Source organism: Nycticebus coucang, chromosome 17, assembly GCF_027406575.1.
Source record: "Nycticebus coucang isolate mNycCou1 chromosome 17, mNycCou1.pri, whole genome shotgun sequence".
Classification (NCBI taxonomy): domain Eukaryota; kingdom Metazoa; phylum Chordata; class Mammalia; order Primates; family Lorisidae; genus Nycticebus; species Nycticebus coucang.
Genome location: NC_069796.1, coordinates 40,730,675 through 40,794,177, shown reverse-complemented (window position 1 = coordinate 40,794,177; position 63,503 = coordinate 40,730,675). Strand labels below are relative to the sequence as shown.

Below are 63,503 nucleotides of genomic sequence, written 5' to 3'. Positions count from 1 at the left end.
AGGGGCAAGACAGTGAGATTCTGCCTCAAAAAAAAGAAAGAAAGAAAGAAAAAGAAAATAAAAGAAAAAGAAATATAACAGACCTTTGTGTCTTTGGTTTCAAGTGCCTGGTTAACCTTTGTTTTGTTTTATTTTTTTAGAGACCCACTTTCTATGCTCACTGCAGCCTTGAATTTCTGGGCTCAAATGATCCTCCTGCCTTGGCCTTTTGAGTAGATGGGACTTTAGGAGCAAGCCACAGCACCTAGATAATTTTTTTTTTGAGACAAAGTCTCACTCTGTCATCCTCAGTAGAGTGCTGTGGGGTCACAACTCACAGCAACCTCCAACTCTTGGGCTTAAGTGATTCTCTAGACTCAGCCTCCCAGTAGCTGGGACTACAGGCACCCGTCACAACGCCCGGCAATTTTTTGTTGCAGTTATCACTGCTGTTTTAGCTGGCTAGGGCTGGATTCGAACCCGCTACCTCAGTATTTGGGGCTGGGGCCCTACCCACTGAGCCACAGGTGCTGCCCTAGACAGGGCCATACTATGTTGTCTATTTTGCCTAGGCTGGTCTTGAACTCCTGACCTCAAATGATCCTCCCACCTCAAGCGTCCCGAGGTGATAGGATTACAGGCATAAGCGACCGTGCCCAAAGTTAGCCTTTTTTTTTTTTTTTTTTGTAGAGACAGAGTCTCACCTTATCGCCCTCAGTAGAGTGCTATGGCGTCACACAGCTCACAGCAACCTCCAAATCCTTGGGCTTAAGCGATTCTCCTGCCTCAGCCTCCTGAGTAGTTGGGACTACAGGCGCCTGCCACAACGCCCAGCTATTTTTTTGTTGCAGTTTGGCCGGGGCTGGGTTTGAACCTGCCACCCTCGGCATATGGGGCCGGCGCCCTACCCACTGAGCCACAGGCGCTGCCCCAAAGTTAGCCTTTTAAACTGAGCCTTCCTGTATGCCCAGCTTTCCACTGTGTATGGCACTACACACTTGTTGTCTCATCGAAATGCCTGGGACCCCTTGACTTAAGTAATTTTGTCTCCCTACTTTACAGAGGAGGAAATAGAAGCACTAAGGGATGAAGTGATTGGACCAGTAACATACAGAGGTAGGACCAGTTCCTCATTAGTCCGACCCACTTGAGTAGCCTGTAAGAGAATCAGGGCTTGTTGTAAGAACTATAAAGACAGCAAAACAGTCATGGCTGTGAGGATTAAAACTCCAAGTGCTGGGTGGCGCCTGTGGCTCAGTGAGTGGGGCGCCGGCCCCATATACTGAGGGTGATGGGTTCAAACCCGGCCCGGCCAAACTGCAACAAAAAAATAGCTGGGCATTGTGGCGGGCGCCTGTAGTCCCAGCTACTCAGGAGGCTGAGGCAAGAGAATTGCCTAAACCCAGGTGTTAGAGGTTGCCGTGAGCTGTGTGACACCACGGCCCTCTACTGAGGGCAATAAAGTGAGTCTCTGTGTCTACAAAAAAATAAAATCCAAGTGCTAAGGAAGTTAGGATTAGAGTTTATGAAATAATGATAAGTGAGAATGAGAACTCAGGTAAAGAGAAGGGGGCCCAGCTGTATCTCCTGTTCCCAGAGACACTACATGATGGAGCCTAGGGCTAGGAGAGGGTAGGTTGTAAACCTAGACCAGAGGTCAGGACACAGGCTGTTGAGTACAGAGTAGGAATGAGTGACAAAATATGGCTTGTCCCTGCAGCAGTGAGCAGGCCTCCCATTAGCACCTGCACTATTTCCCATCTTTTATTGGCATCCAGTGCATGCCAGAGACTTTTCTGAGCTCACTCCCCTTCCAGGTGGGGACAGTTTCTTTTTCAATGCCACCACTCAAAAGTATCCCTGAAATAGACAGGCCTCAATACACAGACAGGCAGCAGAAATGACTGGGCGGTGTCAAGTCCAACCACAGTGTGGAAGTATCACTGAATTCTTTTTTTTTTTTTTTTTTTTAGAGGCAGTCTCAGTCCATCACCCTCTGTAGAGTGCCGTGGCATCACAGGTCACAGCAACCTCCAACTCCTGGGCTTAGTCCATTCTCTTGCCTCAGCCTCCCGAGTAGCTGGGACTACAGGTACCCACCACCACGCCTGGCTATTTTTTGTTGCAGTTTGGCCGGGGTCGGCTTCGAACCCACCACCCTCGGTATATGGGGCCGGCGCCCTACCCACTGAACCAGAAACGCAGGCCTGAATTCTTATTAGTTTCTTGTCATTGTGTGTTTGTTCATCATGTAGATCTTAAAAGTCTATTATGACATGGGGAATCTGAAAAAAACTTTTTTTTTAAATGTGGGCTTCATCCTAAAAAACACTGGGAGCCACTGTACTAGAAGCAAAATTATAAATAACACAGAGCTACCCATGTGCCAGGCCCTGTTCTTAGTGTTGCATGCTGACTAAACTAAACATGGAGACAATCCTATATAGCATAGTTACCATCATCATCATCATCCCTGTTTTAAAGCTCAGGAGACCAATCTCAGAGGTACTAATTGACGTGCCACTGTCACACAGATGGTAAATTACAGAGTCAAGATTTGAACCTAGGTAGTTGGTGTCCTGGGTGTCCACATCATTAACCCCAGAGCTCTGCTTAGACCAAGACAACACGTTGCTTGAGGAAAGTGGTCAGTTGGGTTTAAAAGAGAAATAGCCAGATCATCTACGTGACCAGCTTCCCTGGTCAGTGCAGCTCAAACAATACCTCAGATCATCCCGGGGTTTTGACAGTACAAAATGTTTTCTGTGTTCCTGATGCAAGGTAAAATTTGATTTACAATAATAGGCAGAGAATGATCATGTTTATACTTGCACCCTGGCATTTTATTATTATTCCCCTGAATAACAGTGAAAAGAGTTTTGTAACCCCAAGGTAACACGGCTCTGTAAGAAGGAAAGAGGGGCGAGATTTAGCAGCAGCTGCCATCATAAATCAGTGTGTGACTGTTTCTCTCAGAGCTCCAGGCTCAACTCCTGGCTGTCATAAACTTATAAAGGGAAGCCCCATGAGAATTTATGTAACGATGGGAAGACTCATTTCCCTTCCTGCAAGAGCCTTTCTGAAGCAAGGAGACAATTAGGCTGATTAGATGCTATAGGAAGAAAAAAACCAAACCAATGGTTTAGAGGAAGGGAAAATATAGGTCAACTTGAGCAACTTCCCTTGCCAAAAGATCTGACCTTGTAAATAGAAAAGAACATGCTGAATTCCACCAAATAAATATGTGACTGGATGACTGAATGATTTAATGAATGATGGAGGCCTCCTTCGGGGTGGTTCTTTCAGTGTGAGAACAGTTTCATCTTGGAGTCACCCAGAAATGCTGAATACATAATAAGGCCAATCAACAGAGTCAGCTTCTGAATATTCATGCACAGATGATGCTCCTAGCCAATATGTTTGATTTTTGTGTTTACTGATAGATTTTTAAATTCACAGTGTAAACCAAAATTGTAAAAATAAAGAAACGAAAAGGAACTTGGGCTGAAAGCATACATTCTTTGTGGACAGGGTTGTCAGATAAAAATACTTATGCTAAAAAATTATTCATTATTTATCTGAAATTCAAATTTAACTGGGCATTCTGTATTTTTATTTGCTAAATTTGGCAACCTACCTCTGGGCCAATAACCCTATATAGAGGAAAGGGCAGAGAATAGTATCTGGCAGACGTGACTACACCAGCAAGTCAGAGGAAAGAAAACCAAAAGGTGTCAGAGAAGCAGATAGATAAATAGGAAGAAATAGGAAGAGAGAACCATTTAAGTACAGAGCTCTGATGAGCAATGACACAGCTGTGCGGGAAAGATTGGGGACCCAGAAGATGCTGAGTAAGAAAGGATTGATGGCTATAGAGTTTGGCCTTTGCAAGGCTACTTATGCTTCTGAGTTCTAATCAGTGGTTCTCAGTGAGGCCAGGGTAAGGATAAGGGTGCATGTCAGAATCACCTGTAATATGTCAGAATTGAAATCTACATGCCCGAAGTAGCCCCCTTCCTCTTTGAGGGTTGGAGAGAGAGACAGGTGTTTATAACCCTTATCATCCTAGGACTAATGTGATTCAGTCTGACTAGTAATGGTTATTAATGTACACAATAAATTTTGAAAAGAAAATAAACCCTGCCAGGCACGGTGGTTTGCACCTATAATCCCACACTCTGGGAGGCCGAGGCAACCGGATGGCTTGAGCTCATGAGTTTGAGACCAGCCTGAGCCAGAGCGAGATGCTGTCTCCAAAAATAGCCAAGCACTGGGGCAGCACCTGTGGCTCAAAGGGGTAGCGCACCAGCCCCATATGCCAGAGGTGGCGGGTTCAAACCTAGCCCTGGTCAAAACTGCAAAAAAAAAAAAAAAAAAAAAAGCCAAGCATTGCGGCTGGCACCTGTAGTCCCAGCTACTCAAGGAGACTGAGGCAAGAGGATTGCTTGAGCCCAGCAGTTTGAGATTGCTGTGAGCTATGACCCCACGGCACTCTACCCAAGGCAACAAAATAAGACTGTGTCTCAAAAAAATAAATCTTTTCTTGCATTTTTCTTCAAAATAATGAAGGAGGTCCACAGTTTGCAGCCACTTATTCAAAAGTCCTTCTTATCTTTAATCTATCTCTGCTGTTCTCTGGTGTACTGCTCTTTATAATTTCCTCAACTTTCAGCAATCTCCCACCACTCATCATCATTTTTTATTTATTTTATTTCAGATGAATATAAGAGTATATACAATTATATCACATTGATTGTGTTTGCTGGATAACATCTGAGTTGTAGTCGAGTCCTTCACCCAGGAGATTGCCATCTACCCTTACATCAGTTATTTTCACCCAGTGTGTCGTGGCGCACTGGTGTGCTGCAAGAGGATCTTAGGTGTCCTGGGAAGAAGTTTAAAGATTAATTAAATTATTTTCGAAAGAAGTTCAAAGTATAGTAAGTATATATATATATGTTTATTTATTTATTTATTTTTTGAGACAGTCTCGCTGTCACCCTGGATAGAGGACCATGGCATTACCTAGCTCACAGCAACCTCAAACTCCTGGGCTCAAGTAATCCTCTTGCCTCATCCTCCTGGGTAGCTGGGACTACAGGTGTCCCCCAGAACGCCAAGCTAGTTTTTCTATTTTTAGTACGGACTGGGTCTCCCTCTTGCTCAGGCTGGTCTCTAACTCCTGAGGTCAGGCACTCCACCCAGCGTGAGCCACTGCCTGGCTAGTATATTCTTTCCTTTACTCTTTTTTTTTTAATCAACATAATTTAAGTGTGCTGTGGAAGTTTAACTATAGGGTCAAGTGTGCTATGAGACGAAAAAGGTTGAAAAACACTGCCCTATTATTGTACCTCATTGTACCTGAGGCCCCTCCCCAACTTCCCCTTGCTCCCTTCTTGAATTTAATTGTGTTTTTCTCTTGTGTGGACCTGTAGCCGTTCATCTACTAGTTTCAAATTAGTATCCCATCTATTTTTTATTTTACCATGTAAATCAATTTAGCCTCTCTTTCCAGCAAAAAGGTCCAACCAACTTCCCAACTTTGTCCCAAATGATGTGACAGATGATGCCTTTTAGAAGTGGGTAATTACAGAACATTCTTTGGCAGGCTAGGAAAAGGAAAAGTATGAATTTCCTTTCTCTGTCCCTGGTATTTTGCAAAGGTTTCCAAGTGATTCTGAAAACTAGCCCCTTTTGAGAATTATGGTTCTTATCCAGACACAAAGCCCTTTCATTTCGTGAAAAGTCCTATTTCTTGGCAAATTTCTCTCTGCAAAGTACATTCTTCTTTCTGCACTGGCCCCAGAAAGAGATGCCATTGTGTGGGAGTAAACATCTGTCATCTGTCCCAATAAAGTACACAAAGTGCAGGAACAGGTGACCTGGAATATCTCTCAAGAGTTACACTGGCTCTAACTTCAACAAGATCTTCCTGAAAAAAGAGGCTGACCTTGGATGGTCCAGCTGCCTTCCTGGTAAGAATGATGCAGCAAAGCTGCCTTGGTGGTGATGCTGTAGCAGCTTCTGGGCAGATTCATGAGAAGCCAGCCCTGAAGGACATTCACAGTGGAGGGCATGACCTTAGCCTTCATCCACCTGGCCAAGGAGTCCACCAAAGGTCAGAGTAACACCCTACCAGTCTGACCCCTCAAGGTTCCTCGGGACTCAAAGTATTTTGAAAAGATCCCCTGACTCCTACTCTTCCCACTTCATCCTTCAGGCCTTTCCCTATAGCCAAAGCCCCCAAGTGTAAGCAAGCTCCAGGTGGGTGGTAAGTGAGGTCATCAAGCACCAACCCTTATCCTTCCCTTTCGAAAATATTTTGTTTTATTTTTTTTTTTCGAAAATATTTTAGACTTAAAGGAGGCTATCCTCGGCTATTTCAAACCCATTTTGGAACACCTCTGCTCCTTGAAAACTATTTTCAAAACTCAGAGACATGTCACTTTTTGAGACAAACTCTAGTGACAGCTCCATTCACCTCTTGGCATGTGGCTGCTAAAGATCAACTGACTCCTGCAGCCAGAAAGGTGGACAGAAAATTACTAAATGGAGACCTCAGTCCCAGAGGTGATCACCTTTAAAACGCTGGCCCTTGTTTGCTGGCTTTGGAATCTTAAAGGGTTGTCTTGGCTTTAGGTCCCCAGTGAAAATAAAACAAACAACAATGAAAACCACCTGTGAAATGTAAATTCAAACTTTCTTGCAACCTGTGAGTCCATTTTTTGCATTCGTGGTCCTAGTCAAGACAACACAACGCATATACACGCACACAGCAGATAAGGCTATATACCATATGTGCCAAAATATGTATACACATTTTAGGAAATCTTGTCAGAAGTAAAATTGATCATTCCTAAAAAGTGTACCAATTGCAAGTAAAATGGATGTGCATAGCATGTCTAGATACACTTGGCCAGTAATGGTACTTTCATTTCAACTTTGAAAAGGAACACATAGATAACATCCCTTAAAATGTGCACAATTTGTGGCACCCTCTGTGTGTGTGCATGTGCGTGTGTGTGTGTGTGTGTGTGTGTACATATATATGTATTCTTTTCAAGAATAGAAATGTTAGCTCAGGGAAAATCATGAATCCCATAACTCATTCTGTGATTGTTTCTCCGTTAAGAGATCCTAATGCCATGCACGTGTAGATTTTTCCGTTGCATTCTTCTGTGCAGCACAGGTCTGGAGCTGTGGATATTTATGAATCCTATGCACCCACCTCCCGTCTTGGTGGCTGGTCCCCCTTCTGCCTCTGTGCCTTTTTCACTGCCTTTGGCCACCAGATGGCACTCTGGAAACATTCTCTCCACTGGAGTTTCTGCATTACCGCTCCCCTGCATTTTCTCTGGACTGCCTCCCTCCCTCCACTCTTCCTTCCAATCTGTTTTCCAGAGTGCTGCCGAGGGGCGCTGGAGGGCAAATCTGCATGATCTTGGGCAAGTCACCTAATGCTCTGCTCAGCGTCTTCAGCCTAATGGCATGGTTGTGAGAGCAGCAGAGAGGACGCTGGTAAAGCCCTTGAGGCAAAGCTGCTGTTCTGGCCTTTCTGCTTTGAGCATTCTCCAAACTCTCCTTGGCCTTCCAAACAAGGTCCAGATCCTTAGCATGACCCAGGCAGCCCATCATCAGGTGACCCCTGCTTATGTACCCAGCCCCACATTGCTCTGCACAGCCAGGAGCCAGCTCCCCCACCTTGGGGCCTTTGCCCCTCCTGCTCCTTCCACCTTCCCCTGCTCAGTCCTCCATATCCCCAGGATGCAGGGAGCGCTCCCCATGAACAGCCACTGCACTGGGCTCCCTCTTGTCATTTTCCCTGCCCCCACCTTAGACTGCAGGCCCCTTGTCTCCCTCACTGCCTGGCACACAGTGGAGTGAATGAGGGCCAGACAGCGGCCTTCCCAGGCTTAAGGAGCACCCATTGTGTCTTTGAGCTCCACGGGGCTGTGGGGCTTATGTTCAGGCAGCACCTTACCCACACTGAGAGGAGGGAGGCCTGGGAAGTGAGATTCCCAGCCAAGGAGACAAAGAAAACAATGAAGGGACAAAGGCAAGGCTATTTTCACTATTTGCATATGAGACATAAAACATGGAGACAATAAGAGGTACAGGCACGCCTGTGGCTCGAGCGGCTAAGGCACCAGCCACATACACCTGAGCTGGTGGGTTCGAATCCAGCCCAGGCCTGCCAAACAACAATGACGGCTGCAACCAAAAAAATAGCCGGGTGTTGTGGCAGGCGCCTATAGTCCCAGCTACTTGGGAGGCGGAGGCGGGAGAATCGCTTGAGCCCAGGAGGTTGCTGTGAACTGTGATGCTACGGCACTCTACCCAGGGCAACAGCTTGAGGCTCTGTCTCAAAAAAAAAAAAAGAGGTACAATCGTAGTCTCTGTGTACCGAGTGCTTTCTCTGTGCTGATCCCTTTCTGTGTGTCATCTCACTGAATCTTGCCCAGAACTCATGAGATGGGTAACAGCCATATTCTCAGAGAGCCTCAGAGAGGTGAAGCCACTTGTGCAATGTTTCAGAGCTTGCAAGTGGCCTGTCCATCCCCAGAGCTGTGGCATTGGAACTGGGTCTGTGGATTCAGCCCCTTTCCATGACTTAATGAGCTGCAGTGAGATAGCACGGAAACCTCCAGGAGCGGAATATGGGGTGAAAGAAAAGAAAAGGCATAGGGCTGTGCCTGTGGCTCAAAGGAGTGGGGCGCTGGCCCCATATGCTGGAGGTGGTGGGTTCAAACCCAGCCCCGGCCAAAAACTGCAAAAAAAGAAAGAAAAAAAAAGAAAAGAAAAGACATGGATGGCTGTCCCTCAGCCACACCAGTCTCCATGGCTACAGGCCTCTATGCCAACAAGCCCTGATTGGTGTCACTTCGACCCAAATAGGACACCCATCTCTGGCCCCAAGGACTCAATGACCAATACCCACCTAGGAGAAGCTGACCCTTTATTCCCATCACCTAAAATGTTTTACTCTGGAGTCAACCTTGAGATGGGGTATGAGGCTGGAAGAGTGTTGGGGACCGCAAATTGAGGAGGGAATGGGAAGCAGTAAGGCCACCTCAAAGGCCCCAGTGCAGACTGCCTCCTTCTTTCCAGGGCCCCACCTCTGAGAGGAGGTGAATGATGGAGAAGACACCTCAAAACATCTAGGAGGAATGTCTGAGGCAAGGGAGTTGTATGCATGACACTGTCATAAACAGAAGTGGGGAGAGAAGAATTGGAGGAAGGGAGGGAAAGACTTAGATGACAGGGAGGGGAAGGTGTGGGAGAGGAAATGCCTAAGTCTCCCAGAGCAGTGGGAGCCTGGAAATCTGGGACTCCCCCAGACAGAAACTCAGGCTAGACTAGATGCAGAGACAGACCTCAAGGCTAGGGGACTGGAAGGGTAAGGGGAGGGAGCCACACAGACAAGTCCTTGTAGCTTCTGGAGCCAAGGCCATAGGCACCCTCAAGGGTCAGTGTGGGCAGGGCTGCCCCAGGGCCAATGCAAAAGTCAGAGGGAGCCACAGTTGAGATGAGTTGTGCAGACTACAACACTCACCTCTAACAATAACATCACTGCCTGCGACTTGGGGCCAGGCCCAAGCCAAGGCCCTTTGTACATCATTTCATTTAATCCTCAGAACTTCCTGCTGAGAGAGCAACTATTCTTATTTCCATCCTCATTCTAAAGATGGGCTAATGGAGACCGAGAGAGATTAAGTGAGTTGTCCCAAATTCTCCAGCTGGTAAGTTGCAAAACCAGGATTTGAACCCAGGCAATTTTATTTATTTATTTATTTTATTATTATTTTTTTTTTTATAGAGACAGAGTCTCACTTTATGGCCCTTGGTAGAGTGCCGTGGCATCACACAGCTCACAGCAACCTCCAGCTCCTGGGCTTAAGCGATTCTCTTGCCTTAGCCTCCCGAGTAGCTGGGACTACAGGTGCCCGCCACAACACCCGGCTATTTTTTTGTTGCAGTTTGGCCGGGGCTGGGTTTGAACCCACCACCCTCGGGCATATGGGGCCGGAGCCCTACTCACTGAGCCACAGGCGCTGCCCCTATTTATTTATTTTTTTAAGCTGGGGCTGGGTTTGAACCCACCACCTCTGGTATATGGGGCTGGCGCCCTACTCCTTTGAGCCACAGGCGCCACCCTATTTATTTTTATTTTTATTTTGAGAAAAGAGTCTCGCTCTGTTGCCCTGGCTAGAGTGCCATGGCACCAGTCTAGCCCGCAGCGTCCTTAGACTCCTGGATTCAGCTATCCTCCTGCCTCAGCTTCTTTTTTTTTTTTTTTCAGTTTTTTTGGCCAGGGCTGGGTTTGAACCCACCACCTCCAGCATATGGGGCCAGCGCCCTACTCCTTTGAGCCACAGGCACCACCCCTTCAGCTTCTTGAGTAACTGGGACTATAGGTTCCTACCAGGATGCCCAGCTAACTTTTTTATTTTCAGTAGAGATGGGGTCTTGCTCTTTTGCTCAGGGTGGTCTTGAACTCCTTAGCTCACATGATCCTCCAGCCTCGGCCTCCCAGAGTATTAGGATTACAGGTGTGAGCCACTGTGCCCAGCCAGAACCCAGGCAGTTTAGCTCTGAGAACTGCTCTGTTAATTACAACTGCTTTCCAGTTGATAGTAAAGTGGGTGATCAGGGCAGAGTCCAGACTGAAAAATAACCAAGTATGGGAAAAAGAAAGTAGTGGGAGAGGAGTAGGGGAGAAGAGACAGGAACAAAGAGAGGTGAGGAAGGGAAGAGAGACAGGGAACACGACTTACCCAGGAGGGGCATAAGTCCATGCCAGCAGGCAGGGGCTCAGGGCTCTGCTCACTTGGCTATGAGGTGGCTCCCTCTCTCTCAGTGGCTGCTTTGCTGCATGGATGGCACCTTCCCTTCCGGCCTGTCCGGGGAGTCCCAGCCTCATCCTCCTCAGCAGCAGGCCACTCAGCTTCACAGGAAATGCTCTTTCTCTAATTGGCATTGAAACTCACAGCCCTCCCTTTTCCTGTAGGTGGGGTTTCCATAGGAAAAAGCTGCTTCTCTGCTTCCCTAGCCTAGCAACTGTTTGGAAGTCAGAGTCCCATATCCTGCTGTACTGGGTCAAGTCCCTCCTGGACCAGCTCTTGTCCATCATTTGCTAAAGTGGACCAACTGGTGCCCCTGTGGGCAGTCCTGCCCGACACTTCTACTTCATCAGTGCTTGGACCTCTCAGATCGCTCTGATGAAGATGGCCTTGCCTGGGAATCCTGCTTGCTCTATCATCATCTAACTATGGGACGAGGTTGTGCAAGTGGGTCTAGAGGCAGGAGAACGGAGCCATCGAGGAAACATTGGAGGACTTGTCCAGACTTTAAAGAACTCTAGCAATTTCTGAACCTACCCCACTCTGGTAAGCATGATGCAACTTCTGCGACTTCTACTGGGACTTTTGGGGCCAGGTGGCTACTTGTTTCTTTCCGGGGATTGTCAGGAGGTGGCCACGCTCACGGTGAAATACCAAGTGTCAGAGGAAGTGCCATCTGGCACAGTGATAGGGAAGCTGTCCTGGGAACTGGGCTGGGAGGAAAGGCGTGGGCAGGCGGGGACTGCCTTCCAGGTCTTGCAGCTGCCTCAGGCACTCCCCATTCAGGTGGACCCTGAGGACGGCTTGCTCAGCACCGGGAGGAGGCTGGATCGAGAACAGCTATGCCGACAGTGGGATCCCTGCCTGGTATCCTTTGATGTGCTTGCCACAGGGGATTTGGCTCTGATTCATGTGGAGATCCAAGTGCTGGACATCAATGACCACCAGCCACAGTTTCCCAAAGGTGAGCAAGAGCTGGAAATCTCTGAGAGCGCCTCTCTACGCACCCGGATCCCCCTGGACAGAGCTCTTGACCCTGACACAGGCCCTAATACTCTGCACTCCTACACTTTGTCTCCCAGTGAGCACTTTGCCTTGGACGTCATTGTGGGGCCTGATGAGACCAAACATGCGGAACTCGTGGTGGTGAAGGAGCTGGACCGGGAAATCCACTCGTCTTTTGATCTGGTGCTAACTGCTTATGACAATGGGAATCCCCCCAAGTCAGGTACCAGCCTGGTCAAGGTCAATGTCCTAGACTCCAATGACAATAGCCCTGTGTTTGCTGAGAGTTCACTGGCACTAGAAATCCAAGAAGATGCTGCCCCTGGTACTCTCCTCATAAGCCTGACTGCCACAGACCCTGACCAAGGCCCCAATGGGGAGGTGGAGTTCTTCCTCAGTAAGCATGTGCCTCCAGAGGTGTTGGACACCTTCAGTATTGATGCCAAGACTGGCCAGGTCATTCTGCTGCGATCCCTAGACTATGAGAAGAATCCTGCCTATGAGGTGGATGTCCAGGCAAGAGACCTGGGTCCCAATCCCATCCCAGCCCATTGCAAAGTTCTCATTAAGGTTCTGGATGTCAATGACAATGCCCCAAGCATCCACATCACGTGGGCCTCCCAGTCATCACTGGTGTCAGAAGCTCTTCCCAAGGACAGTTTTATTGCTCTTGTCATGGCAGATGACTTGGACTCAGGAAACAATGGTCTGGTCCACTGTTGGCTGAGCCAGGAGCTGGGCCACTTCAGGTTGAAAAGGACTAACGGCAACACATACATGTTGCTAACCAATGCTACCCTGGACAGAGAGCAGTGGCCCAAATATAACCTCACTCTGTTAGCCCAAGACCAAGGACTTCAGCCATTGTCAGCCAAGAAACAGCTCAACATTCAGATCTGTGATGCCAATGACAATGCACCTGTCTTTGAGAAAAGCAGGTATGAGGTCTCCACTCGAGAAAACAACCTACCCTATCTTCACCTCATTACCATCAAGGCTCACGATGCAGACTTGGGCAGTAATGGGAAAGTCTCATACCGCATCCAGGACTCCCCAGTTTCTCACTTAGTAGCTATTGACCCCAACACGGGAGAGGTCACTGCTCAGAGGTCACTGGACTATGAAGAGATGGCTGGTTTTGAGTTCCGGGTGATTGCAGAGGATAGGGGACAACCCCAGCTCACATCCAGTGTCTCTGTATGGGTTAGCCTGTTGGATGCCAATGATAATGCCCCAGAGGTGATTCAGCCTGTGCTCACTGATGGAAAAGCCAGCCTCTCAGTGCTTGTGAATGCCTCTACAGGCCACCTTCTGGTGCCCATTGAGACTCCCAACAGCTTGGATCCAGCAGGCGCTGACACACTTCCACTGGTCACTCACAGCTCCCAGCCATTCCTTTTGGCAACTATTGTGGCAAGAGACGCAGACTCAGAGGCAAATGGAGAGCTCCTCTACAGCATCCGAAGTGGGAATGAAGCCCACCTCTTCATTCTTAGCCCCCATCTGGGGCAGCTATTCATCAACACCACTAATGCCAGCAGCCTCACAGGGAATGAATGGGAGCTGGAGATTGTGGTAGAGGACCGGGGCAGCCCCCCCTTGCAAACACGTGTTCTGTTGAAGGTCATGTTTGTCACCAGTGTGGACCACCTGAGGGACTCAGCCCACGAGCCTGGGGTCCTGAGCACATCGGTGTTGACCATGATTTGTTTGGCCGTGCTGCTGGGCATCTTTGGGTTGATCTTGGCTCTGTTCATGTCCTTCTGCCGGACTGAGAAGAAGGACAACAGGGCCTACAACTGCCGGGAGGCCGAGTCCACCTACTGTCACCAGCCCAAGAGGCCCCAGAAACACATTCAGAAGGCCGACATCCACCTTGTGCCTATGCTCAGGGGTCAGGCGGCTGAGCCTGGTGAAGTTGGACAGTCCCACAAAGATGCAGGCAAGGAGCTGATGATGGAAGCAGGCTGGGACCCCTGCCTGCAGGCTCCCTTTCATCTCACACCGACCCTGTACAGGACCCTGCGTAACCAAGGCAACCAGGGATCCCTGGCAGAGAACCGGGAGCTGCTGCAGGACACTGTCAACCTCCTTTTCAACCATCCCCGGCAGAGGAACGCCTCCCGGGAGAACCTGAACCTTCTTGAACCCCAGCCAGCCACAGGGCAGCCACGCTCGAGGCCTCTGAAGGTTGTGGGCACCTTCGCAGGGAGGCTGGCTGGAGACCAGGGCAGCGAGGAGGCCCTACAAAGCCCACCAGCCTCCTCTGCAACCCTGAGGCGGCAGCGAAATCTAAATGGCAAAACGTCCACTGAGAACGAATCAGGCCCCCATCAGATCCTGCGGAGCCTGGTCCGGCTGTCCGTGGCTGCCTTTGCGGAGCGGAACCCCGTGGAGGAGCTCACTGTGGATTCCCCTCCAGTTCAGGTACCTGGGACACGGGCAGTTCTTCCTCTGATCACTCTTGGACCCCCACGACCCTCACATTCCTCACAATTTATTCCTTAGGCTCACCTGTCACTTGATGGCGATCAGGGAAGCAATGGTTCAAGGCAGGGATCAGCTGAACTTAGTTGTATGATCCTGAGCAAATTACTTACTGTCTCTGAGCCTTCATCTCCTTATCTCTAAAAGAGGAATAATAGTATGAGTATCTGTCTGGTGGAGTTGTTCTAAGAAGTTAGTTAATTCCTATTAACTGACTTAGTGGCACAAGTAGATACACAGCAAATGTAGTGACTAAAAGCATAAGCTTTGGAGCTAGGTTGCTTGGGTTCAAATCCTGACTCCACCTCTTCCTAGCTGTGAAACACAAAGAAGTTATCAGCTTCTCTGTTGAGGATGTCCATGTTAACAGCATTCATCTTCAAAGGTTGCTGGAACATAAAATGAGTCAATGCACTTAACAACTGTAGATCAGTGTCTGGTATGTAGTGTGTGCTCACCAAATAGTTATTATTACTTCAGCAAAACATTTCTCCATTTCCACTCTTCACTCATCTCATCTAGGCAACTCCCTCAGCTCATCCAGGCAACTCCCTATGAAGCAAACCAGCATGGTCATCATTGTTCCCAAGGTCCAAGGCTCCATTGGAGTTGCCTGAGACCCCAGAGCTTACTGGCTGGGCCTACAGGATGTGACAGTGGAAATAATCTTAGGACTTTGGAGTTAGTTGGGTTCAGGATCAAATTTCAACATAGCCTTTTAAGAGGTGGGCAATGTTGGTCAAGTTCTTTAACTCCTGAGCCTCAATTTCCTCATCTATAAAATCGAGATTATGAGGCCAAACTTATCTTGTGTCCACCTCCCTGGAGGTATTAAGGATTAAGAGGTATGGTAAATGACAAAGCATCTGGAGATCTAGGATTTACTACGTACAGATGAGGAATCTTTTTCAGGGATAGTACCTAATCTCACACCCATATTTGCTCCTCTGGTCCCCAGATATTTCCCCTGTGCCAGGGAGCCTGCCCAAGACACACTTCTGCTTGGCCAGGCCGTCAGCTCAGGTTTCCTGTGAAGCAAGGATACACTTCCTTCCCTCACCTCTCCCCAGGAAGCCACCTGGAGATGACCTGCTGTTTTCTCAGGAATCTTGCCCTGGGCTCCATGCGGACCCAGAGGTTCCCCAGAGCCATCCATCTATCTGTTCATCCATCCATCTACCCATTCATTCATCAAATGCTTTTTGGTTAACTCTTTGTGCCAAACATTGTGCTGGATGGTGGTATACAGCAGAGAGCAGGGACTAGGGTGACCCCACTGGGTTTAGGGAAAGAAAGGGCCCATTTGGGGTCAACTTTAAGGTAAGAGGCAGTTTTCCCAATGCTCATGTCTTTCTAGCAACATAGCCCCACCATGGAGTCAGCTCTGAGTTGAAACTCCAGCCCTGCCACTAATTGCCGTGTAGTACCTCCGAGCCTCAGATTCCATCTCTGCAAAATGGGTACAACAGTATCTCTTCCCTTGGACTGTTCTAAGGAGTAAACGAGATGTATACCACTGGACAGTTATTGAATGTTCATCATGGAATCTATTAATAAGTGATTTATATACTTTGGTTCATTTACACCTCATAACTACTATATGACCCTTGTCTCATTATTATTCACTTTTTTACTGCTGAGGAAACTGAGGCTCAGAATACTTGAGTAATTCCACAAGGCTACAGAGATGGAAACTGGGGTAGGAGCAGATTTAGGATTTGAACCTGAGTCTGACTGACTGTAAATTCTGGGCTTTAACTGGGAAGTGACCCTGAATGGCAGTACTCAGCACAGGGGTTGGCATGTGGAAAGTGTCCCTGAAATGTCTGCTGTCACTTGGGCAAAGGGTGGCAGGTACCCTAGGAGGGCTTCTGCCTTTCTGCTGGGAGTTGGAATATGCCCTGAGGCAGACAATGGGACCCTGACTCTCCCAAGTCACAGTGAAACCCTATTCCTAGCTACCTCCTGTTCCAACTGTCCTTTGAGGATGGCACTTCCTCCCTTGAGCTCCACAGAGAGGCAGAGTGGGGCTCCCTGGGGAGGAGTGGGGTTGGGTCCAGGAGGTAGAAGCAGCATTTCTGGAAGTAACAACCCAAACTCCTTGCATCTGCATAGGATTTTTAACTTTTTCAGACCATCTACTCCTGACAATGCTGTGAAAAGGGCTGGTTGGGTATTTCTAGTTCCACTTTAGAGATGAGAAAACTGAGGTTTGAGAAGGTCTAAAAATCTGCCTGATACTCCACAACGAGCTAGAAATAACTTTGAATTAGAACTCAGTCTCCCAAGACTTGATCCAGTGCCTCCCTCTTGAGGCCCTATAGGATCTGGCCCTGACATCCCACCTACACCCTACACCAGTTTTCCAGTCTTTCTGAAACTCTCCCATCTCTTCCAGCCTTTCCGCTTGCAGTGTTTCTGCCTAACATTGCTCTCACCTCTCACCCAGACCCTCACTCTCTTTCTACTTGACAAACTTCTATGCAGCCTTTGTGTCTCAGGAGAGGTGCCTAGCAGGTCAATGAACATTTGTTGAAAATAGTAAATAAGCTTTCCCAGTAACACCCTGTATTTCCTCCCTGCTCGGAGTTGGATTGGGGCTCTCCTCTGCTTCCACAGACCCCCATCCCTTCCCAACCCCCAGATACAACCTCCTGTCTAACCATGCTTCCCTGCCTTCCCCGAAGACAGTGAGCTCCCTGAGGGCAGCAACTGAGTCTCCTCATTCTCCTCCTTGCCTGGCTTGAACAAGCACTTATTAAGCACTTGTTGAATGAATGAAAAGATGAATAAATAAAAGATTAACTGACACTATTTTGCCTTCTCTACAACATAACCTTACATCTGGCCCACAAAAATTGTCTGAGTGCTTGAATATTGCTAAAAGGGAAAAATAACTCTTTAAGATACTCCTTATCAAAGTAATAAATAATTCTGTTGTCAGGAAATGACTTTTTCACCCCCATCCCACAGCATCCTCTGGGGACTGAACATGAAGAGATGAGTCTGGAGGGTCCCCATACTCTCCTTCAGACACCCAGGTCCTGGGTGACACGGCAAAGTGGAGGACCTGCCTGCCCAGGTCCCTATCTCTGTCACTGGCACCATCCCCCATCTAATCACACAAACATCTGAAGCCAGAGGAAAGACTATAAAAAGAAAGCACCGGCATTGAGAGAAACATCCGGCGAGGAAGTGTGCTGGGTTGGAATTGTGTGGAGTCAACAGATTTTTCCTGTCTTGTAGCAAATCTCCCAGCTGCTGTCCTTGCTGCATCAGGGCCAATTCCAGCCCAGACCAAACCACCGGGGAAACAAGTACTTGGCCAAGCCAGGCGGCAGCAGGTAAGCAGCACGTAGCCCCGCAGACAACTCCAAGCCCCCACCGGCGGCCCTCACTCTGCAGCCTCTGGGAGGTGAGGAGGGTGAGCTCATCCCCGACATTGGTCCCCTGGGAGAGGATAGCAGACAGCACCCATCCCCCACCCGGAGGCTGGGGCCTGAGGCGACTGCATTTCTGGGATTTACAGGACCCAGAGTCACTAAGGAAATGACTTCATCCCTGAGCTTCTATCTGTCCCCTAATTACAGAGGCACTATAAATTGGCTTTAAATCTGTAACTTTCACCTTTCTTTCTCTTTATCCATAAACATATTATGAGGGCATAATATGATATTTCCCCACTAAGGGTGTGGATGGGTGGGTGTGTCCCTTTGGGCAGTCCTAGAATTGAAGAGATATCAAGAGGACATCTAGTCCAACTCCTTGTTAAGGATGGAGAAACTGAGGCTCTAAGTAGTCTGATCCAACCCAGCTGTGTAAACTTGTGCATGTCAGATCATCTCTCAGGACTTCGATTTCTCCATCTGTAAAATGCAGGTCATTATACTTATTTTGTAGCCATGGGGTAAGGATTTCATGATCAGTTGCTTTCTAAGCCCAGTGCCTGGCACAACGTAGGTGCACATACAAAGCTACATCTTTTCCCTTTAAAGCAACTTTGCTCAAGGTCACATAGCAAATGAGTGGCAAAGCTGGGAGCAGCTCCCCAGGCTCCTGTCTGTTGGATCAATGCCCTTGCTCTGACAACTTATAGCTCCTTTTTTGCAAGGATGATGAGAGGTAATGTTGAGCAGGGGTGAGTACCCACACTCTAGCATCATACCTGGATCCCAATTCTTACTTTATCACTTAATCCACGGGAACCTTGAGAAAACTGCAAAATCTTCACAAGTGTTGGTTTTCTCATATGCAAAAAAAAACGGGGAGGAGGACTATAACAAGAGAGCCCCTTAAAGGTTTGAAAGGTTCGAATGAGACAGTGTGTGCACCTTGCATAGCTCAATAAACATTAGTTAGCATTATTACCCACAAACTTGCCACCTCCTCACTGATCTCTTCCTACCAGCAGAAATAGCCACAGGAAAAAAAGTAAACAGACAAACAGAAAGGACTCCCAGACTTTAAGGCCCTTCAGGAAGTCTTCCTACCTGCCAGGAGGGGGTCCAGGCCTGACCCCAGTGGCTACGGAGGGAGGGTTTGTGGGATGGATGGGCCAGGAGGAAACAGCAGGAGATTGAGGTGCAGGCGGTAGGTTCTGAGCAGCTTTAGGATGCATCACCTCAGCTATGTCCTCCATAGGTCTGCTCTCTGGTCTGGGATTTGGCTTGAAATAAAGAGGGTGTAACATTCAGTCATTCTTTCCACAAGTACTTATTATGTACCTGCTGTGTGGAAGGCCCTGTTCTAAGTACTGATGAGAGAGTAGAGAATGAGACGAAGTCCCTGCCTTGCTGGAGCATCCACTCTGAGGGATGGGTAGCTGCAGTGGCTCAAATGGAGTTTATTAAACTCCTCTGTGCCCTGTGAGCAAAGGCATGGAAGGAACAGTGATGAGTGATAATATCAATGAATTCACTTTCACTTTGTTGAGTACTTACAATGTGCTATGTACCACATTAAGCCCTTTACCTACAACGTCTCTTTTGCCCTCACCACACCCCACAAGGTGGGTGCAATTTATTACTCCCATTTTACAGATGAGGAAACAGGGTAAGCAGGAGGACTGGGATCACATAACTCAAACTGGTCTGACTCCAAAGGCCAGGCAGAGTACCTAGTACCCTGTGTGGGTGACGGAATGCGAGCATGAGTGTGCACAAATGAATGAATCTAGGTGGGAATTTCCTCACCCGGGACCGGCTGGTTTCCTTTCCAGGACTGCAATCCCAGACACAGATGGCCCAGGTGCCAGGGCCGGTGGCCAAGCAGCGCTGGAACAGGAGGAAGGGCCCCTGGACCCTGAAGAGGACCTCTCTGTGAAGCGGCTGCTAGAAGAAGAGCTGTCAAGCCTGCTGGACCCCCACACAGGTAGAGACTCCATCCATCCCACAGACCCTCCCTCCCTGCTTCTGCCCCCATGGTCCCCTCATGGGCCAGAGTTCTGCTCCAGAGCACTGCAGAGAAACAGCCATTCTATATCTGGGGAAGAACATCAGCGACATTTAACTCCCCTGGAGCCTCAGAAAGTGTTTGTTTAAAGACCAGGTGCTACTTGGATTACTAATTTTTAAAAGTATTGTGAGAATAATGAACAATTACTGAGTTCTTAGTGCGTGCCAGGGACTGGGAAAGCCTCTTATACACATTTTCACATTTAAGCCTCCAAACTGTCCTTTGAGGTAGATATTATTAGCTCCAATTTACAGATGAGCAAATAGGTTTAAAAAAGGTAAAGTAGCCTGCTGAGAGTCACCTAGCTTATCAGTGACCAAAGGGTGCGAAGGGTGCAGACATTTGGGCCAGACTGCTCTCAGGAGACTTCCCCTTAACTCCTAAACACTCATTTGTATTTCTTTGGTGTAGTTAAATATCCCTTTCACCCTGGGAACTGACTCAACTCTTTAATGTGCTAACACTTCTAATTGAAACAAAAATAATTTTTTGTAGAGAAACAACTAGTTTTGACAATAAATACATAATGGGAACTTGAATTCAGTAATCTGCTAGCTGCCCTGCCCTGCTGTGGCCATTGGTCAGCCTCCTTTAGGTAACACACCACACGTCTGACCATCCCTTGCTGTGGTTTTTCTGTTTCTGTTTCACACTCCAGTTAGTTGGCTGCAAACATGCTGACGACATGGCAGGGACTTCCCTTCCCTTGGTTAAAAAAAACAAAACATTTATTGAGTGTTTTCTAGGTGTTAGTCTCCGTGCTAAATACCTCATGAGAAAGTCTTATGAAGTTGGGTTTATTTACTATCCCTATTTCATAAAAACTGAGGCCCAGGGATGTTTAATAATTTACCCAAAGTTGTGTAGCTAATGGTTATTATTACTATCATTATTTTTTGAGACAGAGTTTTACTCTGTCACTCCAGGCTAGAGTGGCATCAGCCTAGCCCACAGCAACATCAGACTCCTGGGTTCAAACAATCCTCCTGCCTCAGCCTCCCCAGTAGCTGGGACTACAGGTGCCTACCCAGGTAATTTTTCTATTTTTAGTAGAGACAGGGTCTCACTCTTGGTCAGGCTGGTCTTGAACTCCTAAGCTCAAGTGATCCTCCTGCCTTGGCCTCTCAGAGTGCTAGGATTATGGGCCCGAAACACCCCACCTGGTCAGCTAATGGTTATTAACACAAGTGATATGGCTTTAAATTTAGAGCTGTGTTATTCATATGGTAGCCACTAGCCACATGTGGCTATTTAAATGTAAATTAATTAAAACTAGATAAAATGAAATGTTTTGTTCCACTGTCATACCGGCCACATATCAAGGGCTCAGTGGCTCCTGTGGTTAGAAAATGTAGCTTTGGGCTCTCTCTGTTGGCAAATTGTGGGCTGGAATCTATGGAGTCAATTCTCATATAGTCCTACCTCCCCCTAGAGGGCACTGACCAGATGGGCTTGTGAGAAGTGGAGGACAAGGAAGGAAGAGGGACAGAAAAGCCTTTAGTGCTCTCAGGCTGGACCATTGCAAAGCTATTTACAAGTGTGCTAAGGCCTGGGGTCTTGCTGCTTTAGATAAAAGTCCCACTTAAAGATGTGATGATAATGTTTTACTGGTTGTATGAACTCACTGAATCTCACAGTGACTCAGCAAGATAAGTATTACTGTCTCACCACTTTGTGAGAAGAAAAGGGAGGCTCAGAGAAGTTAAGCCATTTCCCCATGGTCATATACAACTGACTCTGGCAAAGTTGGGATGTGAAACCCAGGTCAGCCCAGCACCCACCTGCAGCTAGAAGTGGTGGGTGATGCTGAGTGAATTCTCCATCCTTTTCAGCCATTCTCATGTACCCCAGTGATTTTCTCATTCCAAGCTTCACTTCTTCTGAAGCTCTCTGACTCTTATGCAAAGGAAGGCCTGATTCTATACACCAAGAGGTCCATTCAACCTTATGGCCCCAGGCTCTTAGGAAACTAAGGTTTACATTTCCCAAACATCAAGAGTTAATATTTATGTTCATTCAGTCATTCAACATACATTCACGAAGTTCCAGACATGGGGCTAGAACCCAGGATCCAGTAGGGCAGGGGCCCAAGCTTGTCTCACAGCCTGCACAGTCCGGAATTGAATGCAAGACAGAGATTTATTTACTAATATAAAAAATGACTAGCTCTGCTTTGGAGTAACTTTTTCAAATTACAAAAGTAGTATGCAGTTAATGTAGAAAAATATAGATAAACAAAAAGAGAATAAATCACTTCTGCCTGGGGGTAATTTCAGTTAACACTTTGACATATCTCCTTCCAGTTTTTATTCTGTGCACAGATTTTTAAAGCAGCTCACCTTAGGCAAACATTAAATAAATGTTGAAGTACATGTTGCTCTCCCTCCCCATCTTTTTTTTTTTTTAAGAGACAGAGTCTCACTTTATTGCCCTTGGTAGAGTGCAGTAGCATCACAGCTCACAGCAACCTCAAACTCTTAGGCTTAGGTGATTCTCTTGCCTCAGCCTCCCGAGTAGCTGGGACTACAGGCGCCCTACCCACTGAGCCACAGGCACCGGCCTCCCTCCCCATTTTTTTTTAAGACACTGTTCCTTAACCACAAGACTTATACTTTCTTTCTTTCCTCTGGCTTGGTCTCTAACGTCAGGTTTGGAACTAGTTTTTTGAGACAGGCTTTTCTGTTGAAGGGATAGGAAAAGAGGATTGTGTTGGCACTGGGAATTTTAGGGCAATTTTTTAAATTTCCAGCCACCAGGCTGAGTCCCTGCCACTGTCACTGCCCCAGTCCCTTTCCTGGGACAGCTCTCAGGCAGGCAGCCCCTTTCTAGCCTTACTTCAGGCCAGGGTTCCTTGCAGCTTGAGGGGTGAAGGAATTGAGGACTTGGGGCTGGGTGGCAACAGTAAAGACCTCAGCAGCCCTGGGCCACAGGTGAGTACCTGGAGTGAGCAGCAGGAAGAAGAGCCAACTTTTTATTTATTTAATTAATTTATTTATTTATTTTTTGCAATATTTGGCCAGGGCTGGGTTTGAACCTACCACCTCTGGCATATGGGGCCAGTGCCCTACTCCTTTGAGCCACAGGCGCCAGCCAGAAGAGCCAACTCTTCAGAGAGCAGGCAGGGTGGTACAGTCATAAGAATGTTTGAAGTCATTAGACCTGGGGTCACTTGGGTTTGGTTTGCCTACCAAAAATGTGGCTTGGGCGGTGCCTGTGGCTCGAATGGGTAGGGCGCCAGCCCCATATGCCAGAGGTGGTAGGTTCAAACCCATCCTCAGCAAAAAAAAAAAAAAAAAAAAAACTAAATAAAATAAAATAAAATAAAACACAAAGCCCTAGGCCCCAGTCCCAGGGACTTGTATTTAAAAAAAAAAAAACGTGGCTTAACTTCTTTGAGCTTCAGTTTCTTCATCCATAAAATAGAAATGATACTCCTTTATTTTTATGATTATTACTAGTTTTTACTTGAACCTTGAGTCATGCCTGCTGACTCATTTATTTATTATTTCAGATTAATATGAAGTACAGACAATTAGGTTACATTGTTTTCATTAGGTAAAGTCCACATTGTGGTTGTAGACATGATACTCTTAACCTCAAAGATTTGTGTGTAGGTGAAATGAAATAATTATGTAAATTATTTGGCACATCAACCCTGGCTAAGAAAAGGGATTTCCCCTGAACTTCAGCTAGTGGTAACTTGAGAGAAGTCTGCCTGAGGGGCAAAAATCTTGTCTGGATTGTGGAAGACACTTAAGACCTGAAACAGGCCGGGACCTAACCTAACGGAGACCTTCTTTAGAAACAGGCTGATTTCTGCTTTGAGGCCTTTCTTGGCCTCCTGCGCTGCCTCTGCTGCCTCACCCGGGGGCTTTGTGGCTGTCTTCCTGCCCAGGAGCTTCCCTGTCAGGGCCTCTTCCTTTCCGTTACCCTCTGGCCACCCGTCTGTCCCCTGCCATTTCCCTTCCCTCCATTGTCCACGGCCCTCGCCCTGCCCCCAACCCCTTCCCGCGGCCTCACTCTGTCCCCCACCCCCCCGCAGGCCTGGCGCTGGACCGGCTGAGTGTCCCAGACCCAGCCTGGATGGCGAGGCTCTCTCTGCCCCTCACCACCAACTACCGCGACAACGTCATCTCCCCGGACGCTGCAGCCTCGGAGGAGCCCAGGACCTTCCAGACATTCGGCAAGGCGGCTGGGCCCGAGCTGAGCCCGACGGGCACGCGGCTGGCCAGCACCTTCGTCTCAGAGATGAGCTCGCTGTTGGAGATGCTTCTGGAGCAGCGCTCCAGCGTGCCCATGGAGGCTGCCTCGGAGGCCCTGCGGCGCCTCTCGGTCTGCGGGAGGACCCTCAGTCTAGACCTGGCCACCAGCGGGGCCTCAGGCTCGGAAGTGCAGGGGGACCTCAGGGGAAAGAAGGGAACTGAGGGCAGGAGCAGCAGTTAGCAGGTGCCTGTGGACGCACCCAGGACATCTATGGATCCAAGAACCAGCGGCCTTGGGACATGGTAGGGAATTCAGGCCCAGAGGATCCCGGGACATGAGTTGCTTTCTAAAATAGTAGAACTCACTGATCAGAGGTGGCCCAAGAACTTCAGGGTGACTGGTGCTGCCCCAACAGAGGAGTCCCAGGACTAAACAGCTGACTGACCAAAGCAGCCCCTTCTAATGGGGTCTGACTGAATTTTTTGGAGGAGAGACAGTTTGTGGCTTAAGTGTTTGCTGGCAAAACACATGTAGAGTGCAAAGGGTCAGTCCCCTGGCAGTACAGATGCCGCAGGCATTACAAGCAGGGGAAGGACGGCTTTCCTGGATACTGACAGTGGGGAGCTAGATCCAGGGGATGCCAGGCAATGCTCTCTGACCTAGTAATAAAGCAAAGCAGTTGCTTTCTCCTATTTGCTCCTGTCAGGAGGGAGGAGGGAAGAGTAAGAGAGTCATCCAATCCCTGGCAAGAAAGTCACGCTGGGCCTGGACAAGAGGGGGGCACCTTGGTGCACAGTGACAGGTGTGCAGAGGATGGGCATGTGTGCTCTTGACCTCACTTCTCTATCACTATGTTATCAAATAATCTGCTTCTCAGCTGGAAAATTCGGGCTAAGAAAAGCACCACTATTTATGGGCGGCGCCTGTGGCTCAAGGAGTAGGGCGCCGGTCCCATATGCCAGAGGTGGCGGGTTCAAACCCAGCCCAGACCAAAAAAAAAAAAAAAAAAAGAAAAGCACCACTATTTATAGAACATTTACATGAGCCAGGCACCAGGCTTTACAATAGGACTTAATTTTATTTTCTAACAATCCTATGAGGGAGATATTAATTATCCCCATTTCACAGACAAGGATACAAGACTTGGAGAGGGTCAGTGTCTTTCCCAAGATTAAGCAGGGAGCAGAGACAGAGCAAGGAGCTGGTCCAGGACCAAAACCTATGTCCTCAACCTTGACACCAGACTTCCCTCCAAGGAAAGGAAAAGCCCTAGAGGTGAGCTATTGCCAGCAGTGGACTTGTCTGAGCACCTCTGGGAAACACTGTTGACATGAACATTTCCAAAGTCTCAAATTCTCAAGTCCAAATGCAGGCCCACACAGTTTTGCATATCCAACCACAGGGTGAAAGGAATTTGGATCTGACTTAATTCAGGCCCCCACCCCTGTCCTTTCCCAGCGAGTAGCCCTTCAAGTGCAGAAGTCACCTTTCCTGACCTCCATTTGAGGATAGACCTTCCTCTGTCATTGCAGGTTCGGGCTCATGCATTCAGGTCCCAGAGGACACTGTGTGAAATGGGTCTATGAAATCGGCACTGACAGCAGCCAACATTTCAGGGAAGGGGAAAGTGAAGAAACAGCAAATATTTTCCCAAGGCTCCCCCTTATAATGTTCCTGGAAATTTTCAAGCAGTCATTCAGCTAGCTTCTGAATCATGTGGGGCTCTCCTGGACACTGAAGGCAAAATTTCCTCTATCTGCTCCTCCTTTTGTCCTCTCTCAGAGCTCAGTGCTCATGTTTACTGTCTACGCAGCAGTTCTCAACCTGTGGGTCGTGACCTCTTTGTAACAATGAAAATATATCATGGCATTAGGACAGCTGAGAACCACTGGTCTACAGAAATGGGCCAGAGGCAGTGCCTGTAGCTCAGTGGGTAGAGTGCCGGCCACATACACTGACACTGGCAGGTATGAACCCAGCCTGGGCCAGCTAAAACAATGACGGGGGCGGAGCCTGTGGCTCAGTGGGTAGGGCACCAGCCCCATATACCAAGGGTGGCCGGTTCGAACCAGGTCCCAGCCAAACTGTAACAAAAAATAGCCGGGTGTTGTGGCAAGCGCTTGTAGTCCCAGTTACTCAGGAGGCTGAGACAAGAGAATCGCCTAAAAGCCCAGTAGTTAGAAGTTGCTGTGAGCTGTGATGCCACAGCACTCTACCGAGGGCAATAAAATGAGACTCTGTCTCTGAAAAAAAAACAAAAAACAAACAATGATGGCTCAGTGCCCATAGCACAGTGGTTACCATGCCAGCCACATACACCAAGGGTGGCGGGTTGGAACCTGCCCCAGGCTAGCTAAATAATAATGACAACTACAACAAAAAATAGCTGGGCATTGTGGCAGGTGCCTGTAGTCCCAGCTACTTGGGAGGCTGAGGCAAGAGAATCGCTTAAGCCCAAGAGTTTGAGGTTGCTGTGAGCTGTGATGCCACGGACACTCTACCAAGGGCAACATAGTGAGACTCTGTCTCAAAAAAAAAAAAAGAAAAAAGAAATAGGCCAGACATATCCCCAACTAGAGATAATGAACATCAAATGTACTTGGAATATAATATAGTATAATTATTCCATTATTTCATTTTGCAGATGAGAAAAATGAGGTCCCCAAAAGTTAAGTACTCAGGGGTAGGGTCTGTGAGTCTCTGTCACCTCACTCCAGGCCAGAGATATTTTCTAATAAGATCTCTGATTTTCTTTCTTTCTTTTTTCTTTGTTTTTTTTTTTTTTTTGAGATCACTTTGTTGTCCTAGGTATGCCGTGGCATCACCAGCTCACAGCAACCTCAAACTCTTGGGCTTAAGCGATTTTCTTGCCTCAGCCTCCCAAGTAGCTGGGACTATAGGCGCCTGCCACAACGCCCAGCTATTTTTTGTTGTAGTTGTCATTGTTGTTTAGCTGGCCCAGGCTGGGTTTGAATCCGCCAGCCTCAGTGTATGTGGCTGGTGTCAGAACCACTGGGCTACGGGTACCCAGCCAAGATCTCTGATTTTTAAGCTTGTTCACAGAGCTGTTAGGTTCTGAAGGTCAAGGACAGAGGCTGGGGGAAACCAAGCAGGCAGGGTCTCCAGCCTGACCAGCCAGGGGCATGGCACAAAATGACACTATTTGCTGAATGGATGTATGAGGTCTGACAATTAAGTTCATGAACTCATCCTAGAAAAAGTGCTATGTACCTCATTGCTGAATATCACTACAGTCACCTTTGCAGTACTCCCCTTGGCCATTTGGTGACCATTGAATACATGGGACATCTGCATCACTCTAATTCAAAAGCCCTTAATCTATAGTCCTTGGACCCTCTGAACACTAAGCAAAACTTTATACATAGGCATTTTCTAGGCAGATAGAAAGTTCACATCATATTCTCAAAGGAGCATGTGACCTATAAAAGGTTATGCAGCATTGCTTTAAGATACTATCTAAACCTCCACAGACATGGACAATTATGGTAATAACCAGTCTGACCTTTATCTATTTCAGCTCCTCATTTTATAGCCGAAGATATAGAAAGAAATGGTGAATAACTTGCCCATGGCCACTTGGAAGCTGTGTGGCAGAACTAGGATTTGGATATGGGATTTATGTGGTAGTCTTTCCCAATACATTAGGAGTTCTTTTTTTTTTTTTTTTTTTGTGGCTTTTTTTTTTGGCCGGGGCTAGGTTTGAACCCGCCACCTCCGGCATATGGGACCGGCGCCCCACTCCTTGAGCCACAGGCGCCACCCACATTAGGAGTTCTTAACCTAGGGTCCTTAGTCAGGCTTCAGGATCTATGAACCTGCTGAGTTGTATGCAAAATTGGGAGGATATGCCTTTTTCTATGGGAAGGAGTACGTGCTTTCGTCAGATTCTCAAAGGGGTCCAGGACCTAAATAAGATTAGGAACCACTGCAATCTTCTAAGTGGGTCCTCAGCTCTCTCTCCCCTGTATAGCCTAGAGAATTCAAAGGCAGAGCTGTTCCTGTTCTGAGGCAGAACTTTGATCAGGTTTGGGGTGTGTGTTTGCAAGTGTTGATGTTCTCCCCTGGACCATGCGTTCCCTCCCAGAATGCTGATGCCAGCACTTTTCTCAATAACAGGCTGAGAGTGAGAAAGTGTATATGGTGACAGAACTGGGTGTGCTGAACAGGAAGGTTACAGAAACTTCTTGACATCAGCCAAGATGTCAAAGCTGACACTTTGTACATGCTCAAAACAGTTTCCACCAAGATGGGCTCTGTCTCCTGGGAGATTGAGGGAGCAGGCGAGCCAGCAAACACTCAGTTAAATGTCGTCTTAATTTGGAAAGCGCAGAGGGACATTTTTTATCAATAGTCAGCTGTTCTCCAGTACCAGGAGTACAATGCAGTGCTCGCCCAAAGCCTGCGGGCAGCTCAGAGATAGACAGACAGCCTTCTTGTCTGTCACCCAACTTCAGTTTGGCAGCTCACTGACCTCTCCTCTGGCTGGAACAAGAGTGAGATGGCAGCCACTACCCTTGGGACTCTGGAGAGAACCAAATCCCAAAAAAGAGAAGACAGTAAGGGGAGGAGGGAGTCTTAGCACAGGTTCAACCTGGCACATAGTATGTACCTAGAAAATAGGTTAGCATTTTCTAGCCTCTACTAAGTTTGGGGGACAGTGGAGAAGGTGTGGCACCTAATCAGAAGTACTTACTCAACAAACATTTTGTATTTATTGGGTAATTAGTGCCACTACTAAGTGCCAGAAGTAGCACAAAAATAACAATGGAGGGGAGAGGTAATCAGAATCATTCATTCATTCAAATTATTTAAAATTATTCATTCATTCAAATTATTTAAAGCACCTACTATGTGCTGGACAGGCTTGGTGCTAGACATTGGATGGATGGGGGGACAGATACACTCACTCACTCATTCCTTTTTTTTTTTTGTTTGTTTGTTTCAGTTTTTGGCCAGGGTTGGGTTTGAACCCACCACCTCTGGCATATGGGACCAGCGCCCTACTCCTTTGAGCCATAGGCACCACCATTCATTCCTTGAATAAATACTTACTGAACATCTAAGTGTCCTGCACTGCACTAAAGATATAATAAACCAAACAGCCTTGTTCCACATTAGTGTCAGGGAGCCGACACTATCTCCATAAGGGAAACTGAGGTAGTAGAGCTCCATGTGAAAGTCTCATTGCTGAGGCTGCCAGGCCCCAAACCTTGGGCCATCCAGCACCCTGACCCAGGATGGCCTTGCTGACAGGGCCACCTCCCTATCCTCCTCACACATTTCCTCTCAGGGCACTGATGATGAATCATTAATAACAGAATTTTAATGGCAAAAGCACAGCAGTTCCTGCGCTGGTAAAGCCCATCCCCTGGGGCTGCAGTGACTGAACAGCCAAAGTTTTCTGGTCCCTTGACGACATCACTCACAACTCTTCCATCCTTCCCTCTGCACAAGAGGCCCTTCCTTTTTAAATTGGACAGCTTAAAAATATCCCACTCCCACTCCATAGTGATTGACGGGGAGGGAGAGACACTCAGGGAGAGCTGGCCCTCACCACAGGACACAGTGTCCACCACTGTCTGAACTGCCCCTTGGCCCCGGGCCTGGCTAAGGGGAAGCCATACTCAGAGAACCTAAGAGGACGACGAGGTGCAGAAGCTAGGTGGTGGAGCTCTGTGGGAAGGGCAGGTGGTGACATTTTGTTCAGGGGGTACCTCAGGAAGGCTCATAAGCAATCTGCTGGGAAATGGGCTCTGCTCGGTTCAGTGAGGGAAACATCGGGTTAATCTGCTTCTTCACTGGAGGACTTCTCGGAACCTTGAATCTGCTGATGCTGGATGTGTATTGTGAATCTATAAAAAGGGACGTCTGGTGCAGTACTTCCCAAACTTATTTGACCACAGAAACTTTTTTTTTTTTTTGGCAGAGATTAGTACATGGCATGGCTTAAAACCCTGAGCTTTGGCTCAGTGCCTGTGGCTCAAGCTGCTAAGGCACCAGCCACATACACCTGAGCTGGTGGGTTTGAATCCAGCCTGGGCCCGCCAAACAACAATGATGGCTACAACCAAAAAAATAGCTGAGCATTACTATTACTGCTATTATAATTATCTTTTTTTTTTTGTAGAGACAGAGTCTCACTTTATGGCCCTCGGTAGAGTACTGTGGCCTCACACAGCTCACAGCAACCTCCAACTCCTGGGCTTAAGCGATTCTCTTGCCTCAGCCTCCCCAGTAGCTGGGACTACAGGCGCCCGCCACAACACCCGGCTATATTATAATTATCTTTAAATGTTCTATGTTCTTTATTGCCCCTAGAATTTGGCACAGTTTGTTTCCTCTGCCTGGATCACACCCTCTTCCCTTTACTCATTCACAGTCATCTTTCAAGTAAGAAGTAAAATGTATTTCCAGGGGCTCAGTGCCTGTGGCTCAAGCGGCTAAGGCGCTAGCCACATACACCTGAGCTGGTGGGTTCGAATCCAGCCTGGGCCTGCCAAACAACAATGACGACTACAACCAAAAAAACAGCCAGGTGTTGTGGCAGGGGCCTGTAGTCCCAGCTACTTGGGAGGTGGAGGCAGGAGAACTGCTTGAGCCCAGGAGTTTGAGGCTGCTGTGAGCTATGATGCCACGGCCCTACCCAGGCGACAGCTTGAGGCTGTCTCAAAAAAAAAAACCTGAGCTTTACCCAGTGTGTATGAAGTCTCTAACCTGCACAGAGTGTTGCACTAAGTATGAGGGATACTGAAATACAAAAACATCTAGCTCACTGCTCCCCGGGAGAAAACCTGTGGGAGGCAGCCATGTGCAGGGTCTAACCGGTATAAGGCTAGTGTGCAGAACAGCCCTGGAAGAAAGCAGGGCACAGAGCTGGAGGAGGCACCTTGGGCTCCAGCGGTGAGAGAAAGGTGCTGGGAAAGTGTGGCAGGGACCAGCAGCGGTTGGGAAACGTGGAGTGGGCAGAGGGGAAACACGGACAATTCCCCCACCATCCAAATCCTCCCACCTTGAACTGACTAAGCTGGTTGGTCCTTCCCACTCAGTCACCAGGCAGTGGGACCTCAGTCCCTCCCACCACCCCCACCCTAACCATATCTATGCTATTGAACCTGGGCTAACATCCAGAAGCCTGGAACAGCTATTCACAAATTCAGTAATTGGATTCTTTAGTGTTGACTCAGAAATCATTTTTTTCTAAGTCTTTCTCTTGGAAAAGCTTTTAAGACCCTTTAAATTAGTTAATGGAGAGGTTAGAGCTGAGGATGGCGCCTTGGCTTTCAGCATCCTCAACCATCTCCCAGCTCTCCCCAACACATTCAAAGATAACAGTGATAAGATAAACCAATATCTGTTTTATTAAACACAAAGACATTTCTAGCATACCTTTCCCAAAAGAGGACCTCAAAATCGCACTCTCCTGCTCCTTACTCCCTCCTATCAGTAGAGTGATAATAATGCTTTCACATAAAATTACAGTGTAAGCTGATGGAAAAGAACCATGGGCCGGAAGTCAGGAGGCCCAGTCCTCATCCTGGGCTGGCAACTCATAAAGCCATGCAGCCACCAGCATCAATCACTCTGCCTCCCACGGCCCAAGTGAGCACCATGGTCCCTTCTCTGGTGAAATGCCCTGCCATTCATCCTGCTAGGTAGGACGGCAGAGACCATTCTCCTTGGTCTTCAACTGAGGGAAATAACACAAGTCAAGTCCCTCCTCCAAAGTGACACAGCCAGGCAAATTGCAGAGCCAGAACCTGGGTCTGTACACACTAGCCTCTTCTTTTCTGTGCTGAGCAGATGCTTCAGGTTTTGGGAAGGTGGCTGGATAACTGGCCTCTTCTTTGGGACTCAAGTTGTGATACGTGTCTGAGAACCCACAGGCTCCATCTTTAGGGCTGAAGTAAGGTCTGAAAAAGTCAAGTAGATGCATCCCAGGTTTTAGGCAAGAAATTCCTCCCTTTAATATCAAAGGTGAGGGCAGCGCCTGTGGCTCAGTGGGTAAGGCACTGGCCCCATATACCGAGGGTGGCGGGTTCAAACCCGGCCCCGGCTGAACTGCAAACCAAAAAATAGCTGGGTGTTAGTTGTGGCGGGCACCTGTAGTCCCAGCTACTCGGGAGGCTGAGGCAAGAGAATCGCTTCAGCCCAGGAGTTGGAGGTTGCCATGAGCTGTGTGATGCCATGGCACTCTACCGAGGGCGATAAAGTGAGACTCTGTCTCTACAAAAAAAAAAAATAAATAAATAAAAATTAAATAAAATCAAAGGTGAAACAAAAACAATCATGAATCCACTGTAATGAATAAAGGCAAATGCTGGAGCTAGTGTCGGGGACAAGATGATTCAGCGTTTTCCAAGTGTCAGCCATTCATGGAACCATGCCCATGATTTTGCCACCTCTCCCTTTTTTGCTGGTTTTCTTTAAATTAATCTACTTTAAAAAAAAACTTTTTTTTTTGCAGTTTTTGGCGGGGGACTGGGTTTGAACCTGCCACCTCTGGCACATGGGGCCGGTGCCCTACTCCTTTGAGCCACAGGCACTGCCCTTTTTAACATTTTTAATTATTATTTTTTTTTGAGATAGGGTCTTGCTCTGTTGCCCAGGTTACAGTGCAACCTCAAATTCCCAGGCTCAAGCAATCTTCCTACCCATGAAGTAGATGAGACTACAGGCAGGTGCCACCAGGCCCAGCAAATTTTTAATTTTTTTAATTTTTGTAGAGATGGGGTCTCACTATGTTGTTTGGGCTAGTCTTCAACTCCTGGCCTTAAGTGATCTCTCACTTTAGCTTTCCAGAGTGCTAGGATTACAGGCATGAGCCACTCGCCCTGGCCCATAAATACCAGGAGTTAAAACTCAGGTATTTCGGCTGGACATGGTGGCTCATGTCTATAATCCCAGCACTCTGGGAGGCCAAGGCATGTAGACTGCCTAAGCTCAGGAGTTCAAGACCAGCCTGAGCGAGAGTGAGACCCTGCCTCAAAAAAAAAAAGAAAAAGAAAAAGAAAAAGAAAAAGCCAGGCATTGTGGTGGGCACCTATAGTCCCAGATACTTGGTAGGCTAAGAGGATTGCTTGAACCCAAGAGCTTGAGGTTGCTGTGAGCTACGATGCCACAGCACTCTATCAAGGGTGGCAAAGTGAGACCCTGTCTCAAAAAAAAACAAAAAAAAAAAATCTCAGGTATTTGTTAAAGTTAACTTTTTTTTTTTTTTTTGTAGAGACAGAGTTTCACTTTATTACCCTCGGTAGAGTGCCGTGACATCACACAGCTCACAGCAACCTCCAACTCCTGGGCTTAGGCGATTCTCCTGCCTCAGCCTCCCAAGTAGCTGGGACTACAGGCGCCCGCCACAACGCCCGGCTATTTTTTTGTTGCAGTTTGGCCGGGGCTGGGTTTGAACCCGCCACCCTCGGCATATGGGGCCGGCGCCCTGCTCACTGAGCCATAGGCGCCGCCCCTGTTAAAGTTAACTTTATCTGAGGTATAACATCTGTAAAACTATAGGTCAATATGCTAGCCATATTTTCATATTATATATGAAATATGTAACTATTTTAAAATAAAAAATACTAATTTGAATATCACCTAAAATGCTCTTTGTGAACCATCAAAGACAGTTACATACATCAGACACTGGCAAACAATGGCATAGCTTATGTATGAGGAAACTCAGGCCTGAGAAAGGAGAAGGTAAGTGATTTGTTCAAAGACAAAGGTTAAGGGGAAGATGAACATCTCTGGACCCTTCAGTAGTTTTTCACAAGTCACTGAATGAATCTTTTTGGTGTACAGACCAGAAATGACTATGAAGGCTACCAAAGCTCATCTGTGAGACTACCAATTGGGGAAAAAGGTCAAAGTCATTTATTAGCTATGCCCTTGAAATTGTTTGGGAATCTAGGCTCCCATTGGAATTTCTACCCTGGAAAGAGAAACTGACACTATTTTTGTCAACCAAGCTCCCAGCCCCCGTGGTTCCTAAGAGATACCACTAACTGCGTTTTATCTTACCTTAACCAAAACCCAGTCTTACGAGATTCCTTTCCAAAGGGTAAGGGTATGGGGGCATAGCCCTGCTGGGAATTCCAGGGCTGCTGCTGAGATGCCCGCTTCTGCAGAGGAGGCCAAGGTTCCCTGTGCTTGAGGCATGTGGGAGGCTTGAGGTTCCTGCCAGCAGAGTATTCAGGCTGTAGAGGGAGGGGCTGGAGAAAGACTTCAGTCCTTTAACTGCCAGGTCTCTGGGCCCTGGGGCTAAAAGAAAAGGCGAGAGCAGCTCTTACTCAGACTATATTCCTCAATTTCTACTTTGTAGAAAGGACTCCTTAAAGGGCTTGGTTCCCTCTGGCATTGTTAATTTAGCCCAATCCCAGTGACTCTTAGAGACCTAACGGTTAATTCAGACAACTTTACCACATTATCTCTCCTAAAAATACCATGAGAGCTGCCACCATTTATTCAATGCCTACTGTGTGTTGGGCTGTGCTAAGCCCTTTATAGTCATCTCATTTAATCTTCACAACAACCTAATGAGTAAGAGGTAAAGAAACTCAGGCTCAAAGCCAGGGAGTCCATGTTCGGTGAGTTAAAACTCAGGTTTCTCTGACTCTAAAAGCTGTGGTCTTAACCAGTGCTAGGGTGAGAAATGATAAGGAGACTAGGGTTACTGCTCCCACCTTCTCTGTCACAGGGTACTGAGCTTGATAAGGAGACTAGGGTTACTGCTCCCACCTTCTCTGTCATAGGGTACTAGGTGAGGGACCCTGTTGCGTCTGTACCTGCTGCTTCCATGGAAAAGAGAGTCCGAACCCTCTCCTGGGCCGGCTCATTTCCCAGAGCTGCTGACTGCTGGTAACATCTCAAGGCCTCTCTCAGATTCTTCTGCACACCAAGGCCTTTCTCATAGCAAATGCCCAAGTGGTACCTGCTCTGTGAGTCCTAAAGCAGAAGAAAATGGACAAACAGAGACACACGTGCAGGTCTGAGGAAGGGAAACACTGAGTCAGGAGCAAGAAGACGTCAGGCATGCTGGGGCTTATCCATGCAGGGTTGCGGCCCAGCCCTGGCCCACCCCCACACCAAGGGATCCCAATGATGAAATGCTAAAGGCCTGTCCACCACAGAGATGTGATCCCTTCACCCAGGGAGATTCCAGCCACAGTAGTATGAAAGGGGCTGGATGAAAGTATCTAGAAGTGAAAGACAATAGGGAACAGCCTGCTGAGGGAATCCTGGGAGGCAGGTTCCTATACTGTCCTGACAGAGCAAGGAGGGTCGGCTCCCCCAGTGCCCCACAAGCCTTCCTGAATCTCTGCCTGAGAGGGGTGCAAGGCATAAATGACAAAGAATGTGTTTCTTTTTTTTTTTTGAGACAGAGTCTCACTTTGTAGCCCTCGGTAGAATGCTGTGGCATCACAGCTCATAGCAACATCCAACTCTTGGGCTTAAGCGATTCTCTTGCCTCAGCCTCCCAAGTAGCTGGGACTACAGGCACCCGTCACAATACCTGGCTATTTTTGTTGCAGTTGCCACTGCTGTTTTAGCTGGCCGGGGCCAGGTTCGAACCCACCACCCTCAGTATATAGGGCCGGCACCCTACCCACTGAGCCACAGGCACTGCCCCTGTTTCTTGTCTTTTAAAAGGTTAAGCCCTTTATCCACAGCTCTGGATCCTCTGATTGAGAACCATTCTCTTCTGAAAGGCAGTATCAAGTAGGGACTGGGTACATAGCTGTTCATATGGACTGCCTTAACAGCATGACTTCCAATCATGGTTTTATCACTCACCAGCTCTGTAACCTTAAGCATGTTACTTTACATCTCAGTGCCTCAGTTTCCTCACCTATGAAGTGGAGATAATAATGACACCTATCTTAGGAGGTTGTTGTAAGGATTAAATATGTTACTATACGGGTGCCCGTAGCTCAGTGGTTAGGACGCTGGCTATATGCTCTGGGGCTGGTGGGTTCGAACCTGGCCCGGGCCTGTTAAACAAACAAACAAACAACAAAAAAAAATAGCTGAGCTTTGTGGTAGGTGCCTGTGGTCCCACCTACTAGGGAGGCTGAGGCAAGAGAATCACTTGAGTCCAAGAGTTTGAGCTATAACGCCACGGCACTCTACTGAGAGTGACAAGGTGAGACTCTGTCTCAATAAAATAAATAAATAAATAAACAAATATGTTACTATATAAATAGTGCCTAGATTAGTGCTGTTATCACCCCCCTTAATCTCTCCCTTTCTTTTTTTTTTTTCCAGTTTTTGGCCGGGGCCAGGTTTGAACCCGCCACCTCCAGTATATGGGAGCAGCGCCCTACTCCTTGAGCAACAGGTGCCGCCCAATCTCTCCCTTTCTACTGGAACACTTTCCTCATAGTCACTCTCTCAATTTAAGAAAACAAAACAGGGTGGCGCCTGTGGTTCAGTCGGTAAGGCGCTGGCCCCATATGCCGAGGGTGGCGGGTTAAAACCCGGCCCCGGCCAAATTGCAACCAAAAAAAAAAATAGCCGGGCGTTGTGGCGGGCGCCTGTAGTCCCAGCTACTTGGGAGGCTGAGGCAAGAGAATCGCTTAAGCCCAGGAGTTGGAGGTTGCTCTGAGCTGTGTGAGGCCACGGCACTCTACCGAGGGCCATAAAGTGAGACTCTGTCTCTACAAAAAAAAAAAAAAGAAAACAAAACACTGTTAACTCCCAACCACAGTCTCATTTCTTTTCTACCTTCTATAGTCAAATTTCTGGAAAGGCTGAGCTCCCACTTCTATGACATGCAGGCCAAGGTATCTCAGGTAAATATGACGGAGTTATGGCTACAGGCCAGGTTACAACACAGCATCAGACACACCCAACTCTACAACGCTGCTTAAGACAAATCCACTTAACAGGTAATGGACCTCCCTTTGTGCACTCTCCTCTCAGCATGCTGGTCTGATTCAAGCAGGCCAGGGTGCCCCAGGCTTGCCTAGCACATAGCCATGCAGGACCACCCAACCTGAGGAAGCTCTGTGGGGCTATTTCAAACAAAGGAAGGCACAGAGGCCAGTACTAACTGGGGACTTTAGTCCTCTTTTGCCAGCTACTACAGATATTTTGGGTAACAGAGTAGACAAAAAAAAGTATTCTCATGCCCAAGAGTTGAATGAAGCTATCAGTATGGCAAAAAAAAAAAAAAAAGGAAGCAGTAGTCACCCATATAGGGAAATTACAATACATGAATATTGCTTATTTTAATCTAGGCCTCAGGTTCTTCAAGATGCAACTCAAAAAATATACTGATCACATACACTTGAGGAATACAGCAAACCTAAGATCACTTTCCCAGCGATTCACACTGACATAAAGCTTTGAAATCTCCTGCATTAAAGATAACTGTTTAACTCAGTATTTCCAAACCCCAATTAATTCCTTCATATTACTTACAAATCCCCCATGGATCTAATGCTCCATTCCATTGGAATGCCAACACCCTGGTTCATAGACAACCAGACCCCCCACCCTCCAAACTGCCTAGTGTCTCCACCTTATGTGTCTTCTGACTTCCCTGGGCTTCCACCATGCCTAATGATGCGCTTCTGTGAGTGCAGCTTACAGAGTGCTCTCACACCTGTTATCTACTTAGATTTTGATCCTCACAACAATGCCGTGAAATAGTGGACAGGTAACAGTAGCAGACATGCTGACTTCAAAGACAAGGAAATAGGTCTGAATCAAGAAATGACTGGTCTGGGCGGCGCCTGTGGCTCAAGGAGTAGGGCGCCGGTCCCATACGCTGGAGGTGGCGGGTTCAAACCCAGCCCCGGCCAAAAACCACAAAAAAAAAAAAAAAAAAAGAAATGACTGGTCCCCGTAGTGTGCTAGTGAATGTTTAAGAACTGGCTTTCTGGGCGGCGCCTGTGGCTCAGTCGGTAAGGCGCCGGCCCCATATACTGAGGGTGGCGGGTTCAAACCCGGCCCCGGCCAAACTTCAACCAAAAAATAGCTGGGCGTTGTGGCGGGCGCCTGTAGTCCCAGCTACTCGGGAGGCTGAGGCAAGAGAATCGCTTAAGCCCAGGAGTTGGAGGTTGCTGTGAGCTGTGAGGCCACAGCACTCTACAGAGGGCCATAAAGTGAGACGCTGTCTCTACAAAAAAAAAAAAAAAAAAAAAAGAACTGGCTTTCTAAGAAGGTAAGAGCCCTGCTTTGTAGCATTTAGCAATTTCTATGGTGCAAATATTCCTCCCACGGGATTCTAAGCTTCCTAGAGCTCTTACAGCCTGGTGCAAGCCAGCACTTGTATACCACTGGGTTTGCCCAAGGGTCACACAGTAGGTCAGCAAGAGCTAAGACTTGAAGCCAGACTAACGCTCCTATCAAATGCTCTTCTAAGCACAGAAGAATTCAGTACCACTGGGCGGCGCCTGTGGCTTAGTCGGTAAGGCGCCGGCCCCATATACTGAGGGTGGCGGGTTCAAACCCGGCCCGGCCAAACTGCAACCAAAAAATAGCCGGGCGTTGTGGCAGGTGCCTGTAGTCCCAGCTACTCGGGAGGCTGAGGCAAGAGAATCGCTTAAACCCAGGAGTTGGAGGTTGCTGTGAGCTGTGTGAGGCCACGGCACTCTACCAAGGGCCATAAAGTGAGACTCTGTCTCTACAAAAAAAAAAAAAAAATGAATTCAGTACTACTTCCAAAATCCCTTGTTTTATCAGACTTGATCCTCGACAGGCCTGGATACCAGAGATCTCATACCCCATTGCTGGCTGCAAGCCAAAGATACTTCACAGCCCTCTGCTCATCCAGGTATGGCTCCTTGGTGAAAAGCACTCCGAGGAAAGCCTGGGCCTATGGTGAAGGAGAAGGGAAAAGGGGCATCTTCGTCACTTTTAGGCTCTTGGTGTCTTTCAGGGCACGTCTCTGACAGACCCTGCCAATGGCACTCACCTCTCTCAAGCCTGAGTCTGCAGCCTGCTTCAGCATGGACACTGCCTTCTGCTGCTCAGGGCCCCATGAGGAAGCTGGGTCTTGCAGTAGGCACCTGGCATAGTGGTACTGAGCCAGGCTATGGCCCTGGTTGGCAGCTAATTGGTAATAAAGGACCGCCTGGGGAGAAGGGAGAAACACCCAGTCATCTGGTAACTCTAACAGCACTTTCTTCTTTGTGTGAAATTTGAAACATTATTTTAATTAAATAATACATAACCATTATAGACTAGTCAGAAGCCAAAATTTAAAAATATAAAACAAAAATAGAAAACATAAAATCCTAAGAAACCCTGCCTCCGAGAGATCACTTTCTGTTAAAATTTTAGTATATAACTTTGCAAATTTCTTCCCACATATATAAGTGTTATATATACACACATATTTAAGTGTATGTGTGTATATATATATATAGAGAGAGAGAATTGGATCGTACTACACTATTTTGCAACTTATTTTTTTAGCAATACGCTATGAATGTCATTCCTTCCAATAAATATACATCTAGCACATCATTTTTAAGGCCCAAATACAGATGACATTAATCAGTTTTCCTTTTTTTTTTAAGAGAAAAAGTCTTACCCAGCCTGGTGTGCAGTGGCCCAATGATAACTCAGTATAACCTTGAACTCCTAGGCTCAAGCAATCCTCCTGCCTCACCTTCTCAAGTAGCCCCACTAACTTTTTTTATTTGTAGAGATGGATCTCACTATGGTGCCCAGGCTGGTCTTGAACTCCTGGCCTTAAGTGATCTTCCCACTGCAGCCTCCCAAAGTGCTAGGATTACAGGTGTCATCTACTATGCCCAGCCATAACCAATTTCTTTTGAAGGAACTTTATATTGCTTTCCCTTTTTTTGCCTGCACATACAACTCTAAGGAATATATTCCTATTTAATCTCTTTGTGTAGTTATCCTAATTTTTTTTTTTTAAGAGACAAGAGTTGCCTTCGGTAGAGTGCTGTGGCGTCACAGTTCACAGCAACCTCCAGCTCTTGGGCTTAGGTGATTCTCTTGCCCCAGTCTCCCAAGTAGCTAGGACTACAGGCACCTGCCACAACACCCAGCTATTTTTTTGTTGCAATTTGGCCGGGGTCAGGTTTGAACCCGCCACCCTTGGTATATGGGGCTGGCGCCCTACTCAATGAGCCACAGGTGCTGTTATCCTACTTTAAAAAATTAATTAATCCAGCTTGGCACCTGTGGCTCAAGCGGCTAAGGCGCCAGCCACATACACCTGAGCTGGCGGGTTCGAATCCAGCCCAGGCCTGCCAAACAACAATGACAGCTGCAACCGAAAAATAGCCGGGTGTTGTGGCGGGCACCTGTAGTTCCAGCCACTTGGGATGCAGAAGCAGGAAAATTGCTTGAGCCCAGGAGTTAGAGGTTGCTGTGAGCTGTGATGCCACAGCACTCTACCCAGGGCAAAAGCTTGAGGCTCTGTCTCAAAAGAAAAAAAAAATTAATTAATCCATTCACCACAGTACTATTCTAGCCTCTAAGAATACAACTGCAAAGAAGGCAAAATCCTTGCCCTCCCTGAGTTTTCAGTCTAAATTCCCCAAAGCTAGAGCTGCTTCTTTATTTTTCCCCTTACAGCTGGGCTGGGACCAAGTGGGAGAGAGAAGTGGAACTTCCCCCCACTTTGACCACTGCTCATTTCTAAAGATCACTCTGGGCAGCCCAGCAGAGGGGACAGGCCTGGAGGGCAGGGGAGAAGGTGCAGTACCTTGCTAATGTCCCTCGGGGTGCCTCTGCCATGCTCATGACACAGACCCGTGTTGTACTGTGCTTTGCTGTAACCACGGTCTGCAGCTTTCTGGAAGTAAGAAAAGCCTGCCGTGTAGTCCCCATTCCTCATGTTCTCTGTTCCTGTAAGAAAGCACAGGGCGGGCGGCGCCTGTGGCTCAATTGGTAAGGCGCAGGCCCCATATACCGAGGGTGGCGGGTTCAAACCTGGCCCCGGCTGAACTGCAACCAAAAAATAGCTGGGCGTTGTGGCGGGCGCCTGTAGTCCCAGCTACTTGGGAGGCTGAGGCAAGAGAATCGCTTAAGCCCAGGAGTTGGAGGTTGCTGTGAGCTGTGTGATTCCATGGCACTCTACCGAGGGGCATAAAGTGAGACTCTGACTCTACCAAAAAAAATAAAATAAAAATAAAAAATAAATAAATAAATAAATTGGCTATTTAAAAAAAAGAAAAAAGAATGCACAGGGCACAAACACAGCTTCCTCTGTGAACATCCCCACATCGTCAGCCAGATACCTATATGCTCCTCATCTGATCCCAGACTCCTTCCTTTCTTTTTTGTCTTAGACACTCTGCATATGTTCCTATCCTCTGAATAATTCACTGTTTTTCCAGACATTAGTGGGTTCCGCGGTTCCGCGCTCCTATAAACCATTCCTCCATCTCTTGGTAATAGCTTCCAGATTTGTCATAGGGAATAACCCCTCCTCCAGTGCTGTCAGAGAATATGCCCACATGCTTCCCAATCAAGAAGACTCTCAGGGGGCGGCGCCTGTGGCTCAGTGAGTAGGGTGCCGGCCCCATATGCCGAGGGTGGCGGGTTCAAACCCAGCCCCGGCCAAACTGCAACAAAAAAATAGCCGGGCGTTGTGGCGGGCGCCTGTAGTCCCAGCTGCTCGGGAGGCTGAGGCAAGAGAATTGCGTAAGCCCAAGAGTTAGAGGTTGCTGTGAGCCGTGTGACGCCACCGCACTCTACCGAGGGCGGTACAGTGAGACTGTCTCTACAAAAAAAAAAGAAGACTCTCAGGAATCTGAATGTTGATCTTATTGGGACAAGGAGAGAAAGCAGTCCTTGTAGGTTTATTTTGATAGCAGCAATCTGAAGATACTTTCTATCAGTTGCTTCCCCCTGGGTCTCAGGAGCTTCCTTGATCCCTATCCTTTCAGAGGCTTGGCAGGTCACTGAATCCCAATTGATTCCTTTTGCGCTTAAGTTTGCCAGAGCGGGTTTAGGTTGCTTATAACCAACAAACCCCAACTGATACAAGTGATATTGTTAATTTTGTTTTATGAGGCAACTGGGAGCAGTAATATAAGAAACAGAGATAAGATCTGAATGCAGATAAGTTCCAACTCTAAAGTCCACACTCTTTTCATTGCCCAAACGAAAAGGAAAGAGGAAAGGAGTGGGCACAGCCAATTCCCAGCTCTAAACCTTTGCTCAAACTGTCTTTCTTGCCTGGGATCTCTCTTTCTGCCTCTACCATTAGACCTCCCATCCTGTTTCTGCTCTAGAAACTTCAGACCACATTCAGGTCTTAAACACTTTTTTGGCACTTAATATATGTGCACCAATCCTCTCTTTCTATGAACTAAATTGTTTTAAGAGTACAAGTCCTGCCTCCTCAATTAGACTGCAAAATCCTGGAGGCAGAAACAGAAAAAGAATGTAGAAAAAATAATTCTGAGCTTGGCGCCCGTAGCACAGGGGTTATGGTGCTGGCCACATACATGGAGGTTGGTGGGTTCGAACCCAGGCCAGGCCAGCTAAACAACAACTGCAACAAAAAAATAGCTGGGCGTTGTGGCAGGAGCCTGTATTCCCAGCTACTTGGGAGGCTGAAGCAAGAGAATTGCTTAAGCCCAGTGTTTGAGGTTGCTGTGAGCTTTGACATCACAGCACTCAACTGAGGGCGACATAGTAAGACTCTGTCTCAGAAAAAAAAAAAAGAAAGAAAGAAAGAACTCTGCATAGGATGAAAGGTCTATACAAATGCAAAATATGATGATGGCTTATGCTCCCTTTGTGTTCTGCCACAGTGCTTAGAACTTGCTGAATAAATGAATATATGAACGAAAGGATGGTAAGAATATTCTAAGAGACTAATCTGCCCATCGAAAGTACAAAAAACTAATGAAGTAGAGGCCAGGTTCCATTCAGCCACCAGGGAATTACAGAAAGTTGCCTCCCTGCTTCCTGAAAACTTACTATCCGGGGTTGCCAGAGCCTTCAGTCCTTGAGGAGAGTCAAGAGGGCAAAGGATCCCACTTCATTCTCATATCCCACCTGGCTCCATTGATACACCCTAATCCAGCTGTTCTTCTCAATCTCCTCTTCGTCCAGCCTAGACCACGCCTCCTCATGTTGTGCTCAACTGTCAGTAACAGCTCCTATAAGTCTCTTGTTTCCTCTCTGGCATCCCTATAATCCATGTCTGTCTACACAACAGCCAGAGAGATCTTTGGAAAAGTAAATCAGATCGTGTTATTGCCCACCTTCCTGCTCCTGCTTAAAACCCTCCAATGGCTTCCTATCTCACCCAGAAAACCCATATTCTTTACCTTGACTCAGAAGGCCTCACTTTACTTGGCCCCTCCTGCTTCTCTGACTTCATCTCCTACTCTTTGCTCCAGACACACCTTTCTCTTTTTCCTTTAACAACCAGAATTCCATCCTGCCTCAGGACCTTTGCACTTGCTGTTCCCTCCAGTTGGAAAGTTTTCTCCAGATGGAAATAAGAGTGGCTTGTTTTTGTCAGTCAAGTCTTAGCTCAAGGTCTTCCCTTCAGTGAACACTTCCAAATCAAAAGTTGCTCCTTGCCCAAGTCACTAACACATCCCCTGTTTTATTTCCTTTCTATTTATCACCATCTGAAATTCTTTTTGTTTGCCAGTTTATTGCTTTGCTCTCTTTCAACTCAACTGTCAACTCCATGAAAGTAAGAACTCTGTCTTGTGAACCACTATATCCTTACTACCTAAACTAGGGCCTAACAAAAGGTAAATGCTCAACAAATTTGTTCTCAGTGAATCCTTACCCATCTGCCCACTAGACTCTGAAAGATGATACTGGGAATCTGGGTATGGAGACTTCCACATTAGAAGGCCTAAAACTTGAGCCAATCACTATGGAGACCAAGATAAATGATGAAGGGTCATTTGGAGCCTCTAGATGTAGGCAAAAGGTTCATGCACTCAAGGGCCTGCTTCAAACTTCAGGAGCCTGATCATTCCTATGTGTGCCAGACAATGCTAGGTGTCCTCCAAGCTGGTTTCCTCCTTCAGACATAATAGAATTTTCAAGTAAGTACAAAGTTATTTAGCTAAAGATGATATTTCCAACCTTCTCTTTGACTAGGTATGGCCACAAACCTACATTCTGGACAAAGATCTGTGTAACCTCTAGGTCATGTCCTTAAAGTCCCTAAAGGAGTGGTCCTTCAGCCTCCCCACCTTCTTCCTTCCAGCTAGCTAGAATAAGGATATGAGCAAAGGAGCTGGAATAGCCAAACTGGAGCTCAAGACAGGAGGCAGTTTTAAGAATGGCAGGACACACTTGAATAAGAATAGATCTCTGACACCAATGAGCCACCACATGCCAGACCTGGTCTACTAACCTGGGAGAAAATAAAATCTCTCTTGTTTAAACTGCTCCCTATTCTGACTACACGTGATCCACTCCATACCCTTCCCAATTTCCCATCCTCCTGCCTTGAGGCAGGATCCATTCAGTTACCTAAGAAGTTGAAAACAATGGAAATACTGAGCTGGAACAGCTGCTGAATGGAAGCCACAGCCTCTTCGAGGGAAAGAGTGTTTGATTTTTCTTGTTCCTAGAGAAGGAATATAAATATTAATCAAGGGAGGGTTCACTGGAATTGCCACCTGCTGAAGAGAACGTTATAGGGATCTGGGTGGTTAACTCTGGATAATACCTTCTTTTCACTAGTGGGCTGAGGCTGGTCTGGTTTTGCCTTGGACTTGAAGCTACTGCTGGCATGCAAGAAGCCCAAATCACTGGGATCTACAAAGGAAAGGCCAATAGCCAGTCAAGACAACAGAGAAAGATATTACTTCTTCTTTTCTCCTCCTCTCCTAATGTACCCAGGGTCTCCATCCAGCACCTTTGCCAAAATAAGAACCAAAATAATTCTGAATCATCCCAGAAGGTATGGGCCTCACTAGAATGACGATTCCCTTAACTGGGAATATGCAGCAACCAACATCCATTTGCCTAACTCCCCCAGCCCCGCCTTCTGCTAGTTCTCTAAGGTGGGGACATACCTTCCTCTGAGGGGTCCTGAGGACCTGCTGCTCTCAAGGAGCTATATGAAGAGAAGCTCTTGGGCTGAGCTGAGGGTTCTTCCAGGCCCAGCCTAGGTTCCCTGGGGTCAGAGTGCCTGGGAGATGGGCTGTCAGGGCTGGGAAGAATGTGTTGCCGCAGTGCTGTAAAGAGCCAGCAAGAGTAGTCACGTCAGAAGGGGATCGGTGCAGCCTCCTCGGGCTTGACTGAGTCCTCCCTGAAGTTTTAGAGACCATAGGAAGATGTCTAAAACCCCTGCGACACTTCCTTCACACTCCTCCTCCTCTATTTCCTTTGCTGGTTTCCCTCCTCAGGGACTTAGAGGGGTCTGTATTTATGCTAATCTTCTACCCTAAGCATCATTCTGTCTGAATTCTTCCAGTAGAAGGGAGGCATCTACCTTATTCACTGTTGTAGCCCCAGCATCTAGCATTTTCTTTAATGGTGACATCAATAATGATTATCATCATAATAATGATAAGAACTAATACTTAAACTAATAATTACTGAGGACTTACTATGTGCCAGATACTGTTCTAAGTCCTAGACATGTATTAACTTATTTAGTCCTCCCAAGAAACTTATGGAGGGGAGTTTCAGTATTATCCCATTTTGTAGATGAAGAAATTGACTCACAGGGAAGTTAAAATTAACTTGTCCAGGGATACGAGACTAGTATGCAGCAGTTTTGGGGCTTAAAGCCTCGCAATCTGACTCAAGAGCCTCAAGTGCCAGGCTATATTGCCTTTGTACTATGGCATATGATAGGTATTCAATAAAGATTCATTTATTGATGAATGACAGAATGACTGACCAGAGAATGACCTAACTGGCTGACAGCTAGGCAGGAAGCCACACCTAGAATCTAAAATAGTCTGGACTTGTGGGGCTCCCTCCATGGGAGGTGAGGTAGTACATGGAAAGACACAGAGGAGCAGGTGTGGTTCACACCCTGGGTGGAAACCACCCCCCCAGTCCTCTTCCTCTGACTTCAGATAGGAAAAGCAAGGAGCTGCTGATGGTTCTTTTCCTGAGGTGTGTCCAGGGATGCTTCCTGGCCCAGAGAAACTTCCAGCCCAGCCCTCCTGTCCCTAAGACTGAGAACTCACAGGAGCACGTGGGCCACAAGGGAAATGACAGGAAACGGTCAATGGGACTGTGCCAAGAACAGTGTTCCATTCGCCGAGGTCCTGCTGGCAGGGATGCCTGGAAGTGGATCTGCCTTGCCAACTGTAGGGCCAGCACAGCCAGAGTGCCCTGGGAAAGATAGCACATTAGTGACAGTCTTCTATCTATCAACTCCTTCAGATTTGGCCTTCAGCTTAAATAAACATCCTTGGGAAGCTGGCTTGGGGCAGCTCCCCTACAATGTGCCTTTGAGCACTGAAACTTGTCTTCTGGAACCCTAATACCACTGGTACCAATCATCTCTATGCACCTAAGGTCTATCTCCCCTGTTAAGTCTCTAAGCATGACAAGGTCAGGGACCATGTATATTTTGGTCACCAGTGTATCCTTGGTGCCCAGTACAGAGCTAAGATATGGTAGGATCCCAATAAATACTATGTGCATGCTGAATAAATGCATGAGTGATGACTGAACAAAGAAAGTCTAAGCAGGCAAAAAGATAATGTAGTAAGTTGGGACTTAGCTGCAAATGTAGCAATAGGTCAGAGTTCCCCATAAGGCTCACTTTCCAGTCTGACAAAACGCCCCCTCTCCCTTCTCCCAGCTAAGCCCCCACCACCACACACACATCTGCAGATGTGAGCTTGGTGAGGTGTTTCTTCTCTTTCAGGTCTGCAGAAGACCTGAGCTAGGTCTTATCCCAGTGACTTCTTGGTTTCCCTGTCTCTACCTGTATTGTGTTCAGAAAGGGACACCCAGATACTTATTTGTTGCAACAGTCACTACATACAATGGCAAATAAGGTAGACATAGTCTCTGTCCTCAGGAAGTTTATACCTTGCCTGAATGAGAAGGACAAAATCCAAGTACATAGAAAAAGAAACACAATAAATATCAAGAAGAAACAAATCAAGGGGTTACATAGAGAATAAAAGGGAGGACTGACATGGAGTTAGGTAAAGACTCTCTGAGCCCCCCCATTAGTATGCAACTTAAGCTTGTTACCTAACAGTTTAGAGCCTGAGTGTCCTCATCTGTATAAAGATTATATTTCCCTAGCAAGATTTTTATACCAATTAAGCAAGAAAATACATGTGTAATACTTTACATTAATAAATAATGCCACTTAATATTTATTATAAGCTTCTTGAAGGCAAGAATATATCTACCTTTTCCTCTGCTTTGATCGTAGTGCCTAGCAACAATGTCTGGTTCAGAGAAGGTGTTAAATAAATGTTTTCAAATGAAATAAGGAATAAATACACAGTGGAGGAGACGAAGGGATGAGAGGGAGGGAGAGCAGCAATATCTCCCTGAATCTGCTCTAATGCTATGGGTTATTCATTGTGTGGACACGATGATGCTCTAGCTCTTGTTTCTAGGTTAGGCTACACTTCCATGCAGGATCGTTCTCATCCACACTGAAGGTCAAGGACAGGGCTGGGAAAGCCTTACCCATGATATGGCACCCCACAGCATATTTGGGGAGACACAGGTAGACTTCCATTGGAAGGTTTCTTTCCATCCATGGTTCCTTGGACCACTGCTCGTGCCTGAGCCATGTGGGCCTGACCTAGATGATGCAGTAAGAGCTGTCAAGTTTTGTTCAAAATGAGGGCAAAGGGAGGACAAAGGAGGAGATGAGTGGCAGAATGGCAGTGTCTTACCTGTCAAGGTTGGGCACAGGGACCAGCAGGGTGGAGGAGGTAGCCTGAGGCCCATCTGGAATAGTGGACTTGGGGGTCACCCCCCGGAGGCTGCATGCCAGCACACGGGGAAGGGCTGTACAGAACAACAAGGATCAGTCACCGGGAACAGGACTGAGGCAAACTGCCCCAACAATCTTCTCTCTGACCTGTGACAGAGCCCCACCAGGATTTCTCAGGGTAGAGTAGCTACATTTTACAAAAGTTCCCAGGTGATTCTGATGCCCTTCTACGGCTGCCAATCATTGTTCTAAGATGTCCAGGCATTTCATACACATAACTTTTGTTCAATGTTTGGGGCGCTCTGTCTTTAAACTCCACCTCTTTTCAATGGCGCCGCCTAATCCATTCCCTTCAAGTCTTCTTTCGTTCTCTGCTCGCCATCTCCAGCCATTTGACTCCTCCCCCTTCCGACAGCCCTACCCACTCTAAGCTTTAACCTCTTCTCACCAGTCTCAATTACAGCTCAAATTCTAACATTGCTGAAATGTGGCCCCGCCCCTTTAGGGCTCCGCCCTTCACTCTGGACCCGCCCACTACTGCTTTAGGTGTTTTCTCACACCCGCTCCCACCTCTGGTTCAGCGTCTCCGAGGCCCCAAGGTGTTCACGGTTCGAACGCCCCTTACCTCGGCCCAGCAGTCCCGGGAAGCGCCACATGTCGTTGCTAGCACCATAGATAGCTCGCAGCCGGAAGAGTGAGGCCAAGCCACTTGACAGCGGCCACTACGGCAGCGGTGGCGCCCGGAGTGGCCGAGTCCCGAATGAAGCCCTCAGCCAGCCAATTAGAAAGGAGCCCAACCGGAAAGACAGCGCTCAGCGAGGGGAAGTGGGCGGTGTTGGGCGGGGCGTGCTTTAGGCTAGCGGGGAGGTGAACTGGGGTGTGGGCACATGTGCCCTCCTCTCCGCGAGTGAGGTATCCTTTGCCGCGCCCACTTAGAGGCAGGGTGGCTGGTGGCGAAGCGGAAACGCTCAGAAGCCGGACTACCAAGAAGTGGGGCTAGAGCGGCTGTGGTGGAGCAAGAGGACCTTGCAGTCACCGTGGGGCCGCGAAGGAAGAAAAGGCTTTCCCAGGCCCCACATTTGAGGAGGTGGGCGGATTCAGGCTCCGTCGGTGGAGGAGAGGACCCAGTTAAAGCCAGTAGTCCGAGCTTTCGGTCCAAGGCCATCTGCTTACATGTTACGCTGGGCCCGAATGCACAGGCGACGAGCGAGCTGCTCAGGGCAGGGTTTTGATTCCAGAGTTTTAACTCTTGGCCCAGCTTTGTCGCCCTATATAGCCTCAGACTGACGGCTGTTCTCTTTTCTGGGCCTCAGTCTGCACAGCGGCAGGGTCAAGTAGAGTGTTTGGTCCTTCTTGGTCTGACAGGTTGAGCTCTTGAGTTTCATTGAAAATACCAACCACACGGACCCTGTTAATCAGAGTACTCATCTTCAGACCTAGCCAATGTTCTTGTGGAAAAGAATAGTTCCTCGTTCACCACACTTCAATCCATGAAATAAAGGAGCTTATATTCAAATGGAAGTGTTTAGACTTTCTCCCTGTCCTTTTCAAACCCCAGGTATGTGACTTTTAGGAGGATGGAAGTCTGCCTGAGATGAAAGTACTGGCAGTACCTACTTTTAGGTATCTGCTGGTGGTATGAAAGTTAATTTTTGAGACCTATATCAGCCACCGTCCTAGGATCTGAGAAGACACATGAATAAAGAGCATTCATTGGTGGCGTCCAGGAACAGACAGTCCAGTAGGTCACGAGTATTTGGGCAGGGCACAGGTAGCTCAAATCTATAATCTGAGCACTTTGGGAGGCTAGGTGAGAGGATTGCTTGAGGCCAGGAATTGGAACCCTGCCTGGGCAACCTAGTGAGACCTTATCTTTTTTTTTTTTTTTGGAGACCAAGTCTCACTTTGTCACCCTTGGTAGAGTACAATGATCAGAGCTCACAGCAACCTCAAACTCCTGCACTTAAGCGATTCTCTTGCCTCAACACCCCAAGAAGCTAGGACTACAGGTGCCCACCACAAAGCCCGGCTATTTTTGTTGTCGCAGTTGTCATTGTTGTTTAGCACGCCCGGGCTGGGTTTGAACCGCCAGCCTCAGTGTATGTGGCCGTCACCCACTGAGCTACAGGCATCACCATTCTGCCCAGCTATTTTTAGATATGAGGTCTCCCTCTGTCTGAGGCTGGTCTCCAACCTATGAGCTCAGGCAATCCACCTGCCTTGCCCTCCCAAGTGCTGGGATTACAGGCGTGAACCACCAACCAGCCTGAGACAGTCTCACTTTGTCACCCTTAGTAAAGTGCCATGGTGACATAGCTCACAGGAACCTCAAATTCTTGGGCTCAAACAATTCTCTTGCCTCAGCCTCCTGAGTAGCTGGGACTACAGACATGGGCCACCATACTTATTTAGTTTTTCTATTTTTAGTAGAGACAAGGTGTCGCTCTTGCTCAAGCTGGTCTTGAACTCCTCAACTCAAGCAGTGTGCCTGCCTTGGCCTTCCAGAGTGCTAGGATTACAGGCATGAGGCACTGTGCCCAGCCAAAGACCTTATCTTTAAAAAAAAAAAGAGTGGGCTTCAGAGTCTGACAAATCTGGGCTTGAATCCCAACCTTCTTACTTCCTAACTATGTTATCTTGCACAGAGTCTTTTTTTTTTTTTTGAAAGAGAGTCTCACTGTGTCGCCCTCAGTAGGGTGCCATGGTGTCACAGCTAACAGCAACCTCAAACTCTTGGGCTTAAGCAATTCTCTTGCCTCAACCTCCCAAGTAGCTGGGACTACAGGCGCCTGCCACAATGCCTGGCTATCTTTTTATTGTTGCAGTTGTCATTGTTTAGCAGCCCTGGCCTGGGCTCAAACCTGCCAACCTCGGTGTATGTGGCCGGCGTCATACTCACTGAGCTATGGGCGTGAGTCTGCACAGAGTCTTTAACCACACTGAGCCTCGGGTCTTCAACTATAAAATAGAGACAATACCTCATGCAATTATTGTAAGGTTTAAATAAAATAATGCATCAGAAACGTTAAGCAGTCTGAGCAACATAGTGAGACGCCATTTCTACAAAAAAAATTAAAAATGCCAGGTGGAGTTGCACGTTCCTGTAGTCACAGCTACTGGCAAGGCTAAGGAAGGAGGATCACTTGAGCCCAGAAATTTGAAGTTGCAGTAAGCTATGATGACACCAATGCATGCTAGCCTACATAACAGAGCAAGACCCTGCTTAAAACAAAAATTTAGCATCTTTGTTGTTTAGCATAGTTGCTGTGACATAATAAGAGCCCAATAAATGTAAGGTGCTCCTAATTGTAGTAAAGGAGGTAAGTAGGGCAGCGCCTGTGGCTCAAAGGGGTAGGGCACCAGCCCCATATGCTGGAGGCGGCGGGTTCAAACCCAGCCCCAGACAAAAACTGCAAAAAAATAAAAATAAAACACTGTTGATTCTTTAAAAAAAAAAAAAAAAAAGGAGGTAAGTAGGCAGTACGTAGTAAAAGATAATATTCCATAGAAAACATGAGCAGTGGTTTGTGGGATACTATGGAAGGATTCACAAAAGTAGTTGCATTTGATCTGGGCATTTATATATGAGTAACAGTTTGCCAGGTGGAGAAGGCAGAAAGGCACTGTAAGCAGAAGAAACTGAATAAAGGCCCAGAAGTTCAAATATTGATAAACTAGAAATATCCTTGCTGTGGAACTTGAGACAGCCACTTTTCACATTACTTGTCTTGCCATCCCAAAGTAACAGGTACGCTGGTTGGGCTGTTGTTTTTCCTCCTGGGACTTCCATATCTTTTCTTCCTTTCAGGCTGTCTATATTTTGTTTCATTCTTCTAGGCCCATTCCAATCTCAATGCCTCAGTGAAGACCCTTTAATTGAGTCCTCACTGTTCCCTGCTTTTTCCAATTCCTATAGCACTTCATTTCTTACTGCACAGTTTAGCAGTAATTATATGTTCTCCTTTTATTTAATTATCTCATCTGTGTATGTCTAGTCTCCCCAGTTCTCTCCCTCAGAGCAGGTGAGTGTTCTCCCATTTTGTGTCCCACATAGGGCTTGACATAAACTGGCAGCCCACAGAGTATGTTCAAGTAATGCCTGTTGACTTGACCTTGTGCTGATGATGATTACAATCAGGAACACCTGACCCCAATCATAGGCTTACTGATTTGAAGGAAATGTATTCATTTCACATACAAACATTCATTGAGAACCCCCCTGTTTGAAGCTAGTTGACAAGCTTTTATTTTTATTTATTTATTTTTTTTTTAGAGACAGAGTCTCACTTTGTCACCTTGGTAGAGTGCCATGGCATCACAGCTCACAGCAACTTCCAACTCTTGGGCTTAGGTGATTTTCTTGCCTCAGCCTCCCAAGTAGCTGGGAGTACAGGCACCTGCCACAATGCCCGGCTATTTTTTGTTGCAGTTTGGCGGGGGCTGGGTTCGAACCCGCCACCCTTGATATGTGGGGCCGGCACCCTACTCATTGAGCCACAGGTGCTGCCTGCTAGTTGAAAAGTTTTATTTATTTTTTTTTTTGTAGAGACAGAGTCTCACTGTACCGCCCTCAGGTAGAGTGCCGTGGTGTCACACGGTTCACAGCAACCTCTAACTCTTGGGCTTACGCGATTCTCTTGCCTCAGCCTCCCGAGCAACTGGGACTACAGGCGCCTGCCACAACGCCCGGCTATTTTTTTTTTTTGTTGTTGCAGTTTGGCCAGGGCTGGGTTTGAACCCACCACCCTCGGCATATGAGGCCGGCGCCCTACTCACTGAGCCACAGGCACCGCCCTAGTTGAAAAGTTTTAAAGGAGAGGATAAGGCATCTGTCCCCAGGAATAAAATGGCATTATTAATTAATAAAATGGCATCTCTTATTCCTGGCAACCTAAGAACATCAACAGATCACTTGTGTACATGGTGAGCCCACACCAGATCACCTGTTCAGTGCTGTCCCTGAGAGCACTCTCAGGAGTAGCATCCATCTAAACTGCCAGGCCCTAAACCATCAGCTGTTCTTTTTTTCTCCCAAACACTGTTGTTGGTTTGTCTCTCTACAAAGTCCTGCACATGGACTCAATCCCTCAGTCCACTGAGGACCTATTGCCCAGATGTCCAGTTAATTACCTCTTGTGTGTATACTCACACACTGCCATTGTGTACTCACCACAATGAGTGTACTAGTCTTTTGTTGTCTTTGTTTTTGTTGAGTCTTAATTTGCATTAATAAAATATATATTAGAATGTCTCAGTGCTAGAGAATGTCCTGAGTATATAATGAACATTAAAAAATGGATGTGGTCCCTGCCCTCATACAGAAAATAGTCTAGTAAAGCAAACAAAGTTGATAGGCAATTAAAATACAATAGTGTTTAGTTATTTTTTGTAGCATAACAAACAATCCAAAATTTAATAACTAAAACAATTTTATTATCTTTCATAGCTCTGCAAATTTACTGGGCCCAGCTGGGAAATTCTGCTGGTCTCGCTAGGGGTCTTTCATTAGGCTGCAGTCAGATGGTGCCCGGTGCTGAAGTCATATGACGTCTCAAGGAGAGCCCTAAAGAGGCTCAGCCTCTTTCCTTCGCCTTGTAACAGTGATTTTCAATCAGTGTGCTGCAGCATAGTGGTGTTCCATGAAAGAATCTTAGGTGTGCTGTGAAAAATTTTAAAGATCAGGCTTGGTGCCTGTGCGTCAGTGAGTAGGGCAGTGGCCACATACACCGAAGCTGGTGGGTTCAAGCCTGGCCCAGGCCTGCTAAACAACAATGACAACAGCAACCAAAAAAAAGCCAGGCATTGTAGTGGGCACCTGTGTCCCAGCTACTCAGGAGGCTGAGGCAAGAGAATCGCTTAAGCCCAAGAGTTTGAGGTTGCTATGAGCTGTGATGCCACGGCACTCTACCAAGGGCGACATAATGAGACTCCATCTCCAAAATAAAAAGAAAATAAAAAGTTCAAAGCACAATAAGTATATTCTTTCTTTCTTTCTTTCTTTTTTTTTTTTTTGTAGAGACAGTCTCACTTTATTGCCCTCGTTAGGGTGCCGTGGTGTCACACAGCTCACAGCAACCTCCAACTCCTGGGCTTAGGTGATTCTCTTGCCTCAGCCTCCCAAGTGCCTGGGACTACAGGCGCCTGCCATAACATCCAGCTATTTTTTGTTGCAGTTTGGCTGGGGCCGGGTTTGAACCCTTCACCCTCAGTATATGGGGCCGGCACCCTACTCACTGAGCCACAGGCACTGCCCTTTTTACTGTTTTTTTTTTGTGTGTGTGTGTGGTTTTTGGCCAGGGCTGGGTTTGAACCCACCACCTCCAGAATATGGGAGCGGCGCCCTACCCCTTTGAGCCACAGGCGCCACTTTACTGTTTTTTTTTTGATTAACATAATTTAAGTGTGCCACGAAAATTTAACTATAGGTTCAAGTGTGCCGTGAGATAAGAAAGGCTGAAAAACACTGCCTTAAGGTGGAGCACACACCTGTAATCCTAGCACTCTGGGAGGCTGAGGCAGGTGGATTGCTTGAGCTGAGGAGCTCCCACTCCAGCCTGAACAAGAGCAAGACCCCGTCTCTACTAAAATAGAAAAACTAACCAGGGGTAGTGGCACATGCCTATATAGAGTCCCAGCTACTCGGAGGCTTAGGCAAGAGGATTGCTCAAGCCCAGGAGTTTGAGGTTGCTGTAAACTCTGCCATAGCCCTACCCAGGGTGACAGAGTGAGACTCTTTCAAAAAGAAAAAGAAGAAAAGAAACAAAAGCACTGCCTTATGCTTTCAGGGCCTCTTTGCCCCACATGGCCTCCCAGCTGGGTAGCTGAACTTACACTGTGACTCAGAGTTTCCAAAAGTACAAAAGTGGAAGCTGCCAAGCTTCTTAAGTCTTAGGCCTAGAATAAGCACGGCATCGCTTCTGTACTCTTTTTGGTTAAAGCAATTCACAGGGCCAGTCCAGAATCAGTATGGGAGGGGAAGACTCAAGGTCATGAATACTGGGAAATGCGGTTCTTTAGAGACAGCAAGTGCTATGTGGGGAAAGTACAGGATGCTATGGGAATATGTAGGGGAGGCCCATAACCTAGGCATGGAAGTCAGGAAGACTTCCTGGAAGCAGCAACACCTACAGTGACAAGCCCAAATGATGAGGACTGGGAACTGGCCAGGTGGAGAAGAGGAAAGGAAAGCACAGTCTGGGCAGAGGACACAGCTAGTGCAAAGTTCCAGGGAGGCAAAGAAAGCACAATCTAAGATCAGTGTGGCATTGGCTCGGCTCCCGTAGCTCAGTGGTTAGGGTGCCGGCCACATACACCAAGGCTGGTGGGTTCGAACCTGGCCTGGGACCGCTAAACAACAATGACAACTACAACAACAAAAAAATAGCCGGGTGCTGTGGCAGGCACCTGTAGTCCCAGCTATTTGGGAGGCTGAGGCAAGAGAATTGCTTGAGCCCAAGAATTTGAGGTTGATGTGAGCTGTAACACCATGGAACTCAACTGAGGACAACAGAAAGAGAAAAAAAAATCAGTGTGGAAGCAACCTTGGTGAAGATGACAGGGAGTTATGGAATAGTAATAGGCCTTTACTCTGGAGGGGTAAACGGGACCAGGTCATAAAGCCTGATAAGGCCCCTATGTGTTTGGACTCTTCCCTCAAAGCATGGGACACCTAGGAGGGGTTTCGACGGGAGTGACAGGGCCAGAGGGATCCAAGAAAGGTCATTGGCTGCTGTGTGGGGGATAGATTGGAGTTGATCAAGCCCCCATTTTCACTCTGTTCTAAACCAGTGACCTCACTTTCAGTACTAAGAAGGGTGAGTCATTGCCTCAGAACTGATACTAGCTCTTTTCCTTTTTATTAGTGGGAATTTTCATTATAAAAGAATGTAGATGCCTTAATACAGATGTTTTGTTTAATTTCCTTTTAAAATAACATGTCATAGAAAATCTGCTGCCTGGCAGAGATCTGGGCATGGGGTTGGTCAGGTGGTCAAACAATTTATACTTAAGTGTGAAGTGTGTTAAGGAAGAGCCTGCTGGTAGGGAGCAGAGAGCATTCCAAGCTCAGTGGATCTGACACCACAGATAAATGACGGTCACTGAAAGAGCTCCTACGCTAATAAAAAGTCAAATAGTACTAAAGGCTTATATCAAAAAACAGCAGACCCCTGCCACATGCTCTCTACCCTCTCGTCCTACTCCCTAGAGGCAACATTTTCAACTCTGTAAAGTGTCGGGAAGCAGCACAGAAGAGCAGAGGTTCTGGAATTGGACTGTGTGGCATCCAACACCGCTCCCCCACTTACCAGCTGGGTTAGCCTGGCCAAGTTAATTATAATATCTTTTACCTTGGTTTCTTTATCCATAAGATGGGAATGAGAATTGTATCCTTTTTATATTTTTTTTCTTTTTTGGAGACAGGGTCTCACTATGTCACCCTCAGTAGAGTGCTGTGTCGTCACAGCTCACAGCACCCTCAAACTCTTAGGCTTAAGCGATTCTCTTGCCTCAGCCTCCCAAGTAGCCGGGACTACAGGCACCCACCACAACACCCGGCTATTTTTTTGTTGCAGTTGTTTAGCTGGCCTGGGCCGGGTTCGAACCCACCACTCTTGGTGTATGTGTCTGGCTGTGCTATGGGCGCCGAGCCAAGATTTGTATCCTTCTTACCAGCTGAGAACATGGTCAATAAATGGCAGCTAAATATGATGATGATAAAGAATCTAACTTGAGAGCAGCCATGAGTACACTTGAACATTAGCTGTAAACTATACAAATAAATGTAAGGGATGCTTATGATTTAGAGGAAATGACAAGAACATAGACTCAGTTGGAGAGGTCTGTCTTTTCCCTTTGTTCTAAGGCCAGACTCTGTGTTTGCTTTCAGTCCCATTCCCTTCCTGTCTCCTCTAGAACTTCGTCTCTATAATTACCCAGACCCTCATCCCAAAGCATTCATCTCTCCATTACCTTTTTTCTTTCTGCCTATGAAAAATACACAGGCCTTTCCTGTGTTGGAAGAAAAATCTTTTACTCCTGACCTTTTCAGCTACAATTCTGTTTTTCTGTCTCCTGCCAGATTTCTTAATTAACACACTTGCTGCCTCCCATTTCGACATGTCTCCCTTGCTTTTCAGCCTTGCCTCCCAGTTTCCATTCCTGTTTTTCTGACACAGGGGTCACTGGGGTCATCAAAGACCATCTCATTAACCACTGGTGGGACTTTGCTCAATCAGGCTCCTTGAACCAGAACACTTGACTCATTTGGCTATCCACTCCTTAAATTTTACACACAAAACCTCATCACCCAGCCTCCTTATTTCTATCCATTATATAGTTTCCTCAAGTCATCCAGGAAAGAAAGCTGAACTCACAGTTGACTCAACTCTTCCTTCTCTGCCCTTCCCCACATTAGTTTTGACTGTTACTACAAATATTAGAAACTCACTGAAGCTAGGTTTTGAAAAAGTTTTTTTTTTTTTTTTTGAGGCAGAGTCTCACCATGTCGCCCTCTGTAGAGTGCTGTAAAGTCACAGCTCACAGCAAACTCAAACTCTTGGGCTTAAGTGATTCTCTTGCCTTAGCCTCCCAAGTAGCTGGGACTACAGGTACCTGCCACAACACCTGGCAAATTTTTGGTTGTGTTTGTCATTGCTGTTTGGCAGGTCTGGGCTGGATTCGAACCCACCAGCTCTGGTGCATGTGTCTGGTGCCCTAGCTGGTGAGCTATAGGCACCGAGCCTTGAAAAAGTTTTATTAGAATACAGAGGGGTGGGGTGGCACCTGTGGCTCAAAGGAGTAGGGCGCTGGCCCCATATGCCGGAGGTGGCGGGTTCAAACCCAGCCCTGGCAAAAACTGCAAAAAAAAAGAATACAGAGGGGTGGAGGGATGTCTAATAACCCCAAGGGCAGGATGCACCTGGAACCCAGGAAAGACCAGAACCATGGACTCAGAAGCCAACAAAATGAGCCCTTTCTCTCTAGTTTTTTTTTCTTTGTTTCTCATGATCTGCAGACACCCTAAAGGTGTCAGACACTCCCACACCCATCTAGTCACCAGGTCCTGTAAAAATCACCCTCTTCTGTACCGGGCTCTTGAATTCATCCCCCCAGCCCCACCTTTCCTCTTCCCCAGTATCACGTTTCCCTTGCTTATTTACTTCCTGGTTATTCTGTTTCTGTCATTGCTTTTTCCTCCTTCTGACCCCTGGTACAAGCATCGTCCACTTTCCAGTTCTCTTCCTAGTGCTCTTTTCATGACTAACTTCCATGTTGTTGACTCCTAAATGAGAGTATGGTAGTTAAGAGCTTGGGTTCTGGAGTTTTCTCTCTTGTCACCTCCAGTATATGGGGCTGGCACCCCACTCCTTGAGCCACAAGCATTAATGGCCTGGGTTTGAATCCTTCACTACTTTCTAGTTGTGTGAATTTTGGAAAGTTACTTGAATTTTTTGTTGTTGTTGTTTTGCGGTTTTTGGCCAGGGCTGGGTTTGAACCTGCCACCTCCAGCATATGGGGCTGGCGCCCTACTCCTTTGAACCACAGGTGCTGCCCCAAGTTACTTGATTTTTTGAGCCTCACTTCCTCATCTGTGAAACGGAGCACATGTAAAGTGCTTAGTTAGCACAGTGCCTGACACACAGATAGGTCTCAATAAATTGTAACAATTATTAGCCTTACCTTTGTACTCTTTATTGAGTTCCAGCCCTACAGCACTTACTAGACTCTTCCATTAGATGTCCTGCTGGGACCTCAGATCCACTTGTCAGAATTCTCCAGATACTGGTAGAAGGTGCAGCTTTCTGAGAGCTAGAAGGTGGGAGACCTGAAAATGACAGATCGTCTCATCAACTCCTCAAAGATACCTGACCTCAGTGTAGAAGAACCTGAAGAATGGTTCCTGCAGGCTTCCAACCCCTGTGCTGCCTGACTCTTGGGATCCATAAGGGTAGGCAGGGCTGCCATTAAGAGAGCAAATGGAGGATGTGAACCCAACCTTTAAAAAAAGCACTGGGTGGTGCCTGTGGCTCAGTCGGTAAGGCGCCAGCCTCATATACCGAGGGTGGAGGGTTCAAACCTGGCCCCGGCCAAACTGCAACCAAAAAACAGCCGGGCGTTGTGGCGGGCGCCTGTAGTCCCAGCTGCTCGGGAGGCTGAGGCAAGAGAATCGCTTAAGCCCAGGAGTTGGAGGTTGCTGTGAGCTGTGTCAGGCCACAGCACTCTACCGAGGGCCATAAAGTGAGACTCTGTCTCTACAAAAAAAAAAAAAAGCACTGGGTGGTGAGAGATGTTAACAGATCAGCAGAGCTTGGAGGTGGGTGAGAAAGGTGAGAGCAACACCCTCGAGGCATCAACCAACTTTAGGTTGGGGTACCCTCAAGCGCTGGGGATTTGGCAGCACAGAAACCTGAGGTGCTCCTGTTTTTAGGTGAATTGTTGCAGGTCTCCTCTGCCGCCCTTGTGAATGTTCCTCATTAAGCCGTATGTGTGAAGCAGGGCATACAGCTTTCTCCTTCCTCTCAGCCCTACTGTCCCCACCTCCTCTCTGCTTTTTCTTTCTTTTTTTTTTTTTTTTTTGGTTTTTGGCCGGGGCTAGGTTTGAACCTGCCACCTCCGGCATATGGGACCGGCACCCTACTCCTTGAGCCATAGGTGCTGCCCTCTTTCCTTTTTTTTTTTTAAGACAGAGCCTCAAGCTGTCGCCCTGGGTAGAGTGCCATGGCATCACAGCTCACAGCAACCTTCAACTCCTGGGCTCAAGCTATTCTCCTGCCTCCACCTCCCAAGTAGCTGTGACTACAGGCACCCGCCACAATGCCCCGCTATTTTTTTTTTTTTTTGAGACAGAGTCTCAAGCTGTCACCCTGGGTAAAGCTGTCACCCTGGGTAAGGCTGTCACTATAGCATCATAGCTCACAGCAACCTCCAAGTCTTGGGCTCAAGCGATCCTCTTGCCTCAGTTTTTTTTTTTTTTTTTCTATTTTAAGTAGAGATGGAGTCTCGCTTTTGCTCAGGCTAGTCTCAAACTCATGAGCTCAAGCTGTCCACCTGTCTCAGCCTCCTAGACTCCTTTCTGCTCTTACTAAGCACAGAACTGGAGTCATGGGTAGTGGGGAAGTGTGTGGGGTAGCATCACAGCTGTTTGCTCAGAGGAAGCATGGCCAAGTTCAGTGTTCTGGCTCTGAATCAGAATGTACCCCTGTTTGAATCTTGCTTCTGCCATTACTATCTTTGTAACCCTAGGCAAGTTGTTTAACTTCTTTATGCTTCATCTAGACAATAGGGATGATAATAAGCCTATCTAATAGTAGCTAGCTTTAGTAAAATAATGCAGGTAAAGCAATTAGCTTAGTCCATTTATACCACCTGGAGCCGGGGGCCCTGTCTTTGCAGAAACATCCACCCCTATCCAGTCCCCCTCACTTCTATCTTTACCCTATCTGTCATGTCCTCTGTTTGCATGTCCATCTCTGCCTTTGGAGTGTATGAGTCTGTGTCCTTGGTGCCCAGCACAGGACCTGGCATACCTACGATCTTTTTGTTATTGCTGTTTTTTTGAGACAGAGTCTCACTTTGTCGCCCTCAATAGAGTGCCACGACATCACAGCTCACAACAACCTCCAGCTCCTGGGCTCAGGTGATTCTCTTGTCTCAGCCTCCCAAGGAGCTGGGACTACAGGTGCCTGCCACAATGCCCAGCTATTTTTTTGTTGCAGTTTGGCCGAGGCCTGGCTTGAACCCGCCACCCTCGGTACATGAGGCTGGCGCCCTACTCACTGAGCCACAGGCGCCGCCCTATTGTTGCTGTTTTGAGACAGAGTCTCACTCCGTTGACCTGTGTAGAGTGCGGTGGCGTCATAGCTGATGCCAACCTCAAACTCTTGGGCTTAAGTGATCCTCCTGCCTCAGCCTCCTAAGTAGCTGGGACTAGAGGCCTGTGCCATCCTGACCAGCTAGTTTTTTATGTTTAGGGGTGGATGGTGGGAATGTCTCTCTCTTGTTCAGGCTGGTCTCCCACTCCTGACCTTAAACAATCCAACCGCCTCAGCCTCCCAGAGTGCTAGGATTACAGGCTTAAGTCACTGCATCTTAACAAATGCATGTTTACTGTTAGAAGGAATTGGTGAAACATAGAAAGACCCAGGATAATCCAGAGAGAAATGTGAGTGGCCTCAGAGTTCCCCTATTCACTTTGGCTCTCTCACTACACTCACCACAAATGGAGGGCATAGACCAGTCACCATCCTGGGGGTTGGAATACTGCAATGAATGTGATAGGCTGGGCTCTGGCCTCCTGGAGTGAACTGTCCAGGGGGTGAAGAATGTTAATATAAAGCTCATGATACCTTTCAAGTGGAAAGTTGCTAGTAGAGGAGCCCAGGCTGCTGTGAGAGTATAGAGCAGAGGTACTACATTAGGAAGAGTTTCCTGGCAGATGTAACAAATATCCCGAAGAAGGAGCAGGCTGGGGTGAAGTGAAAACAGCCTTTCAGGCAGAGGGAACAGCAATGCAAAGGGTCCTGAGGCAGACAGAAGGCAACTAGACTGCTGGGTAAATCCCCCCCCCAAAAAAAGAGGCTCAGTAAGAATTTGAGCCTTTATCCTGGTGATCCGCTAACATTTATTCAATTTTATGTATTTATGCTCTGTGCTAAATACTTTGCACGTTTTCTTATTTATTTTTCACCCTAGGAACCTGGTGCTTTTATTCCCGCTTTACAGATGATGAAACTCTGTATTAGGACAGTAAACTTGTTTAATTAAGGTCACGAATTTGGCTTTTGAGATGTGAACACAGATATCAGGTTTTAACGCCTGCCCCCGTAACCCACACCCAGTCCCCGCATCGTCCAGCCTAAGAGCTAAGTACAGATTTCTATCCCTACATTTCTGCCCGGGTTCCTCTTTCCGCTCTTGTTGCCGCCTCCGGTCTCCAGGAACTGGGGAAACCCACGCAGAGGTTCGTCTGGCCTAACAAGCGCCTCAGCGCCGGGCTTGACTGCCAGCGTTGGCGCCCACAGAATTGCCCCGAGCGGGCCGGTACCCTCTCGACTGCCCCCAGCGGCGGAGCGGCGGAGCGCGGCCGCAGTGCGGTGGTCGCCGGCTGGTGCGCGCTCCGCCGCGCAGCAGCTGCGAGATCGCGGCAACCGACCCCAGAGAGAGCGGCCGTGGGGGCCGGGGAGCGAGGGGCGCCCTTCCGCGCCCTGCAGGGGTCTCTCTCCCCGCGATCCCAGGCCGAACCCGCAACCCCGCTGCCTGCGTTACATTCCCTCCAGCCTTGAGGGCGAAAACAGCCTTCGTTTCTGTTTAAAAATGACTATTTTTTAATGGGCTTCATTCTTTATTTTTTTCTGTCCTCTCCCAAGGCCACAAAGAGGCGGCAAGCGACACGGAGAATCCATTCCAAACGAGCAGCCAAGAGGAGACGAGGCAGCTCCCAGATGTTGATGTTTTGTTTTTTGACATAAATCTTTGCACTCATATGGGAGTTTTCATTGATTCATGTTCCCATCTACTGAATTTCCTTTTATTTATTTAATATGGCTTTTGAGGGAAATCTTGCTCCGAAGCTCTGGAGGAATATAAACCGTGGCAAACGCTGCACCCAACTCCTCCCTCCTGTAAACCTCGGCTTCTGGGGGAAGGGAGATTCAGTGGCCTTCTGCAGGGAAGGACTGCTGGGGGGCGGGGCAGGCTCTCTAGGCCCGTGTTAATGTGGCTGTTCCCTTACCTGGGGCCTGCTTGAGGCTGTAAACCCAAGAAAGAAACATCATGAGACAACCGTTGAGTTTCTGTTCCTTGTTCTTCCTGCCCAGCCATAATACCCCCTGCCCTTCATGTTGAAACACCCTGTAGTTTTAACAACTTAGAAATCAGAAAACAGGTAACAGTAAATGTCTGCATTGCACACGCTAGAGTATTCCCCCACTCCACCGCCATCCTGCCTGTCCCCACCACAATAGTGATTCTGAGTAATTAAGAACTCCCAACTCTGGAGTCAGACTGCCTGGATTTGAAGCCTGACTGCGTTCTATAGTGAATTTGTGAGCAAGCTAACTTCTCTGAGTCTGGGATTCTTCGTCTGTAAAATAGGGATAATTATTATTTCTTTCTCAGATACTGGTACATTTTACAGATGAGGAACCTGAGGCTGAGAGTAGTTAAGGGATTTGCCCAACCAGGGCAGAACCAGGACACATCTAGATCTTTCTGATCCTTACCCTGTCCTATCACCTCTCCTGCCCCCTAGACAACCTTACCTTAGCTGCTTTTCCATGTTTGCCAGATAGACCGTCCTCCTGGCAGAAAAAGGGTGCCCTTTTTTCCATAGAAGTTGATGATTTGAAACATCTGAACACTGTTTGAGTCAGAATCTCACTCTGTGCCCTTGATAGAGGGCTGTGGCGTCACAGCTCACAGCAACCTCAAACTCTAGGTCTTGAGCAATTCTCTTGCCTCAGCCTCCCAAGTAGCTGGGAATACAGGCACCTGCCACCACTCCTGGCTAGTTTTTCTATTTTTAGTAGAGATAGGGTCTCACTCTTGCTCAGGTTGGTGTCAAAGTCCTGAGTTCAAGCAATCCACCTGCCTTGGCATCTCGGAGTGCTGGGATTACAGGCGTGAACCACTGTGCCCAGCTCTGGAGTATCTGACACTTTAGAACAATATCC

At 47.5% G+C, this 63,503-nt stretch overlaps 2 protein-coding genes across 2 annotated transcripts; one reads left to right on the top strand and one right to left on the bottom strand.

The window, feature by feature from the left end:
* The first annotated feature begins 9,687 nt into the window (after positions 1–9,687).
* Positions 9,688–26,338, top strand: PCDH12 (protocadherin 12). The gene is made up of 5 exons (XM_053566258.1): positions 9,688–9,719; positions 10,988–14,252; positions 17,559–17,656; positions 19,531–19,682; positions 23,809–26,338. The coding sequence occupies exons 2-5, from the start codon at positions 11,373–11,375 to the stop codon at positions 24,207–24,209; spliced, it is 3,531 nt and encodes a 1,176-aa protein (XP_053422233.1). The 5' UTR covers positions 9,688–9,719; positions 10,988–11,372; the 3' UTR covers positions 24,210–26,338.
* Positions 26,339–31,330: 4,992 nt separating this feature from the next.
* Positions 31,331–48,592, bottom strand: DELE1 (DAP3 binding cell death enhancer 1). Its single transcript, XM_053566262.1, has 13 exons — positions 48,458–48,592; positions 47,792–47,906; positions 47,580–47,697; positions 46,106–46,253; positions 44,978–45,139; positions 44,629–44,717; positions 44,430–44,526; positions 40,675–40,817; positions 38,908–39,066; positions 38,716–38,808; positions 34,772–34,931; positions 34,008–34,247; positions 31,331–31,900 (listed from the first exon to the last, which is right to left on the bottom strand). Exons 1-12 carry the CDS (start codon positions 48,486–48,488, stop codon positions 34,009–34,011), a joined length of 1,554 nt encoding a protein of 517 aa, XP_053422237.1. The 5' UTR covers positions 48,489–48,592; the 3' UTR covers positions 31,331–31,900; position 34,008.
* Positions 48,593–63,503: the final 14,911 nt, after the last annotated feature.

Excerpts from the sequence above, each read along its gene's own strand:
- PCDH12 (XM_053566258.1), top strand. The coding sequence starts at position 11,373 with ATGATGCAACTTCTGCGACTTCTACTGGGACTTTTGGGGCCAGGTGGC. Across the intron at positions 17,657-19,530 it reads GCCAAGCCAGGCGGCAGCAG|GACTGCAATCCCAGACACAG; the intron begins GTAAGCAGCACG and ends TTTCCTTTCCAG. Across the intron at positions 19,683-23,808 it reads CCTGCTGGACCCCCACACAG|GCCTGGCGCTGGACCGGCTG; the intron begins GTAGAGACTCCA and ends ACCCCCCCGCAG.
- DELE1 (XM_053566262.1), bottom strand. The coding sequence starts at position 48,488 with ATGTGGCGCTTCCCGGGACTGCTGGGCCGAG. Across the intron at positions 47,698-47,791 it reads CCTGTGCCCAACCTTGACAG|GTCAGGCCCACATGGCTCAG; the intron begins GTAAGACACTGC and ends TGCATCATCTAG. Across the intron at positions 45,140-46,105 it reads CTTGTGGCCCACGTGCTCCT|CACTGCGGCAACACATTCTT; the intron begins GTGAGTTCTCAG and ends GGCTCTTTACAG.